Source organism: Sciurus vulgaris (assembly GCF_902686455.1).
Source record: "Sciurus vulgaris genome assembly, chromosome: 5".
NCBI classification, from domain to species: domain Eukaryota; kingdom Metazoa; phylum Chordata; class Mammalia; order Rodentia; family Sciuridae; genus Sciurus; species Sciurus vulgaris.
The window spans coordinates 173477872-173538819 of record NC_136465.1 but is presented as its reverse complement, the minus strand read 5'-3'; the positions used below and the strand labels follow the sequence as shown (position 1 = coordinate 173538819).

At 37.9% G+C, this 60948-nt stretch overlaps 1 protein-coding gene across 4 annotated transcripts; it reads left to right on the top strand.

The window, feature by feature from the left end:
• Window positions 1-499: 499 nt before the first annotated feature.
• Window positions 500-45194, top strand: SLC25A17 (solute carrier family 25 member 17). Of its 4 annotated transcripts, none has more exons than XM_079140798.1 (10): window positions 552-678; window positions 23145-23231; window positions 24691-24751; window positions 26958-27024; window positions 29314-29465; window positions 36388-36504; window positions 38535-38680; window positions 38765-38860; window positions 41523-41605; window positions 44330-45194. In XM_079140798.1, the coding sequence occupies exons 3-10, from the start codon at window positions 24706-24708 to the stop codon at window positions 44475-44477; spliced, it is 855 nt and encodes a 284-aa protein (XP_078996924.1). In that variant the 5' UTR covers window positions 552-678; window positions 23145-23231; window positions 24691-24705; the 3' UTR covers window positions 44478-45194. The 4 variants fall into 4 exon arrangements, with proteins under 4 accessions (XP_078996923.1, XP_078996925.1, XP_078996924.1 ...); XM_079140796.1 differs by lacking the exon at window positions 552-678 and adding an exon at window positions 1094-1191 and having other exon boundaries at window positions 23204-23231; XM_079140797.1 differs by lacking the exon at window positions 23145-23231 and having other exon boundaries at window positions 500-678.
• The last annotated feature ends 15754 nt before the right edge of the window (window positions 45195-60948 follow it).

Here is a 60948-nt window from a genome sequence, read left to right as displayed (position 1 = left end):
AAACCTTTCTTAGTGGTAGAAGGCCTCTAGGTTCAGTCCCAGTATCCACCCCACACCCCACAAAAAGAATGAACTTGGTTAAAGGAATATCACACTACGTGTACTGATGTGTGCATGCAGTAGGACTTTATCCCAATAGTAAGTGAAGAAGGGAAGACGGGTCCCATTGAGTCCCTCCCAGCTGTCACCAGCATGTCTTTTGAGGGTGAGTGGGGAAAGGGCCATTAGGATTTCTGAGGCCTCCAGTGTTGCGTCAATAGGCTGAGGCGCGACTGGCTAGGTTCCGGAGTGCGAGAGAACTCCGGTCAGCCCCAAGCGCTGGACACAGACTACCGGTGTCCCGCTTGGTGCTCTGGGTGCAGGCGCGCGCGGTACCACGCTGCCCTGCCCCGCCCGCGCGAGCCCGGCGGCCAACCAACGCTCGGGGGCGTTTCCGGGCCGGGTTTCTCCCGCCCCTGGCGGCTGCTCTCACCGGCGACCGAGGGCGCCCAGCGACCCGGAAGTGGTTCTGAGAGGATGGGCCTTGCGACGCTCACGCCTCCAGTCCCCGGCGCTCCTCGCCTAACTGCGCCGACTGCGGCGTCTGAGGGAAAAGTGTAGCTAGGTCTGCCGGAAGCCGCACCAATGTCCTCGGTGCTGTCCTACGAAAGCCTGGTGCATGCCGTGGCCGGAGCCGTGGTGAGGCGGGGTCTCGGCGCCCGGGCCGTGGGGGGCGGCGCACTTCGCGGGGCCTCCCGGGGAGGAGGCTGGGGGATGGGGCGAGAGGGGTCGGGGGCGGCTTCGCCTTGTCTGTGGGACCGAGGGAGCGGGTCATGGGCGGGAAGCTGCGGGGAGGACTGGGGAGCGCCGCCCCTCACGGCGCCTCGGTCCTCGGGGCGATGTGGAATAAAGACGGCGCGTCCGCACTGGCGGCGGGAGTCGGGAGGAGGCGCTGCGGTTTTCTTTGCCTCCCGAAGTTGAAGGCCCGTCGTCCCCTGCGCAGCCCACCGCACGCGCGGACCCGCCGCCCGGCCGGCCTGACCTGAAGCTTAATGACAGCCTGCCTTCACTTGGCACGGGCCGTTGACCACCTGCGGGCAGCTCTGACCGGCACCGTCGGCGGGGAAAGATGGGTCTGGTAAAAAATCCGGACCAGCGTGGCTGTCCGCCACGGGCGAGGTTCCTGTGGGTCGGTGCTTGGCTCTCGGACCTGTGCGTGCCTAGGTTCCATTTGACACCGGTCCCTTTCTTTTGAAATTTTCCATCTAGGCTTGATAACGTTCCTCTTCTCATTTCTTCTTCCTCTGAAGTTCGAGACTGGCCTGAACTCCTTCCCCTTTCTCATACTTCACTAGTTGTCACCACACACCTTAACTGTTAGAATCCCTGGGACTTCATGGGGAAACATCACTGAATCCTCCCATTTTGTCCTCGGGATGCCCACGGACAGCGCATGTTCTGGGTAGACTAATCTGAGTTGAACCCCAACTTCATCATTTGTTAGCTAAGTGACCTGTAAACCTTATTTTTCACAATCTGTGTGTGTGTGTGTGTGTGTGTGTGTGTGTGTGTGTGTGTTGCTGGGGATTGAAACAAGGCCTCATGCATCTCATGCATGGTAAGCAGTGCATTACTACCAGCCTTTTCTTTTCTTTCTTTCTTTTTGAGACAGATCTTGAACTTGGTGATCCTCCTGCCTCACCCTCCAGGTAGCTAGGATTACACCTGTGCACCACCATGCCTGGCTCACTTTTTTAATCTGTAAGTGGAGGAATGATAACTACTGCACAGAGTTTTTTTGAGAATTAGGTGACACAATATTTCATTAAAGTGTCTTATTCAGGAAACTGATTATTCATTTTAACCAGAAGAGCCATGGAATCTTGAACATACTTCAAGAAGCTTGGCATGCTTCTGAATGATCATGAGGCCTATGTTTCTAGTGTGAAGGAATAAAATGCAAATAGATTTCAGGGCACCAATTGTGTGACTTCGAGTGGGAGAGCTACTGTTGAACTTGTAATTTACATTTAAATATGATCACTCTGGCTGCTTCTGTTGAGAAGTCTAAGGGAGTGAGGTGTAATCTTAGGCAAGAGATGATAGTGACTTAGACTAGGGTGGTAACATTGGAAGTGGTGAGATATAATCATTAACCTGGAGTATGTTTATAAGATAACCAGAATGAAGGTGGTTGACTCTTAAGAATTTTGGGCTTAAGCAACTGGAAGGATGATGTTCCTGTTTATTCAGATGGCAAAAGTCGTGAAGGAACAGTTGTAGGGGAAAAGATAAGACTTGTTTTAGTTTTAGATTAATTAAATTTGAAATGCCTGAGAGTAGTCTTGAGACTAAATGATTAATGCAGGAGTGAGTGTGGAATAAGAAAAAAATCTGTGACTGAGCCATGAAGCAGACAGACATTAAGAGGTTGGGGAAATAAGACTGCACCAGCCAAAGAGACTAAGGAAGGACCAGAAGTGGGAGGCAAACTGAGAGTGTGATGTTCTGAAAGGCATGTGAAGAGTGAGGAAGAAGGGTGTAAACAAACTAAGTCGGACGCTGCTGATGGGTCAAGTGAGGCAAAGACTGAGAATTAACGATTGAATTTATCATGTTAAATCCAGGGGTTAATTGAGAAAACCAGCTTCAATAGAATGGTGGGCTGAATAGTTGGAGCGCAACTCAGAAAGGGAAAATGGATAATGCTTGTTTTCTTTTCCCTCTCATTAAGTGCCATTCATTCAACAACTTTATTGAATGCATTTCATGTGTCATGCTCTGTTCTAGGTGGTAGGAATACAGCGGAGAACAAGTCCCTTTCTTTATGAAATGTGCATTCCAGTGGGGGGAGTCAGACAATAAATTAATAAACAAAAAATCAAATATTTTAGGAAGTAAGTGCTATAAAACAAATAGGGTTGGCAAACTTTTTTTATAAGGGGGCAAATACTGTAGGCATTGTGTATGGTTTTTGTCATAGCTACTCAGCATTGCCATGTAATTTGAAAGCAGTCATAGACAATAAGTAAGCAAAACCCTATTTACAAAATCAGTCAGTGGATTGGATTTGGCCCACAGACCATAGTTTTCTGAGCCCTGCTACACAGCCTGACTAAAGATAAAGGTATCTCTATTTAATCCTGAAAGATATTTCTCTCTCTCTCCTTTATTGCTTGTTTTTCTCTTGTTAAATTTGCTGTGTTTTCCCCCCTCCCATAAGCTACATAGGTTACCTAATGTACATACTTTCATAAGAATAATTTTTTTCTCTTGCTTCCTCTCAGGAAAGTACTGTTCCTAGTACATATCTGAGTGAGAAATTGCTTTGGTTTTTTTAAAAAAATTATTTCTTTGAAATATGCTGAAGATTGATTATCAGACTCTTTTAGAAAACTTCCATGTCAAAAGTTAAAATCATATGACACGAACCCTATTTTCATCTGGCCAATAAGAAAGGTAAAATTTCACCACAAAAATGTAACTGGAGTTAATGGGAAAAACAGCATTGTTTTAAATGATATAGTATTATGATGATGGCTGATGTTTAATTAAATCTCCTAAGCATAATGTTCAACCAAGGCGTGGAGATGATCATGGAGGATTAGCTTAGCATAATTGGTTAAAAGCACTTGATTGCCTTTCTTGAGCCAGGCAGCCTGGTTTAGAATCCTGTCTGTGCTTCTCACTAAGTGATCTTGGTATAAACTCCTGGGCTGCTTGGAATAATTGCTTCTACCCAAAGGTTGTTGGATCACTGTTTAAGATGTTGATTTACAACCTTTTCGAATTGACTTTTCACTTATTTATTCAGTTCCTTTCAAGTTCTACACTTTCTTACTGTGAAGTGTGTGTTGTTATACAAATGTTCCGATTGGTTGGGGGATGGAGGAGGCCAAGGGTGCTGTGCTGGGGATCAAATCCAGGGTCTGGCATATGCTGAGTAACTATTCTACCACAGAGTTATGCTCCCAGCACCAGTATGTCCACGTTTTTTTTTTTTTTTTTTGGTTGTAAACGAACATAATACCTTTATTTTATTTATTTTTATATGGTTCTGAGGATCAAACCCAGTGCCTCATACATGCTAGGCACTCTATCACTGAGCCACAACTCCAGCCCCACCAGTATGTCCATCTGTTTTAAAAATCAAAATAAATTCTGGTTTTGAGTGTTTTGTGGCACTCCTTGGGATATTTGTGGATAATCTTAAATATGCCAGAGCATGAATTTTATTATTTCAGGAAAATGCTCTTTCTCCAGTTGCTGACTAAGGCAATGTAATCAGTGATGCTTACCATGGGGCCACATCCCCAGCCCTTTTTTAATTTTTTATTTTGAGACAGGGTCTTGCTGAATTGCTAGAACCTCGAAGTTGCTGAGGCTGGCTTTGAACTCTCAATCCTCCTGCCTCAGACACCAAAGTCACTGGGTTTACAGATGTGTACCACCATACCCTGCTGTAAGCCTTATTAAACCATCTTAATAATAAGTGCCTGGACCCTGCTGGGTCACAGAACGACAGGTGGGGGTGAGAGAACAAAGGAGGAATCTTTTATGTTTCAAGATTTGCATTTCTTAAGAGTCTATTCAATTATATGCAATTCTTTTAAAATAGAAATTATGCTGGCTGTGGTGGTACATGCCTGTAATCCTGGCTACTCAAAAGGCTCAGATAGGAGGATCACAAGTTCAAGACCAGCCTTGGCAACTTAGAAAGACCCTGTCTCAAAATAAAAAAAAGGGTTGAAGATGCAGCTCAATAGTAAAGTACCTCTGGGTTTAATCCTCAGTACCTCAGATTAATTAATTAAAACACACACACACACACACACACACACACACACACACACACACATACACATACTATACACACATAAATTGACAAATTCAGGCATGGTGGCACAAATCTATAGTTCAACTATTCTGGAGGCTGAGTCTTGACAGTTACTTGAGCCCAGGAGTTCAAGGCCAACCGAGCAGTAGCAAGACTGACCCACCATCAAAAATAAATAAATAAATAAAGCAGATAAAATACTAAGAAGATTTAAATAAACAAGAGAAAAAATAAGTTCCCTGAAAATTGCTGACTAATCATTAGCATTACAATTCCAATCTGTTTTCAACGTTTAAACTACCCTAGGCAATTCCAACAAACAGCACTTTTCAAATTCTAGATTAAGAAAATCTCTTCTACTTACAAATGTACATTTCTCCATATAAAATCTTTCAAGGGAAATCTAATGAGAACCCAAAACATAAACTTACAGTCTAACTGTACTTGAATTTTTGAGAATTTCTTACATATGAGGCTACTGATTGCTATGCAAAGGAGTCTAGGTTAATCAGATTATAGTGTCAAAATGTGGCTGTATCTTCCTCACTCTCTGTTGTCTATGTTTATATACAAATAAGCATTTATGAATAGATCTCTTTTTTAAGTACTGGAATAGAGTTTCATATCCTTAGTTTTTTGGTGTTTGTTCTGGACTATGAAGTATTTTTGATGTGTATAAATTAGGGTTCTCTGGTTACAAGTTGGAGATACAGACTTAAACAAAAACAAGGTTTATGGGAAGGCTCTTTGGGAGCTCCCTGAGTCAGTGGGGAGCTAAAGAACTTGGAATAGTAAAGAACCAACTAGTTCCAGGAAGATTTCTGAAACAATCTCTGATTCTAACAGGCTCCAGAAAGATTTCTGAAACTCTGGAGATTCTCCATTGGATTCCCATACTGCAGTTGATGACTTCTGTCCCTGTTCCTTCTGCCCATACAACATTCTGCTCAAAATTCAAGATTCTGGAACATGTGCCCAATCCTTGACTTGTAATTCTCCAAAAGAAAACCAGTATGTCATGTCCTTAGGGAAAGAGTGGTGCTATGTGACCCAAAACATCTGATATCTACTATATCATGTAATTAAAAAGTCTTCAAATATCATTTTAAATATATTTTAATATGGGTATTCCATAGTTCATTTATGGGCATTTGTATACTTGTAACTCTTCACTGTGGTAAACATTTTGTGTAATATAAATGTTAATGTGGTCTCCCACACCCTGTTATGAACAAACTTTAGTATTGCTCAATAAACTGTCTTCCATGATTTCATTCATTGAATCATAAATTAGAGATGAAAACCTATATTTTCAGCTCAGTTGATAGCATGCTTACCTAACATGTGCAGAGGCCCTGGGTTCCATCTCCGGTACCCCCCGCTACACCCACAATGTGTATTTTCAGATTTAATCCAATTAATTGGATTCTAATCTGTAACCTGTAAATAGTCTCTCAGGGAGCCAGGTGTGCTGTCATATACCTGTAATCCCAGAGGTTTGTGAGACTCAGGCAGGAGGATTGCAAGTTCAAGGCCAACCTCAACAACTTAGACCCTGTCTCAAAATAAGAAGTAAAAAGGGCTGGAGATGTGGCTCAGTGGTTAAGTGCCCCTGGATTTAATCCTTAGCACCAAAAAAAGAGGGGTGGGAGGGGAAGTAATTAGAAAAAAATTTTTGTTTTTACTTTCTATTCCTAGATTACTGTTCCCCGCCCCCATTAGGCTTTCAAGAAGTTGTGATAGAATCATTAATAGTTTTTAGGATTTTATTGCTTCATCTATGCACCTTCCATAACATACTGATTTCTTAAAAACCTTTTTAGGGGTTCAGGGGCAGTGTAACCAGTGGTAGAGTGCTTGCCTAGCATGCCAAGGTCCTGAGTTCCATTCCTAGCACCACAAAAGTACAAAAAAAACAAAACTTTTTTTTTTTTAAGCAAACATTTCAGTTCAGTTCTTTTAAGTTAAATGTTCTTATATAGTCACTATTGGAATTCTTTTTCTAACTTTGTTTTGCTTCTTTTTATGCCTGAGTCAGAAAAAGGATAAATGATACTCTTATCTTACCTCATCATACATACAGAATTCAATGACTGTTTTGTTGTTGTTGCTGTTTATTTTTTTTTATTTATTTATTTTTTAGGAAGCAAATGTGGTATGGTAGCTGAAAGGGAGGTTCAGCGTGAAGTCTTAACTATCAGTGTCATCTTAGATGATTTATGTTTTCTTTATTGAATTTGTGTTTATCAAGCTATAAAACAGGGACAGTAATGCCCCAACTACTTGGTTCTCATGAGACGTTACTTCCTAGAATATTATAGTAAGATTATAATTATTAATTCCTGATTTGGGTCTGTTCTTACAAATAAAGTATTTGTGCCCAATTTTAAAATTCGGTAGATGTGGTCTTATCATGTGCAAGGCCCTTGGTTTGATCCCTGGCACCAAAGATAGAAAGAAAATCAATGAAACTGAAATGTTCTTTTCTCATATGGCCAGCTCCACCCATTCCCTTCCCTCATAGCAGATGATCTCCACCTTTTACTCTCCAGATAACATAGAGGCTACTCAGGATGAGCTTTCTCACTTTTTCATTTTTTCTAATTATAGAATCAACTGCAGTTGTACCCATAGTTCAAAACAGACTCATCTGGTCACTGTTCCTCTGATCTTGGTCCTCCCCTTCATGCCACCCCCAGTTATCTTCAGGATTTTATTCCACTTATTTCATTTCTTTCCAATAGCTTTAACCTTTGTTCAGTTTTGTCCAATCAGAAAACTATGCCAATCTGGTCCAGAGACTGCATTCTTCAGCTACTGCTTATTCCCCTTCCCTTTATGCCAAGGTTATTTAAAAAATATTCATGTTCACTTCCTCTCCTCTACATCCTATTTTGACCACTGGAACTGTTCTTCCAGGGTCATCTTTAACTTTCCATTGACTCATCTATTTACCGTTCATTCTCTCTCTCTTTTTTTTTTTTTTTTTACAGACTGCATCTTGATTCATTGTATATAAATGGGATACAGCTTTTCATTTCTACACAGTGTAGATTCACACCATTCATGTAATCATACATATACTTAGGGTAATACTGTCTGTTTCATTCTATCTTTCTGTCCCCCATCCCCTCCCACCTCATTTTCCTCTACACCATCCAAAGTTCCTTCATTCTTCCCTCCCCCCACCCACCCCTCCTCGTTATATTTGTCATCCACTTATCAGAGAAAACATTTGACCTTTGGTTTTTTGGGCTTGGCCTATTTCACTTAGCATTTTTTAAAAATATTTTTTAGCCATAGACAGACATAATGCTTTTATTTATTTTTATGTGGTGCTGAGGATCGAACCCAGTGCCTCACACTGCTAGGTAAACGTGTACCACTGAGCTACCACTCCAGCCCTGCATTCTCATTTGATTAGACTTCTTCATAGTAGTTTACTCCTGCCTCAAGAGCAGTTGTCCTTTATTTTTTACTAAATAACATTGCACTTTTGGAAGGAACTTTATAAATCATCTCTAATTTTAGGTCCCTAAAATTAACATTGTGCCCTAGTGCTAAAAGAAGGACATTTAAGGACCAAAATTTGTGGGAGCACCAACTGTGTACCTGATAAGATGCTAGTTGCTTTCCATAATTTAGTTATAACTTCTAGTGACTTTGGCAGGTGTTGGTTCCAAATTTACAAATGAGGAAATTGAGACATGGGGATCTGAAAGTCATTTCTTATATGTGCTGTATCTTAGATATGAACCTTGGTTTGTAGCTTAGACTTAAATTCCAACATGCATGCTCTTTCCAAGCTCAGGTATGTGTCTATTAGGACTTTCTTTTTTCTTGGTGCTGGGGATTAAACCCAGGGCCTTGTACATGCTTTCTGTCAGTTATCTACACCTTCATCCCCTCTATTAAGCTTTTTCTTTAACTTATATATTTATCTCTATGTATAAATAGAGATAGATGTGAGAATTAGATTAGTCGTTATCTCAGAGAAAAGACCTGAATTAACTCTGATTAAGTGGATAACCTGCTTTTCAATATGAAAACCATAATAAGTGGCTTTCAATCTTTAGAATTTTATTAGCTCAAGATCTATCACAGAAAACTAATCTTAGTTGTTTTCTTTCTAAAATAGTTTTTCTAACCCATAATGCCATGAAATTGATCAGGAGATACTGCCCACTGATTTTAGCAGTGATGCTATAACATGACCATTTCTAGACTCCTCTGGAAATTGACTTTGGAACTAGCATTGCTTTTTTACAATTTTTCATTCTTCTAAAGTGGATTAGCATTTTGGAAATGATCAAATTTGGTGGCTTGGTTGATATACCAACAAAACATCATTGTTCTGTTCTGAAAAGGCAGATGATATGTTTCTACGTTTTTTATGTGTGTCCCTGTCTGTTCCTATAAAGTTGCTTATGCTTGGGGGACCAAGTCTTGACCAGGTTAATACTGTTATTTCATTCCTACTGTGTCCTTTGGTATCAGGAACTTCTTCTGTTCAACTCCTTGTGATTTGATAGGCCAAATTAAGAAGTACACTTTGGACTTTTGATGCCCTTTTACAGGAAAAACAAAGCCCTTAAAATGAATAAACCATCTGTGTTTTGGATATGTAATCTGAAATGTACATGAGGGTACATTCTTGAGGAATACAAGTGCTGACTGTGGAATTGTTTACAAAAGAGCCAAAAATCCCCAGGTATAAGCTGAGAAGTATTTCTGTGATTTTTATTTGCAGTTTTACTCTAGCTATGTTCTCTCCTAGGTTGCTGTCTGGTATTGCCACCTACTTAAAGGTTTGTTGTTGTTGTTTGTCTATTTGTTTTTTCCCTTTTTAATCATTCTGTTGTTTAAATTGCCTGTAGTCTAATAAGGAAGGGAAACTTTTTAACATCTGAATACAGTACAGTGTGGTACTTTCTATATAGTAGACTTTTCTGTATGGGACACATGATACTTTTGAACCCAGATGAGAAAGCAACTAATTCATTATCATCTCAAATTCACTGTATCCTAGATGGGCCTAGTAATTACCTGAAACTAGGAACTTTGTTGGACTTTGCTATTTCTATAAATGGTGTCTTCACTCCTGTGTTTCTCCCTTCTTCCTTATGGTCTGTAATAAGTGAGTAAATCTTATTGGTTTTCCCTTTTACAGGTCTTCTGGCAGCTATCTCTTCTCCATTTTTCTAGTCATTACTCAAACTCATTCAGAACCCTACTATTTCAAATCAGATGTACTTTGCTAAAGCATTGTTTGTATTTTGTTTAGGTCATTCAGGTTAAAAGCTCTTGAGGTTACTTAGATGTCCCTCTGAACTCTTTGGTCTCTTTTTATCAGATACCTGTATACAAAGGGCCTAAACTTCAAATTTCTGGGTTTTCCCTCTCTGATTCTAAAATATTCCAAATTTTCATATGCAAGGTAAAATGGTAGCTTTGGTTTTATGTTGGTTTTGATTTGCCTTTATTTAGGACTGTTTGCTACTTTGTTTAATTTTATACAATTTTTTTAGAGGCAGGGAGATTGAGTTAGAAATGTTTTTTAACTCACTCATTAAATATCTGGGAAACGTAGAAGAGTAGTGTTAGATCCTCTGAGGTACTAGATTCAAAATGTGAATGTGTTACCATGCTACCCATATAAAAATTTCCATAACATCACAATAAAATAAACAGCAAAGAAACAAATTCACAAATAATTTAAATATTTATTAGCTAAGACCCAAGTTCATTATTTAATACTTTTTACTATTTTCTTTAGTTGTCAATGGATCTTTTATTTTATTTATTTATGTGTGGTGCTGAGTATCGAACCCAGGTCCTCACGCATGCCAAGCAAGTGCTCAACCACTGAGCCTTAACTTCAGCCCCCAAGTCCATTATTTATAATAGAATTTCTGCTTCTAATTAAGATGCTAATCAAAACCTTCTTAGAATTTCCCTTTTTCATACTTATTTTTAAGAACCATATAAAATAATAGAAAAGCAATAGCATCTTAATAAGATGACAAGGATGTAGGGAACTCTGAGACAGTGGGACAGTGGGCAGGTACAGCAGTTTTGCCCTGTAGGAATTGTTTCACCAGGTAAAAATGAGCGTTAGGTTTGTAATTTCTAGAGGTGCAGAGAAGAGAAAGTAACTGGTCTGTCCAAGGTAAGAAGTCTGGTAGGGAACTTTTCAATTAATTTGGAATCCCAAAGGAAAATGCTGTAAAAGTGAATGGGAAATAATCTTGCTCCTCCCTGAGGAAATCACCTCTGACATTTTGAAATCACAAACCTTCCCTCAAGCTGCAACCCAAATTCTCACTACATAAATAATTTGAAAAACAAGTTAATTAATTAATAAAGCAAATAATTTAACTTAGAGTGATTCCATATCGATGGTACCCCAAAGTTCTTAGCAGAAAGTAATATAATTCCTCCAAAAATACTTATCCTTAAGAGCTCCAATAGTCTCCAAAAAATACAAATGTAAGGGAAATGAGCAACTCAGTTCAAACCTAACTGAGTTTCCATAAGATCACAATAAAATAAACAGCAAAGAAACAAATTCACAAATAATTTAAATATTTATTAGCTAAGACCCAAGTTCATTATTTAATACTTTTTACTATTTTCTTTAGTTGTCAATGGATCTTTTATTTTATTTATTTATGTGTGGTGCTGAGTATCAAACCCAGGTCCTCACGCATGCCAAGCAAGTGCTCAACCACTGAGCCTTAACTTCAGTAAAATAAGGTATTATGAATGAAAATGGTGGACAGCAGCAACAGTCCTGCACAGAATCAGAAAATGGAATTTTTAGTCATGATCTAAAAGAAGTTATTAAGGAAAAGCTAAAAAACATTTACAAGAAACTAAGCTTTAGACAAGCAGATTTGAAAAATTGGAAATTGGAAATGAAAATATAACTAATGAATTGATTATCATAGAAATACTGAACACTGATTTAAGCAAAAATCATAACTGTTCGAAGGATGGGAAGAGGAAACAGAATGTGGTATTAGAGAGTAAATTCTCATTCCCTGTAATAGAATATAAATAATGTCTAAAACTGATTCAAAAGATATCACTATATTATTTAATTATAAGTGTAAATTCCAAAGTGAACAGCTTAAAAGAACTAAGTTGCCTCTGTGAAGGAAGATTGGGTAGAATAGAGCAGGGTGGGGTAAAAACTATGTTTTATCATTTTTATTACATGAATTTTTAAACTATATGCATAATTTGCTTACTCAAGTAAAGATTCAAACTAAATGTTTACATAGCTATGCATTTATGATAACTGTTGAAACTGAGTAACAGGTTCAGATTTAACCAGAGGTTTATCAACATACTAAACACAGCTAATGGTAGAATTAATGAGTTAAAAGACTGGCATTTGATTCTCAAATGCAGTGATCATGGTCAGAAAACCATGGGGCTGGGGGTGTAGCTCAGTGGTAGAGCACTTGCCTAGCACATGCAAGGCCCTGGGTTTGATCCTCAGCACTGCATAAAAATAAATAAAGGTATTGTGTTCATCTACAACTAAAAAATTTAAAAAAAAAAAAAAAGAAAGCCATGGAATGTTCTTTTCATGTTGCTGAAAGAAAATAACTTTCTATCTAGAATGCTTTACCCAGTGAAAATCTTTAAAGCTTTGGTGAAATAGAGGCATCAAAACCAGTTTGCCTCTAGAAAGATATTCTGAAAGAAGTGTAGGTTGAATATCCCTAATCCACAAATCCAAAATCTGAAATGCTCCAGAATCTAAAAACGTTTTGAGCACCAGCATGACACCACTATGGAAAACTGCATATCTAACTTCGTGTGAAGGGTCTCAATTGAAACAAAGGTGCACTAACAATATTGTATGAAGTTACCTTCAGACTGAATATGTAAAGTATGTAGATGAGCTTCATGGTTAGACTTGGATCTTATCCTTAAGATATCTCATTATGTATATGCAGATATTTAAAAATCTGAAATATTTCTGATTCCAGGCTGTTTGGAAAGGTGATACTAAACCTATTCTTCCCCTAGGAGAGTGATTCCTTCTAGAGATGGAAGATGGGAAATGGAAGAAGGAATGAAGATTCTAGATAGAAAATAATAAATATTGTATGTGACTGTTTCTAGACAAATATTAACTATAAAATAATATTGTTTGTGGTCATTAAAAAATAAAGAGGGCTGGGGAAGTAGTTCAGTGATAGAGCACTTGCCTAGCATGCATGAGACCCTGGATTCCATCCCCAGCACAGCAAAAAAGGAAAGTAAAAAGTTAGAATTAAAATACATGACAGCCATGCTTGGTGGCTCACACCTGTAATCCCAGCAGCTTGATTGAGACAGGAGAATCACGAGTCAAAGCCAGCCTCAGCAAAAGCGAGGCACTAAGCAACTCACTGAGACCCTGTCTCTAAATAAAATACAAAATTGGGCTGGGGGTGTGATGTGGCTCTGTGGTTGAGTGTCCCTGAGTTCAATACTGGGTACCAAAAACAAAAAGAAAAAAACATGACAATAGTAGCGAAAAGTTAGAAGGGGTAAATAGAATTAAGTTTGTATCATTTAGGAGGGAGCAAATATATTGAATATTTTTAATTGGTAAATCAGGAATTTATGCTATAATTACTAGATAACCTGTAAAAGCATAGAAACTATGTTTGTTCCACAGATAAAAAATCTCTAATCAAGTAAAAAAGTAGGAAAGTATAAAAAGAATCACAAACCATGTATGACAAACAGCACAAATTAAGATGACAGCTATAATTTCAAACAAATGTTAATGAATTAAGTGCTTCCAGCAAAAGAGAATACATTAGTCTGACTTTTGAAAGGGGGAGCTGCTCTTAACAAAAGGCTTATCTAAAAGATAAGGATACAGGGATGGGAAAGTGGCTCAGTAGTTAAGCACTTGCTTAGCATGTGCAAGGCCCTAGGTTCAATCCCCAGTACCAGGTTTAAAAAAAAAAAAAATTAAAAGATAAGAATATAGAAAGTTAAAAGTAAAAATGTGAGAAAAGATATACCATGCTGATAAAACTTAGATTTTATACTAGTGTTATTACTGCAGATAAAGAAGATGACATGGAGAAAAAGAGTCTCAGTACATTAGGAAAATAAATCAATTTAAAAAATTTATATCCATCTGATAATAGACACAAGAATTAACAAAACTTTGAGAAATATACCAACCCATCATCAAAGTAGAAGATTTTAATATGACCCTTTCAGTAATCCGTAGAACATCATGGGAGAGGGAATCAACAAGAAGATAGAGGACTGAATAATGCATCTAACAAATTTGACCTTAGAGATATGAGATAAATACAAAACTTTGTACCCCACAACTGCAGGATACACTTTTTTTTTTTTTTTTTTTTTTTTTTTTTTTGGTGGTGCTGGGGATTGAGCCCAGGGCTTTGTGCATGCAAGGCAAGCACTCTACCAACTGAGCTACATCACCAGCCCTGATACACATTATTTTTAAGCCAAACATGGAACAGTTATAAAAACTGTTTGCTGAACTGTAAAGCAAATTTTTTTGGAAGGGGAAGGTACTGGGGCTTCAACTCAGGGGTACTTTACCACTGAGTCACATCCTCAGCCCTAGTTAAGTTGCTGAGACTGGCCTCAAACTTGGCAGTTCTCCTGCCTCAGCCTCCTGAGCTGCTAGGATTACAGGTGTGCGCCATAGCACGTGGCAGTAAAGCAGATTTTAAATTTTGAAAAAGTTCTGAAATAGTATAGAAGAAATTCTTTTTTAAAAAAATTAGAGCATTATAGTTATACATAATATACATAGCAGTTGGGTTCATTTTGACAAAATCATACATGCATGGAATTTGATTTCAATTCCTGACTGTTCCTCCTTTCCCTTCCCTCCTTTCTCCCCCTATTCTCTTTCCTCTACTTTACTGATCTTCCTTTTTCTCGTGTATTTATTTATTTTTCATTGGTACTTTCTATATATACATAAAGGTAAAATTCCAACTGGAGTATTCATATAGGCACATAACATGATTTTATTAAATTCCTCCCCTTTCCCATCCCTCCTCCCTACCTCTGGATCTCCTTTTTCTGCTCCACTGATCTTCCCTATATCTTTGTGATATCTGATCCTCTCCCATTCCCTTCTTTCCCTTATTTTGCTCTAGCTTCCACATATGAGAGGAAGCATTCAACCCTTGATTCTCCATTTCCATCCAGCAAAGGCCATAATTCCATTCTTCTTTATGTATAAATACACTACACTGGTGTGCATATTACCACATTTTCTTGATCCATTTGTCTCTGACAGGCTTCTGAACTGATTCCATAATTTGCTTATTATAAATTATGCTGCTGTGAACATTGATGTGTCTGTATTGCTATAGTATACTGATTTTATTTCTTTTGGATAAATACCAATGGGATAACTGGGTCATATGGTGGTTCCATTCCTAGCTTTTTGAGGAATTTCCATACTGCTTTCCAGAGTGATTGTACTAATCTGCAATCCCACCGACAGAATACAAGTATACTTTTCCCCACATCCTTGGTTTTTAATATCAGGCCACTTTCTGTGTAAACATCTCTATCTTGTGATAGGTATGAGTTGCTTTAGCTGTTAAGAGTACACATAGGTGGAAATGAGAGAGAACACAAATCAGGGCAAGTAATATGTTCAGGGGTCTGGGAATTTGCCATTCTGATGGCTCCTCAACAGTTTTTTCCTTTGTGTTATCTGTCTTGACTTGAGCATTCTGGTCTCAGAAGCTAGTAAGGTTGTTTAAGGGGTAGGTAAGGCACACACTAAGCTTTTAATTCTTAACAAGCTATGAGTGAAGGTGGGAGAGCAGAGGAAAAAATAACTTATTCTATTCTTCAGTGGTTGTCAGGCCATTGAATTAAGGCTCAGGAGTTTGTCTTTCGTCCCTGTGGTGGTCTCTGTCTCAATTCCACAAGTTAAGGGCCTAAAACTGTCCCCACTCCAGGAGGAGTCAGTTGCAGGTCCTGGGCCTCCCATACTTCTTACGTAACACTTTTGAACCAAGGGTTCTCTTAACCCCCTCCTGTGTTTGGTAATTTGCTGGAAGGCTCACAAAAGGCAGAAAAGTACTTTATTTTTTATTTGCCAGTTTATAAGGATACAGATGAATAGCCAGATAAAGAGATATATAGGATGAGGTCCCAAAGTGTCTGAACATGGGAGCTTCTGTCCCTTGAAGTTAGGAATGTTTTACTAACCTGAAACTCTCCAAACCATTTTTTTTTTTTTTTTTTAAACCGGGGGCACTTTACCATTGAGTTACATCCCAAGCCCTTTAAATTTTTTTTTTTTTTATATAGGGTCTCTAAGTTTCTTAGGACTGGCCTTGAATTTGAGATCCTCCTGCCTTAGCTTCCATCCTGCTTCATCCTCCAAGTCCCTGGGATAATAGGTGTACACCACCATGCCCAGCTCTCCAAACCATTTTTTAAGTATATTTTTTATTCTGAATTGACATATAGTAATTGTACATACTTACAGGGGACAGTGTGACATTTCAGTACACGTATATAATGTGTAATGATCAAATCAGTGTCTTTGGCATGTTTATTGCCTCAGACATTTATTATTTGTGTCTCCAAATCCTTTTTTTTTTTTAGTACCAGGGATTGAACCCAGGGGCACTTTACCACAGAGCCACGTCCCCAGCCCTTTTTTATTTTTTTATTTTGAAACAGTCTTACTAAGTTGCTTAGTGCCTCACTAAATTGCTGAGACTGGCTTTGAACTCTATCCTCCTGCCTCAGCCTCTGGAACTGCTGGGATTATAGGCCTGCACCACTGTGCCCGACCTCACATAGGCATCTTTGATTAAATTATTGGCCATTGATGATGAGCTCAATCTTTGGCCCCTCTTTCCTCCCGGAGGTTAGGAAGTGGAACTGAAAGTTCCAACCCTCTAACCCTGTCTTGGTCTTTCTGGTGACCAAGCTCAAGCTGTCTGGGGGGCCCCAGGCACCTGGTTAGCATATAGAAAGAAACTTAACACTTTGAAGATGCCAAGGATCTTAGATATCCTTGTATCTGGAACAAGGAACTAAGACCTGGTATTTTTGTTTTCTTTAAGGCATGTGCTCTGTGTCTGAGCCGCAACCCCAGGCTCCTAAGACAAGTATTATAACAAAACATGTTCCCGTCACTCAGGAAAATTAATAAGGGTTTTACAAGGGCCTCTGTGTGGGGAACCTAGGATAAAAACCAAATATATAGTTATTATGTCACATTATCACATCTTCAATAAAAAAACAAATAATTGTCTAAGATATTGATTAAAGACTATTTATTCTTCTTACAAGTTATGGGCCTTTTAAAGAATTTTTTTGGAGAAGACATTGGACAACTCAGGAAGTATGATGTCAACTGCTGTCACAACTGTGTCTCACTGATATAGCATGATAAGATTAAAGATGTATTAGAAGTGATTGCTAAAAAATAATAATTTTAAAAAGATAATGAAGTTTGTTAGTGATTTTTTTGTATTTAATGGTATGTTTCATACTATTTGATCACAGAACCCTTTATACCCTTAAATGGCACACTCAAAAGAGCTTTTATTTATGAGACTATAGCAATATTTATTATTTAAGGTATTAAAGCTGAAATTATTGAAATATTTAATGAATAAATATTCATTAAAAATATTAAACCCATTACATGTTAACACATAATATATTTTTTAAACTATATTATCCAAGAAATATTGAGAAAAGGTATCATTTTATTGTTGCAAATGTTGGATATAATAAAAGATAACTGAATCTTATTTGGTTCTGCATGCAGTCTCTTGTAATAACATATTTTTGTAACCTCTGGAAAGTTTCATTTTACACTGAGAGGATGAGAAAGAAAAAGAAATAGTGTGTTCTTTCATAATTCTTTTTTTTTTTTTTTTTTTTTTTTTGGTACAGGAATTGAAACTAGAGGGGCTTAACAACTGAGCCACATCCCCAGTCCTTTATAGATTTTATTTAGAGACAGGGTCTAGCAGAGTTGCTTAGGGCCTAACTAATGATTGATACTGGCTTTGAACTTGGGATCCTCCTGCCTTAGCCCCCTGAACTGCTGGGATTACCGGTATGCGCCACCCCGCCTGGCCAAAATAATTCCTATAAAATAATTTTGATCCTGCAGACTCATGGAAAAGTCTTGGGGACATTCAGGGATCTTCAAACTGTACTTTGAGAATCCCTAGGATATATTACTCTCTTGTATTCAGATGTCTTTTTAAAAAATACTTACTTCTTGGGCTAGGAATATATAGATCACTTACCTAGAATGTATGAGTACTGGGTTCAACCCCAGTATTGACCCCCCAAAAAAATTTTTTTAAACTGTATTATACATAACAAAATATTATTTAGCTTTAAAGAGGAATGAAATCATGTCATTTTTCAGGAAAATAGATGGAACTGATGATCATTAGGTTAACCAAAATAAACCAGACTCATGTATCTCATGTTTTTGCTCATGTGGAATGCAGTGGGTCGGGGGGGGAGTAGGTATGAAGTACAAGGGGGGCCATTAGAGAAGCAGAAGGGAACCAGAGGGAAAGGAGGAATAAGAGTAATAGAGTTTACAAAGTATATTGTATGCATGTGTGAAATAATCACAGTGAAGCATTATTTTATACAATTAATATATGCTAATAAACCCCCATCATGATTATGCGAAGCAAGCACTCTACCAATTGAGCTATATCCCTAGCCCCACCTTTCAGTTTTTTCAATCCTTGCTTTATAAGTCTTTTTGTGCTGTTATTTGGTACATATAGTTTCTTACAAATTAAATCTTATTTCAGTGCAAGAAGAGATTTTGCTTTTCTCCCATTTCAAAACTAAAACAAATACATGCTTTTTGTTAAAAAAAAAAAAAAAAAAAGTATATAGAGATGCACAGCGTAGGAAATGGAAGCCACCTTTAATACCCTCCTTCTCCCCATGTAGTCATTGTTATGGGGTTTTTTCATGTCCTCAGTTTTTGTGTGTGTGTGTATTCATTTTGTATACTTTCACGAGTGGAAGAGAAGGGCGAAGTTAAATGTCATATGTCTGTTGGTTGAACAAAGGTTGAGAAGTGGAATAGGACTAGAAGTACTAGAACTGGGAGTGTAGGAGATCTTGGTTCTAACCCTGACTCCACCACTCTGGCTTTGGGCTGGCTACTAAATGCCAGCCCTGCTCTTTTCTTTTCTAGTACAGGGAACTCCTCTGCTCCAAGTGGCAGTACAGTATAGCATTTAACTCGTTCTCCCAGTACAAACTAGTTAAATGCACTGGGAAGGGACAGAATGTTATAACTAAAAATGGTTTTGGTAGATAGAAGAGTGTTTAGAAATTATAATCATTGTCAGCAATAGAACTCCCACTCAGATGGTTAAACTTCTGTGGCACTAAAATAAAAGATTTATTTTATGCCTCTCTGGCATAAGCATTGTACATTGCGGTTATTATCTTCTCAGTATTTTGTGCCTTCTAATTTTGTATAAGTGAACAAACAGTCCTCCAGGAAAAAAACATTGAGTATTTATGTGAAGAGGAATTTAATTCAATTTCTGAAAAATCATGTGGTTATACAGCGTGGCATAAAACACGCATATGTATTAAATATTTTGCTTCAGGTAACAACTGCTTATAAAAAGTCATCTTTGTGTTTGCTTGGCTAGGAGACAAATAAAGCAAGTCTCTGATATACAGAATGCCTGTGTTTTAAAATTACCTTTAGGATTTGGAGTACATCTTTTATATATATTCAAAATTATTTATTTGAAGGGGTATAGATTCATACATTCATTATTAACAAGTTCCGGACGTATACTACACTGGACTGTATATTGTGTTTTCAGAGTAGTCCACAAAAAATTTTTTTCAATACATAAAGTAGTTGCACTAATGGTTAAGAATGAACTTCTGAACGGGCACTGTGGTGCACATCTGAAATGTCAGCAACTTGGGAGGCTAAGACAGAAGGATCGTTAAGTTCGAGGCCAGCTTCAGCAACTTAGCAAGATGGTGTCTCAAAATAAAAAAGAAAGGGACGGGGAATGTGGCTCGTAGTTAAGTACCCCCTAGGTTCAATCCCCAGTACCAATAAATAAATGAAACTTTCAAAAAGAGTGAACTCTGAATGCTTCTTGTATTCAAATTCTGATTCTGTACTTAGAAACTATATGTTCTTAGGAAAACTGCTGAACCTCTTGCTATATGCTTCCTTATCTAGTCTTTACTAGTTTGTTCTAAGAATTAAATTTTTTGTTTTTAATTGAGATATAATCCACATAACATAAATTTGTCATTTTAAATGTACAGTTCAGTGGTGTTTAGTATATCATGATGTTGTACAATTACCGCTTCTGTCTCATTCCAAGACATTTTGAATGGATAAACAAAATATGTAAACACAATGAAATATTACTTAGCCATAAAAAGGAATGGTGACATTATACATTCTGCAAGGTAGGTGAACCTTGAAAACACTTTGCTGAGAAGCCAGTCACAAAAGGTCATAATTCTTTATAATAAATATCCAGAAAAGGTTCATTCAGACAGACAGAAAGCATACTAATGGTTGCCAGGGGCTAAGTGGAGGGAGAAGTGGGAAGTGGGAAGTGCCTGCTTAATGGGTTTGGGGGGTTTTCTTTTGGGGTGATGAAAATATTTTTAAATTTGACAGGTGGTAATTGTACAGCATTGTGAATATACAGAATGTCACTGAATGGTGTACTTTAAAATGGTTAATTTTATGTTAGATGAATTCCACGTCAATTAAAAAAACAGAAAGTCCCGTGATCATTTAGACTGGCAAAAAAATCCTTTGGCAACCAAAGTAGAAGAACCCACTTAATAACTATGAATTTCTACACTTTCTCTAGCCCCCATGGGTTTTCCTTACTTTCATATAAATTCAACTAAGCACATAAATAAAGGGTATTTGTTCTATTTTATTCAACATATTTAGGTATTTTATACCATGTTGTCTGTGCCACTATATTGCTGGAATTAGAAGGCCCATTTCATTCAACCTTAAATTTTTAACCCTCACATTTATACTTCAGTTTTCTGTCAAAGCATAGAGCAAATCCATGGTGTGTATCCTCTCCTTTAGTAGAGTAAAACTGGCAAGCTTTTAGTCTTCTTGCTACTCTGTCTTTTTCCTGCTTCTGTCCTCCAAGGATTGTGTCAAGAATGGGGAACCGGGGCTTCTGGCAGAATTATGGTGATCAGTTTTCTGGACACAGTGTTTTCTGGGCCATTTGGGTGTGTCAGGTCACCTTACTCAAGTCTGTGTTCTCATGTAATTCAGTTCCTACTAAGATTGGTACTGTGTAGCTGCTATTATCTTGGTAGCTAGCAAGTCAACTGGAAAGTTGCCTCAGGCCTCCCTTCTGCTTCCCAAGGTTTGTCCCACCCTTTGTAGTAATCCTCTTGTATTAGTTTTCTGTTGCTGCTCTAACAGAGACTTAGAGTTCTACAACCATACAAATTTATTATTTGTATGTCAGACTGATGCAGATCTCACTGAGCTAAAATCAAGGTGTTGAGGGGATGGGGTGTGACTCAATAGTAGAGTACTTGCCTAGCATGCAGGAAGCCTTGGGTTTAACCCCTAGCACTGCTATAAATAAATATATATATGATGACTCATTTGTATGTTATTTATATACATTTTATATTTTATGTATATGTCAAACTGTTGGAAGAGCTGTCTTCCTCTTTAGGGGAAAATCCACTTCCTTTCCTTTTCCAGCTTCCAAGGCTACACATGTGCCTTGGCTAGTGGCATCTTCCTCCATCTCAAAGCCAGCATTGGTGGGTTGAGTCCTTCTAACATCACAACAACATCAGCTACCATTCTGTCTCCCTCTCCTACTTTTAAGGACTCTTGTGATTACATTGGATTTACTCAAATAATCCAAAAGAATCTCATTATTTTTTAAGGTCACCTGATTAATAAACTTCAGTGTAACCTGACTGTTCATGGATAGTAGAGATTAGAACATCTAACAATAAGACCCCTTTTGTTTTTCTGTAAAAATTTAATGTATAAACATTTTTTCAGCATTAGTGATTGGAGTAGAAAGAAGGCAATGGTTGCTTTTCAGTTGACCCTCTTGATCTGGTCCTAGTACTAATTTAAAAACATGTTTTTGGTGGGAGAGGGGAGTACCGGGGGTTTAACCGCAAGGTGCTTTACCCCTGAACCACATTCCCAGTTTCTTTTTTATTCTTTTAGTTTAAGACACAGATTCAACTAATTGTTGAAGACCTTGCTAACTTGCTGAGGCTGGCCTCAAACTTGCAATCCTCCCATCTTGGCCTCCTGAGCCTTAGGGATTAAAGGTGTATGCCATCATGCCCAGTTTTATAAGACTTGAATTTTTGTATACCAGTCCTTGGGGAGGTAGTAAACCAATGAGTTCTTTGAGCTGACTGTTGACTTTTCTTGGTATTTCACTTTAAGATTTCAAGGTTGATAGGGTAGGACTTCTAAGTTAGAAATCCTCAGGTATCTGTTTAAAGTTGGCAGAAAAGAGAAATGGAAGTGGGAAAATTATTTAAAAAGCAGTTTGCTGGCCTGAAGATATACTGTCCACACAATATACTGTGTAATCATGCAGCACCAAGCAGCAGGGCATTCATCTCACATCTTTAAGAAATGCAGGACTGGGGATATAGCTCAATTGGTAGAGTGCTTGCCTCGCAAGCAGAAGGCCCTAGGTTCAATCCCCAGCACCGCACAAAAAAAAAAAAAAAAGAAAGAAAGAAAAAAAGAAATGCTATAAGGCTTCTCTGACTTCTGAGCCCCCATTTTTCTTGAAAATTGCCTGTAAAGTGAGCAGAGATGCTGGAATCATGGATTCAGTAAGATTTGCAAACCTTTGTGGGTCATTGTTTCCTAAGACATTGAGTATCATCCTATTATTATTAGAAAAAGGCACTGATTTGTGAGTCATCAAAAAAACATAAATAACTAAAAGTAAAATGAATTGAATAAATAGTTAATCAAGAATCTATGGTGTGCAAATATATACAATGAATATTCTCACAACATAGAAGAGGAGTTAGATTTAATTGTAATACTAAGTACTATAAGAGAGAAACTAGGGCGCTGAACAATCTTATAACCTGGTGAAGAGGAGGTAACATTTTATCTGAGTTTCAAGGACTACTAATATTATAATGTTCTCTCTTGTCAAGTAAACTGGCCTATTTTGTGGGGCACGGTACTGGAGACTGAACCCAATCATATTTAACCACTGAGCCACATCACCAGCCCTTTTTATATTTTATTTAGAGATAGGGCCTCATTAAATTGCTGAGACTGACCTTGAACTCTCCATTCTCTTGCATCAGCTTCCTGAGCTGCTGGGATAACAGGCAGGTATGGTGCCTGTCAAGCTGGCCTATTTGTCAAGCAAATTTTTATACTTTAAAGTTGACATAGTTTCTAGTTGCAATGATTAAAATATTATATGTAAATATCATTAAATAGGTAGCCTAAAACTTGATTTTATGCCTAAGACTGTACACCAGAGGGCTTGCATCTGGGTTGAGAACCAGAAACTGAACTGGAAGATAAATGAGTATAATTTCATCCCTAAATAGGTGCTTCTGGTTTTTGTCTGTTTTAATGTCTTAAGAATGAGAAAGACTGATAATTTGTGTTATTGCATTACCTTGGACCAATTTATAATACTGTCTTTATTTTATTTAAAATAACAACAAATAAAACTATTTTGGGGTCTGTCCTTCCTTCTTTCCTTTTTCTTTTCAGTACTAGGAATTCCACCCAGGGTTTCTTGCACTACCACTGAGCAATACTTCCAGCCTTTTTTATTTTGAGACAGGATTTCACTAAAGTGTCCAGACTGTCCTCAAATTTAGAATCCTCCTGCCTTAGCTTCCTGAGTAGTTAAGGTTATAGGTGTGTACCATCAAACCCAGCTCAAAACTCTAAAGAATAGTATGATTCTTACATGCCTTTTTACTTTGTGGTGACTATATTGATTAAGCACAGAAAATAGAAGTGTATATCTACTTACTGAATAGTTCAGCTTTGGAAGGCATAAGAGAGTACTCATGGTAACAGCAGCTGACCCGTAAAAGATTAAAAATTCATTTACCTGCTATCTCTGATGTGTCCTAAATTTTTCCTTTGTAGGGACTTGCTACATTTTCTTTTTCAGTATCAGAGAGATAAATAAGAGATTTCATCTGGAAAATTAAATTCTATTGTTTAAGCATAAAATAATAGAAATTTTAACAATGATAACCCCAATAGACTAAAATATACTGCGTTCACTGAAAATTTGGTTTGAGCTTTTGTTAATTTAAAAGTTGTGGCTACCAGTCATAGTGGAACACGCCTGTAATCCCAGCAACTTGGGAAACTGAGGCAGGAGGATCACAGGTTCAAAGCCTGGCTCAGTAATTTAGCAAGGCCCTAAGCAACTTAGTGAGGCCTACCTGAAAATAAAAAAATAAAATAAAATAAAAAGGGCTGGGATTGTGGCTCAGTGGTGAAGTGCCCCTAGATTCAATCCATGGTTCCTAAATAAATAAAGTAAAATAAAAGTTGTAGCTCCTGGTGTGGTGCACTCCCGTAATCCTAGCTACTTGGGAGGCTGAGGCAGACAGATCACACTTTTGAGACCCACTGGGGCAACTTCACCAGACTCTGTCTCAATAAAATTTAAAAAACTCTGAGAATTTAGCTCAGAGATAGAGCACCTGCCTAGCATTTGAAAGGTCCTGAGTTCAAGGGGAAAAGAAAAAGAAAAAGTTGTGGCTCATTGTGTTTGTGGTACTGTAATAGCTAAAGCCTTTTTCAAACTTTTCAGGGAAGTGTGACTGCAATGACAGTGTTTTTTCCCTTGGACACAGCTAGACTTCGACTTCAGGGTGAGTGTTGATTATGTTCCTGTTCATTTGGCATTAGGAAGCAAACACATTTCTGTAGTAAATTCTTCATTGAGGTAAGGAGATTCCATTTCTGTAGAGATCCCACAGATGTCTGTTTTCACTGACTTTACTGGTCATCATTGTTGTTTCCTAATTAGCAGAAGGTCATATGTGGATGAGTCATAACCTTAGCCATTTCTAACCTGAGAGTACCTAAATGTACATAAATAATTTTGAATCATTATGGTTCTTTCTAATAAGTCGTATAACTTTTTTTTGTGATGCTGGGGATGGAACCCAGGGCCTCACACATGCTAGGCAAATGCTGTAACCCCCAGTAGCCATCTGACTTTTCAAAGGACACAAAATGGAGAGTCAGCTTAGAGTTTTTGAATAGGCAATAATTTTTTGTAATTCGAAAGGCAAGATAAATAAAAAGGTATATAGTGCAGGGAAAACTCACTCTTGTCTGCCTTCACCCTATTTCTTCACCATTATAGCCAACATTGATTTTGTGTTGTTTCTATGGAATCAGCAATGCTAGAAAAGATTTCTCAATTTGCAAGTTCTTCAGAATTTAAGAGGGAGCTAGGTATGGTAGTACCCACCTGTAGTCCCAGCTACAAGGGAGGCTGAGGCAAGAAAATGACTTGAGTCAGGAATTCAGAGGCCAGCCTGGGCAACACAGTGAGAACCCTGTCTTAAAAGAGTCTGTGGATGCCTGTGATCTAGCACCTGGAGACTAAGGCAGGAGGATTACAAATTTGAGTTCACCTTCAGCAATTTAGCAAGACCTGGTCTCAAAAAAATAAAAAAGGGCTGGGATTCTGGCTCAGTGGTAAAGCGCCTCTGGATTCAATCCCCAGTACCAAAAAATAAAAAAGAAAGAAAAGGAAAATAACAAAGAGCAAAACAAGGAATGCAAGGAATTTTCAGGATTTGGAGTCCATTGTAGCACAGCAGTGAATCTTGAGACTGAGTGGTAGTCATTCTTCCCTAGTTTCCTGAATAGCCCTGCAGATTTTCTTTATGGAGTACCAAGCAAATAATATATATTCCTAATTTTCTCCCTAACTTACACAAAATGCACACCTTACATACTGTTCTCTATCTTGCACTTTAAACTTAACAGTATGTTTTAGAGGTCTTTCAGATCTGCACTGAAGGAACCTCGTCATCCTTAGATCTGTAGAACATTCCACAGAGTAGATACACCATAGCCTGTTTGCCCTTCCCTTGCTGTGGGTACTTGGGTGCTCATTACAAATATGAATAGAATTGTTCATATGCCACTTTGTTTCTGTAAGTTTTATGGAATAAATTCCCAGGCATGGGATTGCTGGATCAAAGGATAAATGTGTTTGTAATATTGATAGTTACTGCCAGATTACCTTCATTGGGGGTTTACTAACTTGCCATTTCATGAGCCATACTGGTACCAACTTTAATTCTTAGGAAATTAGCTAATTACCACATTTTTATGTTCTCAATTTGTTTTTCAAGTGTGGACAGGAAGTTCGAAATCAATGAAGTGGTTTTTGTTTTCAGTGAGAATGCCAGGAAAAGCAGAGCTTTTTTCTTGAGTTTTTAAAATTTGTTTTATTTTGTTTTTAAGATTAGGAACAAAGTAGCACAAGGCCAAAACTTTGGAAACTTGAGTTTTAGGTTTGTTTGTTTTTTTTTTTTTTTTTAACTATTTTTTGATTCATCGATGGACACATACCTTTATTTTATTTATTTATTTTTATGTGGTGCTGAAGATTGAACCCAGTACCTCACACATGCTAGGCAAGTGCTCTACCACAGAGCCACAAACCCAGTCCTGGAAACTTTGAGTTTTAATTCTGACTTTGATTTTATGTTTATAGCCTCTTTTGTAAAAGGAAGATAATAATTCATTTCCTCTCTATTTTATAAGGTGTTAGGATAAAAATAAGAATATGTATACTACTTTTAAAAAGCAATAGCTCCATAAAATGTGAGAGTTAAATTTCTGCTCTACTTTATACTTTATGAATAACAGATGAAATCCAAGGAATGTACAGTTGGGGATTTAGCACATGGACACACAGAAGGATCTGAGGAAACCAGGGAATTCAAAGGATCAGATGAGAGATTACTCAAGTGAAATGACATTTTAGTGAAACTTGCTGACTCTGGAGATAACAATTCTCAAAATTTACCTATGTATTCTCTGGTCTTATAGTTGATGAGAAAAGAAAGTCCAAAACTACACATATGGTGCTCCTGGAAATCATTAAAGAAGAAGGCCTGTGAGTACCACCTCATTTTCACAACTTTGTTAAACAAAGCAAGTTGTCAGAAGATTGTGCCTTCAATACTCCATTCTTCATAAAAGGTTTTATGAATTTGTAATTGCCTGATTCATGTGTATGCTGCTTTCAGTTCCTTAAAGATCTGTAGTTATCCATTGATTCTTTTTTTTTTTTTTTTACCATTTTTGTTGTTTTTGATGTGGTGATGGGAATTGAACCCAAGGCCTCATGCATACGAGGCAAGCCCTTTACCACTGAGCCTTCTCCCCAGCGCACCCATTTGATTCTTGATCATGGAGTCTTCCAGGAAACCAGTGCTTTGTTTAATTATAGTTAACTAAAGATAATGATTGTTTAGTTCATTTCTATTAGACTCATTCAGGAAGATTGAACACTTACTTTTTAAGTTTTTATTTAGAAATAATTTCAAAATTTATAATAAGTTGGAAAACTAAAATTGATACAAAGAACACCAGTATATGCTTTACCCAGATTCAACTGTTAACCTTTTTTCCCATTGTTTTACCATTTGTGCTTACACTGTACCTTCCTCCCTCTTGGTTTTTTTTTTGTTTGTTTGTTTTTATTTTTATTTTTTGTAATTGTAGATGGACAGTATGCCTTTATTTTACTTGATTATTTTTATGCAGTGCTAAGGAGTGAACCCAGTGCCTAACACATGCTAGGCAAGCACTGTGCTACTGAGCTGCAGCCCCAGTCCTATGCATACACATACCACAAAAATTTTTTCAGAATAAGTTACAAACATCAAAGACTTTTAACCCTTATGACATTGACACTTTCAAAGAATACAGTTACCCCATACACACACACACAGAGCCAGGCATGGTGGTATATGCCCGGAATCCTCGTGATTTGGGAACCTGAGGAAGGAGGATTATAAATTAAAGGCCAGCTTCAGCAACTTACAAGACCCTCAGCAGCTTAGCAAGACTCTGTTTTAAAATAAAAACCTAAAAAAAGGACTTGGGGGGCAGGGTTCTCAGTGGTAAAACATCCCTGGGTTCAATCCCTAGTACCCAAAAAAAAAAAAAAAAAAAAAAAGGAAAAGAAAAGGAAAAATAGAATGTTTCTCATTTCAGGTTTACCTCATGTCTCCAATGATTAGATTGAGTTTATACACTCTTGGTCAGAATAATGAGCAAATAAGTGAACGGGTCCAGTGGCATGTACCTGTGGTTCCAGCTACTCCAGAGGCTGAGGCAGGATGCTGAGGTAGCAGGATTGCTTGAAGCCAGGAATTCAGGGCCAGCCCGACCAAAAAAGCAAAAATCTATTTTTTTAAAAATCAAACAAATGGGGGCTGGGTTTGTGGTTCAGTGGTAGAGCACTTGCCTAGCATGTGTGAGGCACTGAGTTCAATTCTCAGCACCACATAAAAGTAAATGAATAAAATAGAGGTCTATCAACATCTAAAAGAAATCAAACAAATGGAGTGTGTAGGGGATAGATTGTCTTTGTTAGGATATCACATCTAGAGTCATGTGATCCACCTGCTCCATTGGTTTTTCATTATTTATGATTTTTTATATTTGATTTAGGCATTGTATATTATTCATTTCCTCTCTCAAAACAACTACAAGCAGTTTTTAAGGAGATGCTTTAAAACATTGCAAATATCCTACTCTTTGCCAAAATTTCTACCCTAAATTTAAGTTAAATTGATGATTTTCTAACTCCAGCATTGCTTCCACATTTATTCATCTTGGCATTCAGATGTAACCTTCTTATTAATTAATTACTTTATTATTAGTAGGACCCATAAATTCCTAGTTTTTCAGTGGTTTACAATTGATTACTGTACTTTATTACTTTAGAGCTCAAATTATCCCCAATTTGACCAGTAGGAGCCCCTTCAGTCTGGTTCCTTTGTCCTTATGACATGCCCCCATCATTTGTGTACACTTATTTTCTGTAATTATTTAATTTTAAATGTTCTTGCTCATAATAAAATGTTAATGATGCTATGTCAATGAATAGCCATGTTGAAATTGTCTCTTAATTTTATATACTAATGTTACTAAAGGCAATTGAAGGAGGAAATCAGTAGCTCAATCATTGACTTGGTGGTATTTCTTTGGTATTTTTAATGCTAGAATTTCTTGCTTTGGACATCCTTCAGAATATAAAATATGTATGTGATTTGGAGTTCATTAGAATGTAAAGTGAATCTTGAGACTTTGAGTGATATTCAGCCTTTCCTAGGTCTTCTCTGGCAGTTTCTGATGACTTTTGGCCATGACCTTTTTTGTGTTTTTCCCCCAGTCTTGCACCATATCGAGGGTGGTTTCCAGTTATTTCCAGTCTCTGCTGCTCCAATTTTGTCTATTTCTACACTTTTAATAGTCTCAAAGCAGTCTGGGTCAAAGGTCAACATTCTACCACTGGAAAAGATCTGGTAGTTGGATTTGTTGCAGGTAATAAAGTTTTCTGGGTATAAAATGTTTTTGTATTTTAATATTTATCATGTGGTCCATAGTCAGTTTGCTGATGTTTTTTTTTAATGTGGTAGAAAACACATAGCATAAAATTTATTATCTTAACCATTTAATTTCATAGTGTTAAATATATTCATATTATTGTGAAACAGATCTCTAGAACTTTTTCATCTTACAGATCTGACTTCACATCCCATATCCCACCCTCTCCCCCAGCCCCCGGTAACCACCGTTCTACTTCTGTCTTTAAGAATTTGATTATTTTAGGTACCTCATGTAAGTGGACTCAATATAGTAATGCTCTTTTTATGACTGGTTTATTTAACTTAGTATAATGTCTTCAAGGTTCATCCATGTTATATCATGTGACACATATTTTCCTTTTTTTATAACTAGATACTAGCCCATTGGGTATATATATCACATTGTGTTTATCCATTTATGCACTGGTGGATGCTTGAGTTGCTTCCACCTCTTGCTATTGTTTATAGTGCTCCTATGAACATGGTGTGCAAATATCTCTTCTGGCTATATATCCAGAAATGGAATTGCTGAATTATGTGTAGTGCTATGTGTAACTTTGTGGGGAACCTTTATACTGTTTTCCACAGCAGCACTAATCTCATTGCCCTGAATTTATCCTCTTTCTCTCTCACCCTGCCTCCAATCCTAAGGAAATCCTTTTACTTTTCTTCATGTAGTATCCAAATGTAAATACAGTAGTCCTCCTAATACTTAGAAAATGTGTTCCAAGGTCCCCAGTGAATGCCTGCAACTGCAGACAGTACCCAGTTATGTATATACTATGTTTTTTCCTATACATACATATTTGTGATAAAGTTTAATTTGCAAATTAACCAGTTAACAATAACAACTAATAATAAAATATAGCAATTTTAATAATGTGTTATAATAAAAGTTATTTAAAACTTAATGAATTGTTTATTCTTGGCATTTTCAATTTACTATTTTCGGCCATAGTTGACCTCAGGTAGTGAAAACTGCAGAACATGAAACCAAGAATGGAATTGGGGGAGGACTACTGTACTTCACTACCATCTGAGTCCCAAACAACATTAAATCTTGCTGGATATCTTCAGATCCTGATCTGCTTCCTCCTTTGCCCGCTTCAGGCAGTATTAAGCACAGCAGCCAGTGTGGTCATATTAAAGTATGAGATCTTGTTGTTTCTTTGTTGAGAACCCTACAGTTGCTTTCCATCTCACTCAGAGTTAAAGCCAGTCCTTACCTTGTCCCATAAAGCACCTTATGATTATATGACCTGGCCCTCCTCTTCTTCCTTTCATCACTCTGCTACAGCTGTGTGTGCCTGTTGTTTCCTCTGCTGGTGACTGCACAGTTAACCCTTTCACCTCCTTTAATATTTTCCCTAAATGGTCACACTGCTTTATTAAAATGGTACTCTTTCTGTCTCTTAATACTCTGTCTTCACTCTTTGCTTAAATTTTGTCTTTAACCCTTCTAATATAGTATATATTTTGCTTATTTATCTTATTTATTATCTTTCTTACACAATATATTGTAAGCTTCATTAGGACAAAGATTTTCAATTTTTATTTATTGTTTTATCCTTAGCACTAGGCTTAGCACACTGGTTTCTGTAATTTTTATTTTTTAAATAGACATTTATACTGATTTATGGGGTACAGTTTTATAATTTGATACATGTATAGAATGTATGATAATCAAGTCAGGGTATTATCCTCAAATATTATCATTTCTATTGGGAACCTTCAAACTCTTATCCTTTAGTTATTTTAAAATATATAATGAATTATATAAACCTCAGTTACCCTACTGTGCTACAGAACTTTAGAATTAATTCCCATATCTAACTGTGTTTTGATACCTGTTTTCTATGTTCCCTCCCTCTTTCCCCTTCCTAACTTCTAGTGACTTCTGTGCTCTAGTTCTGTGTGATCCGTGCTTTTGGCTTCTTCAGAGTGAGAACATGCAGAAATTGTCTTTCTGTTTCTGGCTTATTTCACTTTATGTATGTCCTCCAGTTCTATCCATAGTACCACAAATGACAATATTTCATCTTTTTATGGGTAAATAAACATTAAATTGTGCGTGTATGTCAAATTGTCTTTATCTGTTCAACTGTCGATGCACATCTTGACTGATTTCATATCTTGATTATTGTAAATACTGGATTAAATATGGGTGTGCAGGTATCCCTTTAAGATAACAACTTCATTTATTTTGAATATATACCCAGTAGTGGGATTGCTGGATCATATGGTACTTCTGGGATTTTTTGTGTGATACTGGGGATTGAACCAATGGGTGCTTTACCACTGTACTACATCCACAGTCCTTTTAGTTTTTTATTTTGAGATAGAGTATCGGTAAGTTGCTGAGGCTGGCTTTGAACTTGTGGGCCTCTTGTCTTAGTCTCACAATTTGCTGGAATTATAGACATGTACCTCCACATTCTGCTATGTTCATTTTTTTGAGAAAACTCCATAGTGTGTTCCATAATGGCTGTACTGTTTTGCCTTCCTACCAGCAGTGTATGAGTTCCCCTTTCTCTACATCCTCACCAGCCTTTGTTATTTTTGGTCTTTTTTTTTTTTTTTTTTTTTTTTTTTTTATTTTTTTAAGTAAAATGTAAAAATTGTACATATTAATGGGGTAATGTGATGTTTCTGTCTTTTTGATAATAGCCATTTTAACAGATGAGATATGTCATTGTGGTTTTGATTTGCATTTCACTCATGATAAAGACACACTATATGTATTTGTGGAGCAGATTGTTAATATCAAGTGACTAATCCAGTCACTTGGCTATTGGATTAAATTGGTGGTTCCCAACTGAGACTAATTTTGACCCTCAGGGAACATACAGCAATATCTGAAGGCATTTTGAGTTGTCCCATTGGGGATGCCACTTGCATCTAGTTATAGAGACCAAGGATACTGCTAAACATCCTACTCGGTGACACATACACCCCCAAAGAATCATCTAGCCCAAAATGTCAATAGTATCACAGTGAAGAGCACCCGGATTAAAGAATTTTACAATACTTTGAATTCTGAGATTCTCTAATTAGAGGTCCTCTCTTGCGGTAGACAGTTCCTTGGAAATTACTTTTGTGAGTTTTAAACTTCTTTGCATAATGTATTTTTATATCTTAGTAACTACACATTCTTACAATAATTACAACAGCTTTTTATCTTCCTCCTGTGAGTCCTGTTGTCATACTATCACTGTAGAAATGAGTTTCATTATCTCCAAAGAGAACTAGGAACAGCATTATTGTTATTCAAATTATGCTTGAAACTTAGAAATGTATTACTATTCATTATATTTCCAAACCAAAAAAAAGCCCATAAGCTTCCCTGGAGAAGAATTTGGAAACAGAACCTTACAGATAACTTAAATGAAGAAGATAATTGCCATTTTTTTGAAATTGAAATTTTTAGCCACTAACTCTTTTTGAATGCCAATCTTATTATCATTATTGTGATAGTTCAAAATGCATTTCCTGCCTTCAGGCCTTAAAATGGACAAGTCAGATTTGTTCTTGTAGATTAAGTTATACTCTTTCCTGGGGAGTCAAATAGTTAGATTTGTGTCTTTGACTTTTGTTCAGTGGCCATTACACATTTTTCCCAGCACTGCATACTGAATCAGCATACTTTATTTTCATTTTCTCTCCCTAAGAAAGGAGTTGCACTACAGATAAAATTATTTGTTTATAAGATTTCAGAAGCTATGTTCTAATTATTCCTTATATAAGGATGAAGGAAAAGCTTCCTCTTTACCCTACAAAGATTCACTGAAATGAAGACAGTAGATTAACAGGAGAAAAGGCTTAGGGGAAATCTGAGGAGAGTGATGACCCAGTAACTCAATGAGCTTCAGATTCCTATATACATGTCTTCACAGGGGAGAAGGGTGTTTTGAGGGGTAGTAGTAAATATATGAGGGAGAATGAGTGAACTTAGAGACCAAACAGTGTTTTGTAAATGATTCTCTTTGGAAGGTGAGTGGGACAGGGAGATGAAGTCTGTCCAGGCGTGGTCACATGCCTGTTTTCCTTCCTGTAATAGTTCAGCTAATGAAACCTGAGGGAGAAGAGGAAAGGCAATCATTTTTCTTTTTGGTGGGTTTGCTCTTTAGGCAGATAAGGGCACAACAGAATCAAGCCTTTTCCAGCATCTGTTGGTCTCCAAGAGCCTCTGGTTTAAGATAATTTTTATACCAGGGTGCCCAATTTTAGAGTGATAGTTCCTGGACTCCTTCACCTGAATCAGTGAGTTGTTTTAGTGTACTCAGTTACTATTCTTTGTCTTCTTAAGTTTGGTTCTGGTTTTTTTTTGTTTTGTTTTTTTTTTTTTTGCGGTGCTGGGGATTGAACCCAGGGCCTCGTGCTTGACAGGTAAGCACTCTGCCAGCAGAGCTATCTCCCCAGCCCAGTTCTGTTTTCTTGAAAATGATTTAACTAAAAACGAAAATAGAATCATAGACACTCAAATTAGAAGAAAAATAACCTATTTCCCTTAGGTAAGTGAAGTTCTTTTTGGTATTCCCTTTGGGAGCAGCTGGCTAGAACTGGCAAGAGTTTTTACAGGGGCTCACAAATAAGCAGACAGTTTTCTTTATCCTGCAGCATGTCATGCAATATTAAGAACTAGAATTAGTAGTCATAAATAGTTCATGGCATGTTTCTCCTCTGTGGAATGCTGTCATTTGCTTGATTATGTAAGTTGCAAGTTTTACCAAAATTTTGGATTCTCGAGTATTTTGAATATCTTCCCAGAATTTATAAAATTGTAGTGGTTAAAAAGCATCTCTCCATCTGTTTTGATTTAGAGGATGAAAAGAGTACTTGAACTTCTCAGACAAAAAGCTTTGAAATAGAAAATGTTTTCGTAGGGACTTTATATTCTCTCATTTAAATAATGCAGTGCACTTTGTGCTTGAGGTTTTCCTTAGAGTCCTTTCAGTCTTGCAGCTGTGTTAATGATGGGGACATGAAAGCAGAATTTTAAAACTAGTTAAATCTTAATCTTGACCATATTGCTTCTTAAGTGTTTTAAGTGTACCTATCTCTTGAATAGAGCAGGAAGGAGATTTTGAATTCTAAAGAATTTGTTTAATATTCATCGTATTTCATTTGTTTTGAAAGGTATATATGTTGTTCGTTTCTATAGTATTCATTATGAGCTCTAGTTGTGACCTCTTCTGTCTTCCTTCTCTCTCTCTCTCTCTCTTTTTCCAGTGCTGGGGATTGAACCCAGGGCCTTGCATTTTCGGCAAGCATTTTGCCCCTGAGCAATATCCCTAGCCCTTACCTTTAATTAAAAAGAAAGAAAGTGCAGTAGACTGCTCAGTAGCACTTTCTAGCCTAGTTTATCTCTGTCAAGTGATGTATATGTTGCATTGAATAAGAATCTATTCTGAACTCCAGGCACATAGGCATGTATTGATACCCTTCCATCTTGGCCTCTGGGACATTGGTACTCTTTTCAAACGAGACTAGAAAGAATCTTTTTTGGTAAGGTTTTTTTTCAGATTATGATCAATGCTCAAAGTGACAACATATGAATATATTGTCATAACTAACGTATTGATGTTATATGAATCTAAAAAGAAATAATAAGTATGACTCATAAAATTATTTGTTAATGTCTTTTGGAAATACGTTCTCTTCATGCTCCTAAGAGATAGGCAGAAAAATGGCTTACTTTTGCAACCGTCTGCAAAAATATTAAATTTGAATCTCTTGGCTGTTTCACCAGATTTATCCTTGTCTAAATTGTTTTCTTCACAGTATGTTTATAGATCCTTAAATCAAAACATTCCTTCTCCAATTGTGTTTTAATGACTTTTAGTAAAAGAAGCTTTCTCTTTCTTAGGATTGTGCTTCTTAGTTCTTTAGAGTTTGACTAGAACCATATAATTTCATATGTATGTGTTTGCAGAGTTTGTTCCTTGGTTAACATATTTATAAAATATATACTGTGTATCAGATACTTTGTTACAATTCTGTATGGTATTTTTCTTTAATCATTTCAGGACTGATGAGGAACATTTTAATATCTCAAGATGGTGTTAAGTTGGGACCATGTGTTTTCAAAAAAGAAGCACCTGGCTCATTGTATTGTTCTACTCTGAGGCAGCCTTGGGGTTCCAAGGTCCATCTTTATGCTTGTAAGGATCATGATGCTTGTGAAACTGTTTCAGGTGTTTTGTGACACTTCATAACTGCCGCTTGCCTGCCTATCCTAATTCTCTAAGGGATGAGGAACTCTACTGTGAGCTTCTAGTCCCTGCTGAAGTACTTTGAGAAGTCACCACTTTCTCCTACCTGTAATTATTGTACCACATCCATATTCACTCAAAACCATGTAAGCTATTTATATGAGAGTTGTCAGTTGTTTTCTCAGATACTGTCATGGACTGAGCATGTAATCAATAAGCCACTTCCCCTTCTCTTAAGCTGTTATTTAGAAATTTTATTTAAAACTAGATCAAAATAAGTACCTTGTTATTGGTTTTGTTTTCCTTTTTTGTGGTGCTAGGGATTGAACCCAGGGCCTTGCTGATGCTAGGTAAGTGTTCTACCACAGAGCTATATGTTCAGCCCCAAAGTGCTACTTCAGTATTATAAAAATGGAAAATTATTGCTCTTGTACAAGTAAGGAAACTCACTACTCTCTTCATGTGAAAAGGTGCTGCCGCCAGCCATTTTGCTACCAGCAAGGCTTCCAGATTGCTTCTAATAGTAGTGGCATGTGTTATACTGTGGCACAAAGACTCCTTACCTGACATCAGAGGCAGTATATAAATGGAATAATGGTATGTAGCTTTAAGATAGCAAAGCTTAACGTGTTACTTTCCATTTTTCTCGGCCTCTTTGCTTTTAAGGAGTGGTGAACGTGTTACTAACTACTCCACTCTGGGTGGTAAACACCAGACTGAAGCTTCAAGGGGCAAAATTTCGGAATGAAGACATTGTACCAACCAACTATAAAGGCATTATTGGTAAGTGTCCCTTAACTGTGTTCCTCTTAAAAGGTTTGTCTCTCTTTGTGTCTGTAATCTGTTGCCACAATGAAGCTATATAACAGACAATCTCAAGTCCCAGCCATTACCAGTAAGTTTTTGTTAGCTCATGTGTGTGAGAGTTGATAGGAATTTGACTCATGTAGGCAGACCCCAGATGAGAATCTCAGCTTCACATGTTTCCTCTCTTCTGGGGCCTGTCTTGAGCAAATTCTTCTCATGGCAATGGCAAAAATGCAAGAGGACAAACCCAGTGGTACAAGCATATTTCAAGCCCCTATTTGCCTCTTACCTGCTTACATTCTAATGGCCAAAAAATAAATGGGCAAGCCCAAGACACAGGGTAGACTTCTCTAATGAATGGGAGGAAGTTTAAAAACAAATAAAAAATACAAAACAACCCAGGGCTTCATGCATGCTAGGCAGGCACTCTACCATTGAGCTGCACTCCTAAACCCAGTAAACTTTTTTTTCTAGTGTCTTTGAATAAAGATACTAGATTGGTTTCTGATGTCTTTGATCTTCTGTTTTTTAATAGTACCACATTTTCAGGTTCTCCTTTCTCATGCATCTATCTTTATATCAAGATCAGTAGTGGTGGCGGTGGCGGTGGTGATGGTAGTAGTGAGGCACGTTGTCCTTTTCTTCTTTTCCCCCTCCTCCCCTTCCTCCCTCTGTTCCTCTTTTTCCTTCTCCTCCCCCCTTTTTCTTTTTATTTGTTTGTTTATTGTTGGGGGCTGTGCCATGTTGGCGGCACCGATTGCATTGGCAGCGAGGAGGTTAATTGACATAAGCACACCCAGGTGATTTTATCGTCCACGCACACAATGTATACGCATGTGTTCTCGAGCACTAATTGCCTGCTCGGCGTCTTGCCTAATCTTTGCGTAAGAGGCGTGGCCCTGCTCTCCGCCTCCTGGAGGTGATATAAGCATAGGCAGAGCGAGACAGAGACACAGCAGCCATTAGCAGAAAAGCAGAAGAAGACTCACGCAAGGAAGCAGCTAAACACACACAGCAGCCGGAAGAAAGAACACAGCAGCTAGTAGGCATGAACAGCAGCCATTAGCAGAAAAGCAGTAGAAGAAGACAGACGTGTGGCAGCAGCGAGTAGGGGCAGCGGTGGTAGGCAGATCGCAGAGCAGAGAACTGAGACGCATCACTAGGGCACCTTGGGTGGACGTACCCTTAGTTCACAGGATGCAGGACTTTAAGGTGTAGCAAGTCTCTTCCTCTAAGCAAAGCCTGTCTTTCTCTCAAAGTTTCTCTCTCTTAAGCAAAGTCTCTCTCTCTCTCTCCTCTCAAAGCAAGTAAGCCTCATTTCCTGTATCCTCTGTGAACAAACAAGAAAGCAGTGCACTAAAGAGAAAGATAGAAGTAGCTCAGTTTCCACTCCACCACCCATAAGACCCGTGCAAGTTGTTGCTGCAGGCGGTGACAAATATCCATGGATTTTGGAACCGCAAAGAGCCAGCAACAGTTTATTTGTTTGTTTTGTTGGTATTAAGGATTGAACTCAGGAGTGCTTTACCACTGAGCTTTTATTTTTTGAGACAAGGTCTCTCTAAGTTGCCCAGCCTGTCCTTGAACTTGGGATCCTCCTGTGTCGGCATCCCAAGTTGCTGGGATTATATAGGCATGCACTTGACAAAACAGAAGTTTTCTTATAAGGCAAATCTTTTGTCTTATTTTTTTAAATATTGGAACAATTTTAAAACATAGATTGTCAGTTTGCAAATCTGTATAATACTAAGTTCTTGGTGTTGGCAAAAATTTGACTTCTAACCCTAAATTTCAGGAAAAGTTACCTGTGACTGAGGTTGGTCACTCAACAACTTGGTGACTCTATCTGATTATTATCAAAAAGTAATTAACCAGTGAACTTGCAAGTAAAATGACATTGTAAGAAGGAACTCTTCATAGAACCGTATGGTTTGTGTTCTGAGTACATTTGAACCTTTAGTTAAGCATTGTCATCATGATTTTCAAAATCCTGATCTCTTGTCTAGACGCTTTTCATCAAATTGTTCGAGATGAAGGAATCTTGGCTTTATGGAATGGCACGTTTCCCTCTTTGCTGTTGGTCTTCAATCCTGCCATCCAATTCATGTTTTATGAAGGTTTAAAACGGCAGCTTTTAAAAAAACGGATGAAGGTAATCCATGATTTTGAAAGCAGCCAAATAACCCCTCACATCCTCTCATTGTTTGTATTGATGTGATTTGTTCTTACTTTCCAGCTTTCTTCCTTGGATGTGTTCATCATTGGTGCAATAGCCAAAGCGATCGCCACCACAGTCACCTATCCCATGCAGACAGTACAGTCAATCCTGAGGGTGAGTTCTGGGGTTTTCCCTGCTTGAGTCAAACAGTGTCCTAAAACACACGGCCTCTTTAATTAAAGCATTGCTAATAAAGCAATAATGAAGTCAGTTGTTGTGCCAGAGTATTCCCCATCCATTTTTCCATTTATTTGATATTCTGCTAATCAGACAAACTGCCATTTGGCTTCTTGTTTGGTTTAGAATGAAGTTTATGTTTATAATTTTTAAGAAAACAAAGCACCTCAGAAAATCCATATGTGGGAAAAGATTCTTCAGGGGCCTCAGGAAAGTTTGCTTCCTTCTCATTCAAGTTGATTTGCCTGGTACTCTACAGATTATTCTTTATAAAATCAGAGGTCAATTCCTTTAATTCTTTCAGGAGGAATTGATGATTTGGTTTTCAGAAGCACTTTCACTTTGTTTTTTTCTTACATTCAGTTATTTATACATTCAAATGTTTATTAAGCACTCACTTTGTGTGAAGAGTTGGGTATACAGTGGTTACTAAAGTGGTAATAATTTCTGCCCTTGAAGAGCTAGTGGAAGAGAGAATGAATAAACAAGTGGAAGAAGCAGACAGTTACAAATTTCTTTAAAACAGTTATTGAGGAAGCAAAGGGCATGTGTGACTTGGTGGAGCAGGCATGTCAAGGATCATCTTGGGTAGCTCGAATGGAGATGGACTTCACCAAGGAGGTATATTTTTATTTAAATCAAGATGAATGGAAAGATGAAGACCCAGCCATGCAAGGACAAAGGAAAATACATTCTAGGAATAGGGAATGTAATGTGCCCTTAGCTTGGTGCATTTTAGGAACTGAAAGGAGGCTTTCATGACTGGAGAGTGATTGGCTCAGAGTGAGATTAGAAAAGTAGCAAGGAAACTGGAGACGAAGTGTAAGGAAAAGAATGTTATTCTCAGCACAGTGGGTTAAACTGGGTGTTAATGTGATCTGATGTTCGGTCCCTGAGGACTGCTTTGACTATCATGTAGGGAATTGAGAAGCTGGGGAGGTGGTTAGGTGCAAGACCATTTCAGTAATCCAGGTGAGAGAGAATGGTGGCCCAGTCAGGTAGCAGCAGTAGAGATGAGAGATTGTGTTACAGGGCTGGGGCCTTCCATGAAACTGAGGCAGCACAAAGATGCACCTTCAAACCCCAGGTCAGAAAGATTTCAGATGTGTTGCCCAGAGTAATAGGCTTGAGTTTATTAAAGGGATAGGAAAAAGAAAAGGGGAACATGCTCAAGGGAGAGAGTGGGTCTTCTCAAGAGAGGAATGGGCCTCCTTTCCTACCTTCCAGTTTTATTGGTAGTCCCAGGAAAGTTCCCAGAGAGTTCTGCTGAGGTCTACCTCTTGACTTTTGACAGACAGCTGGATGACATCAACTTTCAAATCCCCACTGCCATGACAACTCTAGGTCACTTTGGCCCATGCTGCCTGGCTCTAATTAGAACCTGTTCTTACAGATTTTATGGTTAGGAAGAATTATCCTTATCTCCCTGAGTTCTGGGATCTGATCTGTGTAAGGATCACAAGCCCCCCTCCCCTTTCTGGGTAACTTGTGTTCTTATTAACATTTTGGGGCCTGCACTTCTCCTGCAGATAATAGGTAGTTCACTGAGGAATGTAACATGTCCTGTAGACAAGTCAGGCAGGGCTACAGGTAAATAAACTGCTTTTTAAAAGTGAAAGCATGTGGGGGTAAGCACAGTGGGCCCAATATATTCCCTTGTCCTCAGGTTCCCACCACTCATGTCTGTCTGTCCCCTACTAATAGGATGCAAACAGATTCAAGGACTCTGTGGCGCTAAAGCCATAGTTCAGTGGTAGAGTGTTTGCATAAGACCCTGGGTTCAGTTCCCATTACTATAAAAAAAAAAATCTGTTTTGAAGAGAACACTCAAAGGACTTATTGCTAGATAAAACCAGAGTGGTAGAGAGTATTTCAGTTAAAAATATTACATTCAGGGGCTGGGGATATAGCTCAGTTGGTAGAGTGCTTGCCTTGCATGCACAAGGTCCTAGGTTCAATCACTGCCACCACAAAAAAAAAAAAAAAAAAAAAAAAATTACATTCTGTTAAAAGTATTTTTGCTAATGATGATTTCAGAATTGGTACTTAATAGAAAAGAATTTAGTGGCATTCATATAAATATATTTTAACATTTTTATAACATAACAATGTGAAGAGTATAGACTTGCAGAGGTTCTAGTTGGTTAATGTTTATCAGAACTTCTTAAAGAACTGGGGGTTAGCAAACCATACCATTAATATCTAAATCATCATCTTGGACATGTTTTGTGGTTTTTTCCTCTTTGAAGGTAGAATCTTCCCCATAATTCTCTAAAAATGAAAACTCTTGGGACTGGGGCATCTGGGTTAGTAGTGCATATTTAGCATGCATGAGGCTCTGGGTTCTATTCCTAGCACCAAAAACAAAAAATAATTTATGCTTGCTTTATTGAAAAATATTCCTTTTTATTTATTTCATTAAAACATTTTACTCATTAAATTGAAAAATAAAGGACTGATGAAATCTCTGATACAGATTGGATATATTTATTATTGTACATAAGACATTACTCCAGCACAGCTTCCTTTCCAGGTTGAAGTTTAGATAAATGAAGCAGTAATAAACAGTAATTATTTATTTTTGTTTTTCCTTCTTCAGTTTGGTCGTCACAGACTAAACCCAGAAAACAGAACCCTGGGGAGTCTACGGAATGTTCTCTATCTTCTTCACCAACGAGTCAAGTGAGCTTTGTAGATGCTTCACATTCTGTCTCTCCTTTCAGCAGCCATTTCTGCCAGGAAGTAGTTGGATACTTCTGCTGTGGCAGTGGCAGCCTCAAACATTGTGTACTATACTCAGACATTTCTCAGTTTTAGGAGCTTAGTGTAATTTGACAGCATTTTGGGAGTTACAAATATACAGAACTCCTTTAGAAAAGGAGCTCTCCAGGATTGAAGATGAAGCTTAGTGGTATAGTATGTTCTCAGCATGCATGATATACCATGATTTATTTACCAATACACTTATTGATGGATATTTAAGTTATTTCAATCTCTAGCAGGAAAAAAAAGAAAGATAGAAAGAAAAGGAGCCCTGTAATCTAACCTAGAACTCATTCTGCCTGATTGCTGCTCCCATCAGTGGATGTCCCATGACCTCCCTTAGGAATATTGCTCTGCTTACAGAGCATTGGCAGTCCTGTGAAAAAGAGGGGGTGGAGGAAAGAGTAATGACTATTGTGAAGGTGATGATGCTAAGAGTAGCTAATATTTTGAAGTGTTTGCTCCATGGCAGACATTGAACTAGATGTTATAACATGGATAATCTCACCTAATCCTAACAATAACTCTGTAAGGTAGGAACTATAGTCATTTCTGTTTCCTTTGAAGAAATCAACACTTAAGGAATTCAAATCAGGGACTTTTTGAAGCAAAAGCTGCTCTAACTTTATTTTTGTTCCTAGATTTAAGATACTTTGAAAATAAATTCATTATAAAAATAGACTATGCATGGCATAAACAATAAAATCAAAGACAAAGAATTGATATAAAGTGAAAAATAAATACCATACCAAGTGTGGAGAAGCATGTGAAGCAAGCAGAACTTTCCTGTTATTGGTGGGAATGTAGAATAGTCCACCTGCCTTGGAAAATATTTTGGCATTTTCTTTTAAAAGCTAAGCATACCTACCATAGGACCCAGCCATTCCATTCCAAGGTACTTACCCAAGAGCAGTGAAAGCATATGTGCATGTCTGCTTGTACACAAATAAAGACTAACACACAAAGGTTAACAGCTTTATTTGTAAGAGTAAAAAACTGAAAACAGCCCAAATGTCTGTCACTGTTTTTACATCTTTTATCTTACTTGGTTCTCACTCAACCTTGTACATGTGGAAGGTGATTATATTCCTGTTTTACAGATGAGAAAACAAATTTAGAGAAAGAAAGTAACTTGTCCAACACCAAACAGATACAGAGCCAGATGTTCAAACTCAGAAGCTTAGTAAGCACTCGGAATAATTGAATGAATGAAGAGCTTTCATTTTGTGCATTAGAATGTTCTGCACTGATGAAAGTACCCGTACTATCCAGTAGACTTACCAATGGCTGCGTGTAGCTAATGAGTGTGTAAAACAGTCCCACTACAGCTGAGATACTAAATTTTTAATTTTTAAAAAATTTTACGTGCCACATATGGCTAGTGGTTACTATAATAGATAATATACTGTGCTGTGCCTGGCCTTTCTAAACTTTTGTGTGCTGTGGTTATGACTCAGTGGTAAAGCACTTGCCTCACACATATGAGGCACTGGGTTTGATCCTCAGCACCACATAAAAATAAATAAAAGGTATTGTGTCCATCTACAACTAAGAAAAAAAAAAAAAAAAAGAATCCCCAGAAGTGCTTGTTAAAATGCAGATCCATGCCTCTCTCCAGGGTGGGAATTGATTATCTGTGTACTAAATAAACACTTCCTTTTTTGACATGGTGGACCTCACCTTGAGAGGCATGGAAATGAAATTTCTTGGGTTTCTTGGGTTAACATAATTCAAGTTAGTCAGTGAACTAGGAATTCATGGGCCAGGTCTGTTTCTACACAGCAAATAAATAAAGTAATAGGTTCTGAATGGAGTACTTGATTGATTTTAATCTCTTGATATGCATTTTATATACAGCCCTGGAGTTACTGATGAACTAGCATATGACTTTTATTCTCTCTCAACAAATTGCTCTGGAGAGGTCATTTGCTCTGATTTCCTGGTTCTGGCATTTTTCTCTGAGTGATTCTTAAGGGCTGGTCCCCAGGCTGATATCATCTTCCTCATCACCTGGGAGCTTTTTAGAAATGCAATCTCTGGAGTCCCATCCCAAACTTAATGAATCAGAAACTCTGAGAATGGACACAACATTCTTGATTTAACAAGCCCTTCAGGTGATTCAGATGCTTACTAAATTTGAGAACCACTGAACTAAAGGATGAAATGTATGGGAAGAACCAGTTTTTGTTTTCTCTTTCTCTAGTTCTATGGATGCTAAAATGATCTAAGCCAATTGGCAGCTTTCCTACCACTCAGGACTCTAAAGTTGAAATAACAGAGTTGGGAGATTGTTAAATTTAAGTTTTTAGGTCTCAGATTTTGGCACTAAGATGGTTTTAGTAGATTTCAGGATCTCTGTCCTTTTAGTGGAATAGCGCCAGCATTCCACTAATGAATGATAACTCTAAAGACCAAGTATTGATAGCTCATGAATACTCAACTTTATCAGTCTCCAAATGCTTTTAAAGCCAAGAAGTACTTTTACAACAGAAGTCTGGGGTTAAAAATCTAAAGACTCCATTGCTTGTTTTGATCCTAAGGGAAAAAAACCTTTCAAAGTAGCTATCGGGATAGCTTGTTTCTCTGATGCAGGAGTTGACTTTAACAGATAAAACCTGTTTGTTCCAACCTCTTTCCTTTTAGGCGCTTTGGAATAATGGGACTCTACAAAGGCCTTGAAGCCAAACTGCTACAGACTGTCCTCACGGCTGCTCTCATGTTCCTTGTTTATGAGAAACTGACAGCTGCTACCTTCACCATTATGGGGCTGAAGAGTGCTCGCAAGCACTGAGACACTGCGCACAGGAAAGTGCAAAGATGTTCTCGATGGGGGATTCCTTCCAAATGTCAAGAAGTGATTCTCCTTTCTCTCTGTCATCTGCAACTACAAAGGTTTTTCATTGGCTGGAAAAACAGCAGAGGGTACCCAAGGAGTGTAGCCAGCTGGACCTGTTGCCAACTTGATTTTTCCAATGACTGGTTGGATTTGGGGGTGGAAGTTGGACTAATATGAAAAGAAAACATTGAAAACCTAAAAACAAAAGTTGGGGTGTTTGTTGAGTTACTTAAGGGAAAAGGACTGTTACTCTCATGTGTAATTTTTCCCATCCAAAGTTAAATATACCAGATGTTGTCTTTTTCTGAACTCTCTCCCAGGTTCTAAGACAAATTCAATGACATGTAATTTTCCTCGGATGCTTTTGTATGTCTTAATCCTGGTTTTTCCTTACCACACATATTATGACTGTGCCAGGGGTGTGACTTTATTTTGGTTGGGCTTTTTTTCTCCTGCTTAAGGAGAGTTATGTGAGCTATTTATTTTGTGGGGAAATGAATATTATTAATCCCAAATGATTCTCTTACAGACTATTTGTAAACATCACTTATTAATTCGTGTTTGAGATAATTTTTAAAATATTTATTTTCAGTCAACTCTTTCATTGAGGTTTTATGTCCATTCCTATAAGCCCCAGTCAGTCAAGCCCTAATAAACTGTCAGCACAAAAGATGTTCTTGGCATTTGCTCTTTATTAAGGTGTTACATTGGTTGTGCAACCTGTAGTAAAAATCACAAAAAGGGAGGGGAGCAAATACCTTGTGTAGTCTCTAGAATATTCTCTCCCTTTATAGACTCTGGGTGAAGTCTGTATATTTTGAGAAACATCCAATCGAGGTTATTTTTATTTGGAAAAATCCCTTAGAGACTTCCTGTTCAAACTGTGGTCCATCAAACAGGAGCATTGACTCCAGCTGAGAGATTGTTGGAATTACAGCCCAGCCTTCTGAACTGCTTTCTGCAGTTTAACAAGTTCCTCAGTGATCCCAATTTACATTAAAGTTCCAGAAACCTTAGTGCCCCGGTCCAGCAGAAGATGGGATTGGTTTCAATTATAGAAACCAAGATAAAGATTTTTCTCAAAGAAAGCTAGACTGATATATGAAGACAACTCTAGGAGTCTCATGTCATCATTTGCTTTCCCCTGAAGAGCATGCAGCTAGTAGATTTAGACATCTCAAGCAAGAAGGAAATTCTCTTGATGTTGGTAGACTAACTCTTTGGATTCCTATGACATGGTTTTTGTCCCTGTAACAGAATGACTGGTGTTTTATCTTAAGTCTATGATTCAGTCAGTCAGAAGGAGTAACAATGATGTGTCTGTGGACTTCGGTATATAAATCAATTTTGAGAGTGAGAGTTTCTGTTGTTTTCCCTCCTTGCTGCCTGTGGTAATTTCAAAATATGTGATTATTAAACTAGTACTAAGCTGGGTGCAGTGACACAGCCTATAATTCCAGCAGCTTGGGAGGCAGAGGAAGGAGGATCACGAGTTCAAAGCTGGCCTCAGCAAAATGAGGCACCGAGCAACTCAGTGAGATCCTGTCTCTAAATAAAATACAAAATAGGGCTGGGGATGTGGCTCAGTGGTCAAGTGCCCCTGAGTTCAATCCCCAGTTACCCACCCGCCAAAAAGAAAAAAAAGACTAATACTAATTGAAAGAGCATTTTGTTGTTCTAGAAAACAAGAATTAGAAGGAACTAAACTTAATATTTGTTCTCTATTTAAGCCAGAGACTTGAAGACAGAGTTAGCCCCATCACTACTTTTGATTTCACTTTAAGGTTTGTGAATATCTGTGGTGGGTCTTAGGTAGGAAGCACAAAACTATTATTTTGACTTCTGTACAGTAGGAGAGTGATTACATTGGTTCTACTACATTTTGTTATTGTTTTAATTGTGCTCTTCACTTTGAATATGAAGTTCAAGCTCTGGGTATTGTAGATTGGAATCATGTTTTATTATCTACTGTATCTAAGCACTGTGCCAGTTCCTGGGATTATAAAGGTAAATAATACTCAGTCTCTGCTCTTATCTTTGTTCAACGTGGTAGTCAGGCAAAAACAACTTAGAATTCTCCCACTATTGAGTTCTGATGAAAAAAAAATGTAAATGTTCAGGAACTGCTTTGGGAGTATGGGTGGGCCAAACCTACTCCATCTTGGACTTTGAGATTAGAAGGTAGCATTTGAACTAGGAACAAGTAGTAGCAGGCAAAGGACTCTGTTGGAAATAAACAGCATTTGCAAGTTGCTTTATTACTTCTACATTAAAGTTAGATCCAGAAAAGCTTTTTAGCCTAGACCAGTGGGCTGAACAAATGTTGAAATAGAGGAGAGGGAAGAGCCTTGGGCCATTGAGATACTGCAGCGAGGGAGTAGAGTGATTAGAATCCCATCCTTAACAGTTTTGTCTACATTTAGACTTGGGTCTAAAAAAAGAAGGTGAGGTTCTTTGGCTCTAAATTTAAAATTTTTTAATTTGAAAAGTTCCTGAGGCTGGCCTTAAACCTGAAATCCTTCTGCTTCAGCCTCCCAAGTCACAGGTATTACAGGTGTGCACCACCATGCCCAGCTTAAACATTTCTAAAATCACTCAGAAGATTGTTTTAGTTCTGTGTCTGAAGATGGACTAGTAAGAACAGTTTAGATTTATTTTGAATTACTGTTATTGTCAAGACCATCAGCTCTGCAATTTTTTCTTCATCAATATAGAAATGTTTACTTGAAAAATACTTCTTTGCCTGTATAAGATTTGTTATTTTTCCCAATTTTAAAAAACAGTGATAAAACATACAGTGTAACTATGTACTTTTACTTTTTTTTTTTTTTTTCCTTTTGGTACCCAGGACTGAACCCATAGGCACTTTACCATCACCAGCCTTTTTTATTTTGAGACTGGGTCTTGCTGAGTTGCTTAGGGCCTCACTAAATTGCTGAGGCTGACCTCAAATTTGTGATCCTCCTGCTTCAACCTCCCAAGATGCTGGGATTACAGGTGTGCACCACTGCACCCAGCTGAGTTTTTATCTGAATACTGTACCTTGCATTTGCTAATCAATTAAAAATTACAAAAGCAGTGAAGGAGAATTTTTAAATTGAGAAAGTAGTCTTTTTTTTTTTTTAATTTGCAACTAGTTTACAGGTACAATACAGGTTTTTTAAAGTGCACTATTTTATTTTATTTATTTTATTTTATTTTATTTTATGTAGTTGTCTATGGATCTTTATTTTATTTACTTATATGTGGTGCTGAGAATTAAACCCAGTGCCTCACACGTGCTAGGTAAGCGCTCTACCACTGAGCCACCACCCCAGCCCAAATGCATGTACTCTATTTTATTCTGTTGTGAGATCTGTGGTAATTGTTTCTTTTGGGAGAGTGGGTGGGAGGATACTGGAGATTGAACTCAGGGGCACTCGACTGCTGACCCACATCCACAGCCCTATTTTGTATTTTATTTAGAGACAGGGTCTTACTGAATCGCTTAGTGCCTCGCTTTTGCTAAGGCTGGCCTTGAATTCATGATCCTCCTGCCTCAACCTCCCAAGCCACTGGGATAACAGGCATGTGCCACCATACCTGGCCAATTGTTGTTGTTATTTTTTTATGAGTTGGGGTCTTACTATATTGACCAAAGCAAGCTTCAAATTTTTGGCTTCAAATGATCCTCCTGCCTTGTCCTCCTAAGTAGTTGTGAGTACAGACAGATCATTGCACCTGGCTCTTAATTACTTTTATACTCTATAGATAGGAAATAGAGATACGTGTCTGACTCAGATCACATAATAAAGAATGGGGAAACTAAAACAGGAATTCAGACTTCCTGATGTTATGCCCAATATCTCTTACTTGGCTCCTGCTCCTTGAAGGCATCAGTAGTTTCTAATTTGGTTTAAAATTTTTGTTTTAGCTTTAGACTGTTTTCTTACAAAAATAATTCATAGTCATTTAAAGTTTTTCAGAAAATATTGAAGAAAATGAGATGTGTGTGTTCCAGTATTCCTACTGCCTAAAAATGATTGCTAATATTTTAGTATATCTATTTTCAGGCTTGTTTAAAATATCCATACATAGATATATTTATAGATAAGGGTTTTTATATGGGATCAAACTATGCCTAATTCTATAACTTTTATATCACAAATATAATTTAATGTCAATAAATGTGAAAATTTTAGTTGCTACATAGAATTGTGTTATAATAATGTTTCATTATTTAATTGGATTCCCATTGATGGACTTGACTATTAGGTTATTTCTGTTTTTTTGCTATTATAAATAGTATAGTGATAAAATCCTTAATATATGTATCTTTTTATACTTTTCTGATTATTTCTTTAAAATTTCTAGGAATGCAGTTCCTGGGTCAAAGGGTTTGCCTACTATAATGTTATATTATTAAATTAAATCTTTATCCTATCTAGTATCCCACCAGTGCCAGTGCTTGGGATTGAACCCAAGGCCTTGTGCATGCCAGGCACACACTCTACCACTGATCTGCACCTCTAGTCCTAGCTAGTCTTTTATGTTCTTTGTCACTTTGGACATTTTCTTTCTCTTCACCTCCACGTGGCAAGAAGAAATTATAGAAGAAATTATATTCTGAGTGGTAATAAGGAAGAAGAATATGGTGTTCCAAGAACTGGGACGAATGCTCTACTTTCATTTAATTCTCACAACAGTCTACAAAATACTGTTTGCATTAGGCTTACCCAAAAGGTTACACAAATCTATAATTGACAGTTTTCTCCCAGTAGGTAGCTGAGATTGTGATATCACGCACTAAGAATAATATCTGCCACCAGGCGCAGTGTCGCACTCCTGTAATCCCAGTGACCTGGAAGGCTAACAGGAGGATTGCAAGTTCAAGGCCAGCCTCAGCAATGTATCGAGGCCCTAAACAACTTAGAAAGACCCTACCTCAAAATAAAAAACAAAAAGAGCTGGTGATGTAGCTCAGAGGTAAAGTGCCCCAGGTTCAATTTCCTAGAACGAACAAACAAACAAAAGCTAGAACAATAGCTGCCATTAATTGAGTACCTTCTCTTCACAGTTGCCACTCAAGAAACTATGTGTTATAGTTTAGATATGACATGTCTCCCATGCATGTGTGAGACAATGCAAGAAAGTTTAGAGATGAAATGGTTTATGGAAACCTTAACCTAATCAGTGTGTTAATCCACTTGAATGGATTACCTTGGTGGTAGGATGTGACTGAAGAGGGTGGGTCACTGGAAGCATGCCTTTAGGGTTTATTTTTTGTCACTGATTAGTGGAGCTCTCTCTACTTCCCAATTGCCATGTGGTGAGCTGCTTTCTTCCACCACACCCTGCTGCCATGATGCTTTGCCTCACCTCACCCAGAGCAATGTAGTCATCCATCTATGGACTGAGACCTCTGAAACTTCAAGCCAAATAAACTTTTCCTCTACTAATTGCCCTTGTCGGGTCTTTTGGTGGTAGAGATGGAAAAATCTGACTAAAAAAAAAAAAAATAGTCTTATGTAATCTTCCTGCAGAGAATCCAAAACCCGAATAATTTTTTTAGTTCTCATCTTTAGACTTTGGTTCCATGTCTGCATGACCTCCAAGTTCATGTACCTTTGTTAGATGGCAATTTCTGGATGGCTGGATGGCTTTCTGTTCCTTATTTCATTAATCACCATGAGCTGTGGGGTTGCACTGGGTGAACAAAGTGCTTCTATCCAAATGCTTTATGATTTGTGATGGTTATGGAAACCAAAGAAAACTTTCACAGCTTTGTTGACCTTTTGTGTTTTGTGTGTGTGTGTGTGTGTGTGTAACTGGATAACAAACACAGGGCCTCATGCATGCTGCTACTCAAGTGCTCTACCACTGAGCCACATCTTCAGCCAATACTGACTTTTAAATGTATAAATAAGCTCCCATTTGATAGAAAAATAGCTGCAGTTTTTTGAAAAATTTGTTTTGCAATCAGATTTGAAGAAACCCTATAAGCCACCAGAGGGCATTGCAGTCAGCCTCTTATGTCATCTTTATTATAAATCTCTGCTGTCAGGGATGCCTGGTGAAATTTGTTGCAGTTAAAACAGAAAAAGAAACATTTTCGGATTCAAGGAACAATTGAAGAGAACTGTGGATTGAACTTGCAGCACTATCTTGCAGCACCATCTTTATCTATAAAAGCAAAGAGTGGAGAAGGTAGTATTTCGATTGAGCTAAATTCTATGTTTTCTTTCCCAAAGCATAAGCCTAAACTTGCATGTGGGGGAAGGGTTACAGGGGCTTCTCGAACTCAGGGCCTGGTACAAGCTCTGTCACTGGGCTACATGCCTAGCCCTTCATATGTTTTATTTTAAGACTGGATGTCACTAAGTTGCCCAGCTTGGCCTTGAGCTTACCATCCTTCCACTTTATCCTCCCCAATATCTGGGATTACAGGTGTGTGCCACCATGCCCAATTAAACTTTTAAATTGTCATCTGTAATTTTTTAAAATCTTTTTTGGCTACAGGATAAACTCAGTACCTCCCAATATTAGTAGAAATTGAAGTCAGAAGCTGGGTGCATGCCTCTCATCTCAGGAATTTAGGAGGCTGAGGAAGGAAGATTGCAAGCTGTTGGCCTGGGCAATTTAGCAAGACCCTGCCTCAAGATTAGAAAAAAAAAAAAAAAGTAAAAGAAAGGATTGAGGATGTGTAACTCAGAGGTAGAGTATCCCTGGGTTCAATCCCCAGTGCCAAAGGAAAAAAAAAAGACAAAAAAAAATTGAAGTCAAAGACATAAAGTCACAGGTTTGTTTGTTTTTATCAGTGCCATCCACCTCTTTATGGCCTATATTAACACTAATAAAAACTTGGAAGATCGACTGATCCCTCCCTTGAAAACAGGCCATTTCTTAGGAAGTCAGCAAGGTATTGTGGGAAAGGATGGGACTTTGTTAATTCCCTTCTCTGTTTACATCTGATGGGAGTGTCAATAGCAAGAAAAATGATTAAAAGGCAGAACAGGGAAGACAATAGGTAAAAGGCATCTTGACAACCCATGAATTGAAAAATCAAATTCTTATAAACAAATGATGTTGATATAAACAGATATTCTACATCATCTGAAGTAAATATTGTAACTAGTGAAACTTCTAGGTTATAACTAACTAGATCACTCATTAATTTGAACTTCAGGAATATTTGAGATATTAATTTATTTCACAACATTTATTTATTGAGTGTATTCATGCCAGGAACTTGCTAAGCACTCACATGCAAATATGAATAATAATTATTTGTCTTTATATATTGTTTTGTAGTTTATATAACAATCCGGTGTCTACTAACATAGTTTGGTACCTATTTCAGACCTCAAATTGACTAGTCAGGCAGTATCTCCATTTTATATGTGGAGACAGCTTCGAATGGTTTAATGACTCATGCACAGTCACAAAGGCAGTAAATGACAAAAGGACGAAAGCAAAGTTTTCTGATTCCATGTCCCATTCTTTCCCACAACTCCTTGCTGTCTTCCTAAGAAATGGCCTCTTCTCTCAAGGTGGGTTGGGGGGGGGGGGGTTGATGCACATGCTATGCAAAAGGGCCCCAAAATAGATACAAATGTCATATAGAACATGAATAATAGGGATATTGTAGGCACTTGATGATTTTGACTGTTTAGTTTAACAAGCAGGTAAATTAAATTTGCCGATACAATTTCTCTGTCTTCCAAAGGAGAATGATAGAGTCCATATACCAGCAGTGCCCTCCACCACCCCCAAAAAGGATCCTTTTTACATGCTTAATTACTAGAATGTAACTCTTCAAAGCTGGGCATTCCTGCATCATTCCTTAAGGTATCGGTTTATACAGTAATGCCCATGTTAGAAGGCTGAGTCCATCATTCAAGTGTCAAGCTTAGGTAAGAACGTCCCTGATACACACAAAGGTCTCCCTGGTGTGCTCTGTATGTTTTTGGTAATTTGGGGAACATAATACCCTGGGTGGGGCTCTATCAATTACCTTCTGCATTAAGTTGTATTTCTTCAGTTACTTAATCTACCTCCCTTACTAGACTAAAAACTCTGAATCCTCTTTACTGTTGTCCCTGGCATTACTGTGTCCATTGGGTATATGTTGGGGTAGGTGGGGAATACTGTTAAATTTGGATTTGCTTAAACTGGAGTACTTAGAGTAGCAATTCTTATGATAATATGTATTTTGACAAAAAGTAAGATATGACTTCCATAAGCTTAGTGCATTGGTGTTTAGCCATATTAAATACAATATTAATATGGTATTTACATTCCTACCTTGGTCCAAACCACCTGAGCAGAAGGGAACTGAGAAGAGACGGTACGATCGTAGGACTTCTGAGCTGCAAAGGTAAGATGAGCTGAAATAAGAAACTGGAATGTTCCTACCACACACGCTGTTTGGACTGTGGTTGTTTCTTTCCTGAGTGCGGTTTTGTTTTAGGTCCCCACTCTGCTCATCAGTGAGTCTCATTCATGAGATTTAATCATTACAATGACCTTGTACCAAAGATACTCTGCTAATTGAGAAGTCTAGAAATTATTTTTGAGCATCTGCCACGTACCAGCCATTTTGCTCAGCATAGCAATTTGATGTGAAAAAGTCAGGCAAGTTGCCTGCTCTCGTGGGACTTGGTTAGAATCGAGGGAGAAAGACAAGCACATAAACTAGACCCAAGTGCGGTAAAGAACATGTGACAGGGAGCATAGTAACCTAACATGTTGTCACAGGTAATCACCAGCATCCATGTGAGAGAAAGACACTATGGAGGGGGTGTCTTTTTCTGTTTGTGGCACTGGAGGTGGAACAGGACCTTGAACATACTAGACAAGTGCCTGTGCATGGGTTCTTACATGTGTGGGCTTATACACGAGGAAGAGCAAGAAGAGTGGAAGGGAAGAACACCAAGATGCAGAGAGCTGGAATGCGTTACGGTGCCATCCAACTAATGACTGATAGAATTTATGTAGTTCGTTAGATTTGTATGTGTGCATGTATGTGTTTTGAAGCGGGGGGGGCACCACAGCTTCTCATATTTAAAATCTTTTTTATTTTTACAGACTGCATTTTGATTCATTGAACACAAATGGGGTACAGCTTTTCATTTCTATGGTTGCACACAATGTAGATCCACATCATTCATGTAATCATACATGTACATAGGGTAATACTGTCTGTTTCATTTTACTATCTTTCCCTCCCCCACCCACTCCTGCCCCATTTCCCTCTACACCATCCAAAGTTCCTCCATTCTTCTCTTGACCCCCTGCCAACACCCGTTATGTATCATCATCCACTCATCAGAGAAATCATTCTGCCTTTGGTTTTGGGGGCTTGGCTTATTTCACTTTGCATGATATTCTCCAACTCCATCCATTTACCAGCAAATGCCATAATTTTATTCTTTTTATGGCTGAGTAATATTCTGTTGTGTACATATACCACAGTTTCTTTATCCATTCATCAATTGAAGGGCATCTAGGTTGGTTTCACAATCTAGCTATTGTGATTAAGCAGCCATGAACATTGATGTGGCTGCATCACTGTAGTATGCTGATTTTAAGTCCTTTGGGTATAAACTGAGGAGTGGGATAGCTGGTGGGTCCATTCCAAGTTTTCTGAGGAATCGCCATACTGCTTTCCAGAGTGGCTGCATTGATTTGCAACTCCACCAGCAATGTATGAGTGTGCCTTTCCCCCACATCCATGCCAACACCTATTCTTGTGTTCTTGATAATAGCCATTCTCATTGGAGTGAGATGAAGTCTGGCTTCACATTTTTATTTACCTACATAACGAGACAATGCTGTCATTTCTTCTCAAAAGTCAAAAGTTCAGTTTCTAAAGTTGATTTGTCACCCTCAAACAGCATCTCCTTTATCTGAGATAACTGCCTGGGCTTTGCATGTGCTGTACTGAATTGTAAAATATTGTTTCCACCCAGATTGTTAGAAACCATAAATTGGGACTCCCTGACTTGTAGGTCTGGCATGTGGTGTTTACAGGTTACCATGGTTTTACTCCTACTCACGACCTTGGTGCCCTCTCCCCTGCTTACATCAATACATAGCAGTTTCCCAGGGTCAGAATCGAGTTTAAAATCAAAATCAGGCATAAGATAAATCTAAAGCAAGTTAAGCAGTCATTTTTTGGTTGTCCCTCCATTCGTTCTTTGTTTTTTCTTTTTTGGTTCTTGCTGTTTTTGTTGATAAAGCTTATCCTTAGCGGTGGTCCTGGTGTGTGTGTGTGTGTGTGTGTGTGTGTGTGTGTGTGTGTGTGTGTGTGTGTGTGTGTGTTTAACAACTTTATTTAATTCACATACCATATATTCACCCATTTAAGATGTATAATTTGATGGATTTTAGTACATTCACAGGTTTGTGCAACCATCATCAATTTAAAAACACCTCACAAAGGGACCTGTACCCCTTAGGTATCTATCACCCCTACAGCTCCCTATTCCACCTCCCCTTTCCCCAGCCCTAAAGAACCACTAATCTACTTTCTTTCACTGTAGATATCTGTATAATAGGTGGACTTTTGTGACTGGCCTCTGCATTAGCATGATGTTTTAAGGTTCATCAGAGTTGTTGCATGTATCAGTACTTCATTCATTTTTATGACTGAGTAATACTCCATTTTATAGTCATGTTTATCCATTCACCCCCCAATTGCCGTTTGGGTTCCTTCTACCTTTGGCTATCATGAAAATACTTCTGTAATTACTCATGTACAGATTTTTGTGTAGACATGTTTTCATCTCTCTTGTGTATATACCTAGGAGTAGAATTGGTGGGTCATTAGTGGGCACACCTGTGTTAATTATTTGAGGAACTTACTAAAGCAGGTGCACTATTTTACGTTCCCATCAGCAATGTCTAAGGGTTCCTATTTATTTATATCCTCACCAACACTTACTATCCAACTAATTGATTATCCAAGTAGGTGTGAAATTAAATCTCGTAGTGGTTTTAATTTGCATTTCCTTGATGACGAATATGAAGTTTTTCTGCATGTGCTTTTTGGTCGTTTGTATATCTGCTTTGGAGAAATGTCCATTCAGTTCCTTTGTCTACTTTTTAATTGCATTATCTTTTTCTTATTGAATTGCAAGAATTTTTTATATATTTTAGATACAAGTCCCTTACCAGATAGAGAATTTTCAAATATTTTCTCTCACTTTACAGGTCATCTTTTCACTTACTTGATAGTGTCTTTTTTGTGGGGGCAGGTTGGTTCCGGGGATTGAACTCAGGGGCACTCAGTCACTAAGCCACATCCCCAGCCCTATTTTGAATTTTATTTAGAGACAGGTTCTCACTGAGTTGCTTAAGCACTTCACTTTTGCTGAGGCTGGCTTTGAACTCACAATCCTCCTGCCTTAGACTCCCAAGCTGCTGGGATTATAGGCATGTGCCACTGCACCCAGTGAGAGTGTCTTTTGAAACACAAAAGTTTTTAAGTTTGATCTAGTCCAACTTTTATGTATTTTCTTTTATTGCTGGTGTTATTGGTTTCATATATAAGAATCCATGGCCAAATCTGAGGTCATAAAGACTTTTAAGTTTTCTCTAAGGGAGTGTCAGTTCCTTACAGCTGCTCTAACAAAGATTTTAAACTGATTCACTTTTTCAATTCATGAACACAAAATATCTTTGCATTTATTTAGCACTTCTTTAATTTCTTTCAACAGTGTTTTGTAGTGAAAAAAAAATTTTTTCAGTGTTGGGAATTGAACCCAGGGCCTCACACATGCTAAGCAAGTGTTCCACCACTGAGCTACACTCTCAGACATGGGCTTGTTTTCTTAATTTGATTTTTCAGGTTGTTCAATGCAAGTACATAAAAATCTGATTGATTTTTGTATATTGATCTTGTATCCTGCAACCTTTTTAAAATCAATTATTCTAATGTTTTTTGGTTTTGGGGGGGTTAGTGTATTTCTTGGAATTTTCTCTATATAAGAACATGTCACCTGAAGATAGAGGATTTTTTACTTATTCCTTTCCAATTTGGATGAATTGTGTTTGTTTTTTTTTTTTTCCTAAATACTTCAAGTACTGTGTTGAATAATCCTGATGAGAGCAGACATCTTTGTCTTGATCCTGATCTTAGGGGAAAGCATGCAGTTTTTCTCCATTCACTGAGCACTATGTTGGCTGTGGTTTTTTCAGATTCCTGCTATTGTTTCTTTGCATTGTCAACTGGACTGAGTCCTTACTCTGTACTTAGCACTTTTAGCTGTCCTTAGGAATGTGCGATAGTACACTAACACACTGTTTTCCTCACATAATGACAGTGCTACTTCTTTGTGCACTAAAATGTTTTGACTTATTTCTTTGTTTCGTTTTAACCATTTTGTTAAATCTTTCTCAAATACTAAACATTTCTGGGCACATTAAACATAATAGAATACAATATGACTCAGTTATTGATTTAGAATTTGGACATCATTGTGATGTGTTATTCTGTGGTCTGTAATATTGGGAGATGTTTAATTTATTCCTTCTAAGAATCACTGCAAACTGCTGTTTTGCATTACCATATCTGCTTTGTAAATACATACTGTCCTGTCCCTAGCTATTAACTAACACTTTTTCTGTCCTTCATATGTCTGTCTCTGAGAACATTCTCTTCTAACAGACAGCTTCTAATTTGCTGAGGACTAAAGTTTTTATAAGTCTTTATGAAATTAAAGTAAGTTAACTGAGAAAGAAGTTCCTCTGTGATTACAGTGCCTGGACTTTTCAATAGCTTGTTTGGTCCTTTAAATGCCTTTTTTTAAATGGATTTTTTTTTTTAGTTGTAGATGGATATAATACCTTTATTTCTATTTATTTGGTGCTGAGGATTGAACCCAGTGCCTCACATGTGACAGGCAAGTGCTCTACCACTGAACTACAGCTCCAGCCCTTTAAATGCCTTTTATTTCCTAGGTTCTTAGCTCTGGTCTGGAAGAATCACTGTCAGGTGTAAGGTATCACTGTATCACTAACAAAATTACTAAAACTCGTTTTAGTCCCTTCCACCTCACCTCTCCTTGTAGTATTTTTCTTTAATTGAATTCTCCCTAGTTTTCTTGCTTCTCTGATACATGAATGTTCATAGCAGCATTATCTTAACAGCCAAAGATTAATACAAGGTAATGTTGAAGTTGTCATATTAAGTACAACAGAATACTGTGCAGCAATTAAAATGAACACAGTCTAACTATACGTAAGAGCATGGATGAATCACACGCAACACTGAGGAAAGCAGCCTGATGCAAAACTTTACTTCATCTGCACTTCCATTTGCATAAATTTCAAAGCCAGTGTTAGAAGTCCTCCCTATGGGGAGGATATGGACAGTAAAATACACATAATACAAGACAGAAGGTTAGAAAGTAAGGAGATTGATGTAGGTATGCCAAGCAAATGCTAAAACAAAGGACTGCTTGAGGTTAAAGAAAAAAGCATTTTGCAGGGTAAGAAAGGTCATGAGGCATTGGTAAAAAGAATAAATAACCAGGAAGAGAGAAAAATCCTAAACTAGATCTACCTAATAACATGGACTCAAATGCATAATACAAAGGTGGTCAGAATCACTAAAAACCATTGATAGATCCAACAATTACATGAAGATCTTAACATGTTTTCTGAAAACTAGATAGGCTAAAAGAATATTTGATCAATATCTCATAATTATTTATCTCATGATATTATAATTTATAATATCATATACATATATATATCATATATATATATTTGTGTGGAGATATATATATATATATATATATATATAAACACACACACACACACATGTGGTATATATTTGGTCTTCATTCCATTTCCTGGCACCAAATTAAAACATGATAGACTCTCAGGAGTGATAAGTGTCTTTTGTATGTTAATAAGATGACTGGTGGCCGGAAGTCCCTAGAGAGTCTCAACATGGGGGCTGGTCACCAGAGAGACCAAGGCATAGGTGGGCTGGTGTACACATAATCCCAGAGACTCAGGAGCCTGAGACAGGAGGATCACAAATTTAGGGCAGTTTGGAAAATTAGCAAGACCGTGTATCAAAAGATAAAAAGTAAAAAGGACTGGAGATTAGCTCGGGAGTAGAGCACCCTGGGTTCAGTCCCTAGGGAGGGAAAGAAGAACCAAAGGATGGACTTCATCCCTACAGTTTTCCAATACCTGGATAAAATCCAGAATCTTTTGTGTGGCCCCCAAGTCAACAATCTGACCCCTAGCTACCTTTCTAACTTCATCCTGCCCCTTCCTGCATTCACACTATTCACCACCTTGGCCATGTTCCGACTCAAGCAACTCCCTGCTGTTCCTTCTGCTGCTTTCCCTCTTTCTCCAGTCACTCAGTGCTGCTTAGGTGTCATCTCTTGAGAGGCCTCCACTGGCCACTGTCTACAACACCACACTATGTATTTCTTTGTTTAGTTCACCACCAGATCCCTAGTGCCTAGAAGCTTTCCTGTCTCATAGAAAATGCTCTCAAGATATCTGAGCAAGTGAATAACACTTCAGTGTTTAAAACCCTTGAATGGCTATCCACTGCCTGGGGCAGGGTTTCTGCAGCACTGTCACTAGCAATATGTCAGACTGGATAACTTTGTTGTGGGGAGATTGGCCTGCCCATTGTAGGGTGACTAGCAGTTCCTCTAGCTTGTACCCACACTAGTCTGTAGTTGCCCACCCCCAATCAAAACTATCTCCATAAAAATGTATACCCTGGGCTGAGGCTGGGGCTCGGTGGAGCACTTGCCTAGCATATGTGAGGCACTGGGTTTGATCCTCAGCACCACATAAAAATAAATAAATAAAAATAAAGTTATTTTTTTTAAATATATACCCTGAAGGGTGAAAACCCCACTACTGAGAACCTCTGATGTAATACAATCCAATCTCTAAATGAGATTTACCTGTTTAGAACAAAACAAATCCCAGGTCCTCTTGGAGGTCTGTAGACTCAGTCTCTCCGATTTGGGTCTAAAATGTCTGGTCACAGTTGCAAGGGACTTGACCTAGAGGACAAACCCAAAACCCTTTGTCATCCTGTCCCTCCCTCTCTTAGCATTGCTTCTTTATGTCACTTGGTCCTCCAGCCATATCATGCTGTTTTGTGTCTCCGTTTCTCTGCATGTGTTTTTTCTGCCCTGGCACAGAGACTTCTTAATTGCTTACTAATATTCATTTTCTCTTTCTTCATTAGTAACAGAGCCTCTGGTATTGTTGAATTGTGACTCTGTACCCAGTTAGAAAACACATTTCACAACGTCCCTTATAGATGGTGATGGCTTCCCCTCTACCTCTTCCTTCTGTTGGAAAAATTAAACATGAATACATTCTGATTGTACAGGCTTCTAATTACACAAATGTACACCTTTCACCAAGGTCCAGAAATGAACAGCATCAACAATTTGGTACATAATCTTTTCTTCCCTGTGAATTTCAATTTCTTTATTTCCTTCAGAATGTTCACTAACCTTTTTTTTTTTTTTTCAGGAATTTTAAGGCACGTATTTTTTCCTTTTTTTTTTTTTTTTTTTTTTTTTTTGCTGTGCTGGGGATTGAACCCAGGGCCTTGTGCATGCAAGGCAAGCACTATACCAACTGAAGCTATCTCCCCAGCCCTTAAGGCACATTTTGAAGATTCCTTTCTAAAGAAAGGAAATCTTGAAATTTTAAGTTAAAGATGTATTAGGGTTCTCCAGAGAGACAGAACCAATAGGCTATTGTAAGAGATTTATTACAGGAGTTGACTGGAGGACAAGAGATCTTATGATCTTTGTGTTTAAGCTGGAGTACCAGGAAAGCTAGTGGTGTAAGTCCCAGTCTGAGTCTGAAAATCCCAAGAACCAAGAACACAGATGTCCAGGGCAAGCAAAGATGAATGTCTCAGTTCAAGCACAGAGAGCAGATATACCTTCCTCCAGCTTTTATTCTGTTCAGATCCTTAACAGATTGCATGATGCCCACTTTATAACAGGAGCATAGAGGCCACCTTTGCTAATAGCAATGACTCTTTCCTACAGATGCCCAGTAGGTAACTAAAAGCAGGATAAAGCCTGGCATTTCTGCCTTCATTTTATATTGTCTCCTTTATTACCTTAAACTTGTGACCTGCTCAGCTCTGCATGTAGGAATGTTAATCATATGTTATGATTTAGATGTGAGGTGTCTCCCAAAAGCTCATGTGTGAGATGATGCAGGAATTTTCAGAGATGCAATGACTGATTATGAGAGCTTTAACTTCATCAATGGACTAATTCAGTGATATGGATTAACTGGGTGGGTAGCTGTAGGCAGATAGGGTGCAGGGAAAGAAGTAGGTCACTGGGGACTTGCCTTTGGGGTTTACATGTTGTCCCTGGTGAGCAGAGCTCTCTCTGTTTCCTGACTGTCAAGAACTGAGCAGCCT

What these genes read in the sequence shown, in the direction of transcription:
- SLC25A17 (XM_079140796.1), top strand. Translation starts at nt 1,109, where the DNA reads ATGGGTCTGGTAAAAAATCCGGACCAGCGTGGCTGTCCGCCACGGGCG. An exon ending in GGTAGTTGGATTTGTTGCAG is followed by an intron (nt 29,466 to 36,387) that starts GTAATAAAGTTT and finishes TTTGCTTTTAAG; the next exon opens with GAGTGGTGAACGTGTTACTA. An exon ending in CAGTACAGTCAATCCTGAGG is followed by an intron (nt 38,861 to 41,522) that starts GTGAGTTCTGGG and finishes TTCCTTCTTCAG; the next exon opens with TTTGGTCGTCACAGACTAAA.